Source organism: Macaca fascicularis, chromosome 1 (genome assembly GCF_037993035.2).
Source record: "Macaca fascicularis isolate 582-1 chromosome 1, T2T-MFA8v1.1".
NCBI lineage: Eukaryota > Metazoa > Chordata > Mammalia > Primates > Cercopithecidae > Macaca > Macaca fascicularis.
In genome coordinates this window covers 132,244,939-132,317,027 of record NC_088375.1, presented here as the reverse complement: position 1 = coordinate 132,317,027, position 72,089 = coordinate 132,244,939, and the positions used below count along the sequence as shown (strand labels likewise).

The window sequence follows — 72,089 nt, the reverse complement described above, 5'->3', positions numbered from 1 at the left end:
ATTTATTTTTATAAAATATAAAATCTGTTAGGCCAGTTACCAAAAGGTGAAAGAAAAGACCTTCTGCAGTACACAGAATATTATGTAAGAAGAAAAAATTTCCTTTAGGCTTTCAAAAAAATATTGTTAGCATATGGCCACAAGAAACAGAACTTGATGGGAAAAAAAGTTATATGAGCTGAAAATGAGTTCAAGGAGATCATGACTATTGCTTGTCTTTTAAAAGATGAAAGAAAACCGAAAAGAGTGAGAGGCAATAAAAGTTGAACTTTGGGCTAAGAAAATCTCTTATAATTTCTTAAGAGTAAATCAATCCCTTAAGAAAATTTTATTGTTCTAATCAATTCTTTAGTGTGTGTGTTTTTACATCAAACCCAATCTCTAGTAAGACTACTATAATCTACCTTTAATTATAGACAACTTGATCATATAAGTTTTTTTTTTTTTTTTTTTTTAGTAAATCCTCTTATTGTGCCTTATACAGACCATTCATGACACATTTGGACTTTCTGGTTTGTCCCGAACATTCCTCTTCCTTAAACAACCACTCATTTTTTTCTAGGCCTAAATTTACCATACAAGATTATTTTTCATATGAAATTATTTATCTTTAAACTTTCTTACCAAAAAATACCTCTATATTTTTATAACTTTGTTTACATCTGTCTTATTTCTGGGTCCTTTTACCTTGTTTTATACCTGTGTAATCTTTAAATAAGCTTTAAATTAGACAAAAAATGTTCACTTTTTTAAAAAGATTTTTTTTAGAAATAATGTTTTACAACAATATATTTTATTGGAAAATTCCAAAATAATAAAATATCTATTATTTAATTTAATAGTTTTATATTTTAAATTATGACAAGTTTGTCTATGAGTATTTATCTATCTTGTTACATTTACTGAATTACTTCACTATAATTGTTTACCTAGATTATTTATGGAAACTGTGATAGTCATCATTTAAAGTTATAAAACTAGCCATTGCAAAATTCTGAGACAGTGAAGAAGATATGACCTAACTAAACCCATCTTGCTTCTAACATCCAAGCTGTTCTTGTTCATTGCTAGACTTTGGAAGGAACTTAGTTTATAGTTCAGCTTTGAAACAAAGAAGATAACACTCCTTTACCAAAAGGCCACAAGATTAGAAGTTACAGTAATTTTATTAAATAATTCAAGATGTAGCTATTTTCATTATGCCAATATCAATGTCTTATTTATTAAAAGTGTTTTAAAAATTGGACAAGCAAAGATCACTCTGTTTGGGGCTGGGTTTACAGTTTTGTAACCCGTATGCCAACTTTTGACACCTTACAGTATTTGGCATAGATAAGTATAAAATTGCTTGATTTATAAATGCAAACAAAAATATATGCTGGCAATTCTTAAGACATTTCTAATATTATTATACTTTACCAATAATGTTATTAATATTTTACTTTGGTAATTGGTAAATTTGGTAAAGTAATTGGTAATTACTTTACCAATAATGTAATTAATAATAAATAAGGTTATTTATTAAAGAATTTACTTAAGTTACATGAACTTGAAAAAGCATTTGACTAGTCTTTTTTTCTGATAAAATATTTTATTTAAGCACTTTCATTTTCTTAAGCCAATTAATTAGAGCCCTTCTATATATTTTCAGTAATGCCACACTGTGTACACAACACATAAATATGTAGATGTATTAGGTCTGCTGATAGAAATACATCTTATAGATTCATAAAAAACTTTTTTTCCCATCTACAACTTTCAATTTCTGGATAACCTGTTTCAATAGGTAACCTGTATCAATACTTGATAACCCTAGGCAGTTGTCAGCTAAATAGCCTTAATTTTGCATATTAAAAGAAATAACTCAGATGAAAATCAAATAACAAAATTTACCTCATAAAGTATGAAGAGAAAAAGTCTGGTGTGCTAGAGGGAAATTAAAATGGATTTAATTGCCAAATTAAATATAAAATTATAGAAATTATAAGGGCATTTAAAATATATATACACACAAGCACATAAACACACACACAAAGATCCTATAGCTTTTACCTCACAACTTTGGCCATGAGATAAATACAAATTTACCAGCTTGCAAACAAAAAACACTTGTTGAATCCAAATGGTGGATTTTATGTTAATAGAAAAACAGCAGATTTAAACCAGACAGAAAGGAAAATAGAGAAAAAGAGAACTTAGGAACTCTATAGTTTGAATGTAGACCTTGGGGCTCTTTTTTTTTTTTTAATGTAAATGTGCACAAACACCATATTACTTTAATTTTACATAAACTCTTGCAGGTGGAGGTGCCATAAAACCTACGGAGTGCTAGCAAGGGGATCATCCTCCTTGTTTTTTCCTTATTCTTAGGTTATTTGTTTCCCACTTTTTTTCTTATAAGTGGGAAATGAGTTGTGGGTTAGGGTTTTAATATAATGGATCAATGTGTGCTGCTTGTGGGCAGAAGTCTGCCATGTGTCACCACTGAGTCATTTCCACCCTCTTTGACCTGTGAGAGGGCTCAAAATGCTGGGTGATCAGCCCTTATGTGCATTTCCTAGATGAGCCTTTTTTTAAAAAAATAATTTTTGTTGGGGATTTCCCTGCAGGGTTGCTCCACATCACAGGGGATCAACCCCCTGGCCATTTTCACGAGGCCCTGATCACTCAGAAGTGCATTTTGGCTGAGGGGAGCAAATGCCCTTTCTCTTTGGAGCTGAGAAATCTCAGTCTCTTATTAGCTTTATGAGAACAACAGTTCATTTCCTCATGCAAATGCACACAGACAAGCCAAATTGGGATTAATTTTGGGAGAAAATCAATAGAGAAGGCACCTTAGAATGCTTCTCCAAACTAGAATTAGAACCTTTAAACAACAGCTTTCTAGGAAAGGAAAAAAAAAAAAAAATCAGCCAAGACCACTTCCTGTAAACTGCGCTCAGCCACCCCTACTTTGTAGTTCTCATCTGCCATTACACACGCTAAGGTCAAATCCTGTCAGAGTACAAGGTAATCTCTGGTACTTCTGAAGCCAAAGAGGTCAGGTCATGCAATACAGGAAAACAGAGCTTTAAACATAAGAAGAATCTGCTTGTGACTTTTGAAACTCCACAAAGAGAACACTGCAAAAGAGATGAGGGTGGCTTTGCTCTGAATTCTTTAAAGGGGTTCAAGTCATTAGAAGTTTTCTCTAGATTTTTGGTACTGCAGATTGCGAAAGCGGAAGGAGAGATCAGGTAGAAAAAAAGTAAATGAGAACATTCGGGTTTTTTTTTTTTTTTTTTCTTGTTTGTTTTTAAGACAGGAAGCAAACATAGAAACCAAGCGCATGATTTTTGGGGTTTTTTTCTTTGTTTTTTCCTCTTTTGCAGCTGCAAGGAATTTTGGCCAAATTAGAGAGGCTTTTTAACCTACAGTTTGGAATTCTCACTTGGATTTGACCACGTCAGGTAGAATCGGTCAAGTCTGATGGGAGAAAGACCAGAACAAACATTCTCACTTGGATTTGACCTCATCAGGTAGAATTTATCAAGTCTGATGGGAGAAGGACCAGAACAAACAACAACAACACAAAACCCCAACAATAGTATGGCGATTCCTCAAGGATCTAGAACTAGATGTACCATATGACCCAGCCATCCCATTACTGGGTATATACCCAAAGGATTATAAATCATGCTGCTATAAAGACACATGCACACATGTTTATTGCGGCACTATTCACAATAGCAAAGACTTGGAATCAACCCAAATGTCCATCAGTGACAGACTGGATTAAGAAAATGTGGCACATATACACCATGGAATACTATGCAGCCATAAAAAAGGATGAGTTTGTGTCCTTTGTAGGGACATGGATGCAGCTGGAAACCATCATTCTTAGCAAACTATCACAAGAACAGAAAACCAAACACCGCATGTTCTCACTCATAGGTGGGAACTGAACAATGAGATCACTTGGACTCGGGAAGGGGAACATCACACACCGGGGCCTATTATGGGGAGGGGGGAGGGATTGCATTGGGAGTTATACCTGATGTAAATGACGAGTTGATGGGTGCTGAGGAGTTGATGGGTGCAGCACACCAACATGGCACAAGTATACATATGTAACAAACCTGCACGTTATGCACATGTACCCTAGAACTTAAAGTATAATAATAATAAATAAATTAAAAAAAAAAAAACCCCAACAATGTGATCACTGAGTGCTCTATTGGTAAGGACAAACTAAAGCCAGCTTGTTCTTAAGCTTCAGCCAAGACAAAACCCCAATTTAGCTACTTACCTGAGGATGGTTCTCAGACTGAAGACTGCTTTCTATCATCCTAGAAGCAGGAGCAAACAAACAAACAAACAAACTAGAATTTGTCTTCTCTGCTGGGAGCAAGTGCAAATTCTATAAAGTAGTTACCGTCCTCCCATCGTCATGGAAACAGAAAATCTTGCCTTCCTCATTGCAAGTAAAACTCCAAAAAAATAAACAGGAATTGTACAGCAAAATAAACTTTAGATCTTGACCAAATTTTGGGACATCGGGGATTCTCTAGAGAGGGAATTCCCAGACATCAGCAAGTTGTCCTATTGGTTTGAACCATAAAGTTAACTCATGCCGGTACCAAGAACCAATAGAAGATTTATCAAAGGTCAGGGGCATCTCCACTCAGAATCCCTTTGTGGGTACCAAAATGTGAACATGAAAATCTGAAACAGGTCACAGTTAATTTAGAATGTTTATTTTGCCAAGGTTGAGGACATGCCCCTGTGACACAGCCTCAGGAGGTCCTGATGACATGTGCCCAAGTTGGTTGGGGTATAGCTTGGTTTTATATGTTTTAGAAAGACATGAGACATCTATCAATATATGTCAGATGTACATTGGTTCCATCTGGAAAGATGGGACAACTCAAGCAGGGCAGAGGCATACAGATCACAGGTAGGTGAGAGATAAATTGTTGCTATCTTTTGAGTTTCTGATGAGCCTTTCCAAAGAAGGCAATCAGGTATTCATTGATCTCAGTGAGCAGAAGGATTACTTGGAATAGAATGGGAGGCAGGTTTGCCCTAAGCAGTTCCCACCTTGACTTTTCTCTTTAGTTTTGTGATTTTGGTGACTCGAGATTTCCAAGATTTATTTTCCTTTCACAGTGTAGTCAAAGTGATAAGGGGAAAAGTAAAGTATACGTTTGTTTTCAGGTAAAGTGTCAATACAGAAAGAAAGTATAAGACAAAACTGAAGGATTAAGCAAGTTGAATCAATTTTGTGGAAGATTAATCTAGTAAAAGTAACTTTGTTTTTTGACCAAGTGGGCCAAAATTAGAACAGAATTATTTATATATTTCTAAAAATTAAGCATTAACTTCAAAATCACACTGATGCAACGCCAGAGACTGGTCGCCTGTGTTGAAATGATAGTTTTTTTTTGTTTTTTGTTTTTTTTTGGTGCAACTGATTTGCTCTTTAATATAAAATTATAAGATCTTATAATAAGTTTATGGAAATCTTATTGTGTGTGGTCAAAGCTGAGATTAGATGGATTTGTTATAAGATCTTACTAAAATTAGCTTTAGTATTGATAATACACTACTATAACAGTAAAATTTGTGTCTTTTGAACAAGATTTTCATGTAGTATTAATAAGAGATAGAAAAAAAAATTGTTTACCCTTTAAGTAAACTGAAAAAAGAGAGAAAGAGAGATAAATTTTGTTTGTCTTATGCTTTCATTGGGTCTTTTGATTGCTTGTGAAACTGAGTCTCCTTTTATCAAAGAGCAGAAGCATTGGCTTTTAAAAATCCTTGAATTGTCACTTTGGCTAAATAAATTTGATATTTTCTTCTATTTGATATGGCCTAATAAATAAAAATTAGTAATAATTACTAATGTACTTTTTATATAAATAATAGTATATGTTTTCAGTTCTACTTATGGTTATTACTTCATTTACTTCATTATCAATTTATCAATTGTGTCTTTTTCCTTTTTTATGAAACAGAGTCTCACTTTGTCACTCAGGCTGAAGTGCAGTGGTATGATCTCAGCTCACTGCAAACTCCTCCTCCCAGGTTAAAGTAAATCTTGTGCCTCAGCCTCCCAAGTACCTGGGACTACAGGGACACACCAGCACACCCAGCTTTTTTTTTTTTTTTTTTTTTTTTTTTTTAATATTCAGTAGAGATGGGGTTTCACCATGTTGGCCAGGCTGGTCTCAAGCTTCTGACCTCAAGCAATCTGCCCACCTCAGCCTCCAAAAGTGCTGGGATTTCAGGCGTGAGCCACCATGCCTGGCCTCAATTTTGCATGGCTGTTCTAAGCCTTTTGTCATCCACAGATAATTATTTTACTTTGATTCTTCTCAAAAGTGATTTATAATTAGATATAGTAAACAGTTCAAAATTTGCTTCTTTAAGAAAATTCATGAAAAAAGACTCTGGCAAGTACTCTTGAATACAGGTCTCTGATAACTTTAGAGATCATACCATCGGCCTAAGACTTCCAGAACTCTAATATAAAACTGAAGTGTTCATGAAGATTGCCAACCCAACATCAAATAGTACAAGAATTGATTACTTGAGACTGAGCTGATAGAGGACTAAAGTGATTTCATAATTTTTTTGTTTGGAACATTGTTGATTCTTATTATTTTCCAGGTTCAAAAAACCTTTTTCTTTTTGAGGTACTTATAGCTTGTAGTAATTGAGTAAACTATACTTTTGTGAGCAAAATGGAAACATTTGTCTTTCTCTCTACCTGAGTTATGCAGAATTTGAAAACTGTATGTTACTATTCTTAATTATGGCGATATAGTTATTTACAAAAGTTCATTAAAAATCTGTTTTCATTTGTAACAGAACAAAATTAGATACACTGGTTGTTTTACCAATGCTTTGGCTGAAGTGGCATATTTTCAGATATAACAAGACTGCTTTAATTAGTTGAGGTTAACTTTTAGAGCCAATAAAATGATCCTTGTAAAGACTGGCCCTGGTGCCTTTTCTACAAAGTTCCCTTGCAACATTCCTGACCTTGCTGTAGTAAAGAATGTCACTTTTTGAGAGGACCAACTATTTCAAGATATTTTAGGTCCTCAAGAAAAAGTGAATTTACCCAATTTGTACAGCTATTACAGGCATATTCTGATGATGAATTCTTGGTTTTGCTTCCTAGTCTCAAGAAGCTTTAAAAGTCTTATCTGAGATTACTTGTAAAAAAATGTTAGCAAAGTAGGGGCTGGGCTAGGTGGCTTATGACTATAATCCCAGCAGTTTGGGAGGCAGAAGCAGGGGGATCACTTGTGGTCAGGAGTTTGAGACCACCCTGGCCGACATGGTGAAACCCTGCCTATACCAAAAATACACACACACACAAAATTAGCTGGGTGTGATGGCATGCCTATAGTCCCAGCTATGCAAGGGACTGAGGTGGCAGAATTGCTTGAACCCAGGAGGCAAAGGTTGCAGTGAGCCAAGATTGTGCCTACTGCACTTCAGCCTGGGTGACAGAGTGAGACATCATCTAAAAAAGAAAAAAATGCAGCAAATCCAACTTAATAGGGCCTAGGTGGCCATTCATTACTCTTGTTGCACTTTATGCAAATAATCAGGCAAAGCATAATAATAAATGTTATTTTGCAAATAAATTTGCCCTACTAACATCTTTCTTTGGGAAACTGGAGAGAGAAAAATTATATTTTAGAAGAAAAATGTAGTACACCAATTATTAGATTCTAATCTTGTCCATCATTTTTGAGTTTTTATCATTTTCCTACAATTTGAAGTAAATCTTGAATTATTTCTTGGTTACAAGTCTCTAAAGAATGACTCGGTTTTAATTTTTTTTGTGTGATGGTTTTAGTTGATTCCCGGTGGAATAGTGTGTTTTTGTTTGTTTGTTTGTTTGTTTAGAATGCAAATTCTTTTTGTTGTAACCACTATGTTCATTATATTTCTACTATGTATCTCTTGTTATTTTACTTCTTTAGAAAAAAAACTACACTCATGGTATCCTGAAGACAAGAGATGATTTGACAAATGACAGCAGCTATACATCAGTGATTTTACTTATATGCCATTTTTTGTCACCCTGTGATGCCATCACAATTTGGTTTTTGTTGCTTTTGCAATTCCTCACTGAAACACATTCTTCCCCCATTACCCATGTGGGATAGGACCATCTGAGAATGAGTTTTTCTAGTGATGTGGGACTAAGCTCCTGAACATAAAAGGAGCCAAAATTGTTTGAGTTCATCTACAATGCTTTCTTTGAAAAACCCTGATGAAAAGTGGGGAGAGGATAAAAGAAAAATCTCTTGGGGCTGTCTGAGCTATTTGAGGTATGCAAAATTTATCAGGTCCAGAGAGACATAAGTATGGGATGTTAATAATATTCCTGTACCCATGCCTGGAGGCAATTGTTTAGAAACATTTTTGTTCCTGAATTGCTGCCTCACCCATTATCAGCATGTTCCTGGAATTTGTAATACAAAGAACACTGTATAGCCAATCAATAGCTTATGTTAACAAGTAAACTCTTGGTAAACAACTTATAAACATTCTTTTTTTCCCTCAAAACCCTACTTATCAGGGCTGCTAATTGGAGTGTATATTCAGGGCAACTTGAATCTGTGTTCCCAGGTGGCCATCCTTAACCTTTCTGCTTGAACAAATCCTCTTTAAACTAGATTCTGAAGTTTTTGATTATTTTAGGTTAACAAATATGTATGTTATTATTGTCTATTCTACTGTGTGAAGTGGCCTATGGAGTTTTCTCTTGTGTTTTTATGTATTTCAAAGAAATTCCCTTTTACTGGTAAGAACAGATACTACACTTGATCTTAGCCAAAAGGCTCAGAAGTGATTACCTCTCCCTGTAAAAATGTAAATGAATGTCTTTTAAAATAATTTTTTCTATAATTATATTTTTAAATTTTGATATTTTGGGGTTGTAATTTTCAGAATTTTAGACTTCAGAAATTTTGATCTTTCAAAATTTCAACATTCAGGGTTATGATATCTTTGGTGATTATGACCCAAACCCCACCGTAGAAGGGACAGGGATTATACATTTGACATGTACTTCGTATTTGGGTTTACCTTTCTTTACCATAGTACCACTTTTGTCTCTAGCATGTTTGACTCTGCTGGAGTCAACTTCCTGGTTCCTGAGGATGTGAAAAATGCCTCTGCTGGGGGAATCACTCTTTGTTATACGGAAAATTAACAGTATCACCTGCTCACTTTGCTTTTTTTCATTCTGGTAGACTGTCAGTCAAAGAAAGAAATTACTATACTATCAGGGATGATTGACTCCAATTAAAATGAAGAACTAGGATTGCTGTTAAATAATGGAGGAGGAATATGTTGGAATCCATGATACTCTCTTCAGAGTCTCTTGAGGCTTTTGGGACTAGTGATAAATTTGAATACACATTACAGCAACCATAGGCTGACAATGTCAAAGCCAAGGAGAGCTGATACTGTTTGGAAATTTGGGTCTTGTAACAACTCAGAGCAGCCAAGCTGATGACTGAGGGTGAGTGAAAGAAGGATGTTGAAAGTTCTATCTAATAAATATTAAATATGACCTAAAGATCAGTGGCTGTAGTGTTGATTGTGGTTTACTTTCTTGCCACAAGACTTTGCAGATAATTTGTTACAGGACCACCAGTCTCATCTGCCCACTGTACAATAACAGACCAATATACCGAATAGCAGGGGTTGCAATAGAGAAAGAGTTTAATAGTCACTGAGTAGTCAAACAAAGAGATGAGAGGAGCCCTCTAATCCATCCTCCTCAGGGGTTCTGATCTAGGGTTTTTAAGGTGATTGTTGTAGGCAAGGGACTGAAGAGTTGGGGGTCATTGATTGGTCAGGGTGAGGTGAAAGAGATCATTAGGATGTGAAAACTGCATTCTTCAGCTGAGTTAGCGCCTCAGTGAGGGCCTTCGCACTAATTGGCATTGGTAGTTTCACTGGAATGCGAGATCTAAAAAATATTTCAAATGGAAAACTTGAGGTTTCTCAACATTAAAGATGTTATCTATAGAAACAATTAAGGGAAATTAGTACCTTGGGAACTTGTCTGTTTCACTTACAGGCAGTAAGAAACTGTAAGAAAGTAAACCAAAGAGTAAGTTAGTTAATGGTTAATACTAAGCTGTAACTCTCTTCTAAGTCGATGTTTTTGTCAGAAACTTCTGACAACTGATTTTATTAAATGTATGAGGATGTTTTCATTTCCGTGATTCATAATCTTCACAGTGACTCAGTGTTGGATTTGATTTAAGGGAAGAAACATATGGAAAAGTGTAGTACAAGGGGTGATCTGCATCAGATAATGCTTGTACATGACATCTTTATTTATTTTTTATTATACTTTAAGTTCTGGGATACATGTGCAGAACATGCAAGTTTGTTACATAGGTATACACGTGCCATGGTGGTTTGCTGCACCCATCGACCCATCATCTACATTAGGTATTTCTCCTAATGCTATCCCTCCCCTAGCCCCCCACTCTCTGACAGACCCCAGTATATGATGTTCTTTTCCTGTGTCCATGTGCTCTCATTGTTCAACTCCCATTTATGAGTGAGAACATGTGGTATTTCATTTTCTGTTCCTGTGTTAGTTTGCTGAGAATGATAGTTTCCAGCTTCATCCATGTCCCTGCAAAGGACATGAACCCATCCCTTTTAATGGCTGCATGCTATTCCATGGTGTATAAGTACCACATTTTTTCATCCAGTCTATCATTGATGAGCATTTGGGTTGGTTCTAACTCTTTGCTATTGTGAACAGTGTTACAGTAAACATATGTGTGCACGTGTCTTGATAGTAGGATGATTTATAATCCTTTGGGTATATGCCCAGTAATGGGATTGCTGGGTCAAATGGTATTTCTGGTTCTAGATCCTGGAGGAATTGCCACACTGTCTTCCACAATGGTTGAACTAATTTACACTCCCACCAATAGTGTAAAAGCGTTCCTCTTTCTCCACATGCTGGCCAGCATCTGTTTTTTCCTGACTTTTTAATGATCACCATTCTAACTGGTGTGAGATGATATCTCATTGTGGTTTTGATTTGCATTTCTCTAATGACCAGTGATGATGAGCTTATTTTCATATGTTTGTTGGCCACATAAATGTCTTCTTTTGAGAAGTGTCTGTTCATATCCTTTGCCCACTTTTTGATTGGGTTGTTTGTTTTTTTCTTGTGCATGGCATCTTATGTGATTTTTCTCATTTGTTTTTACTCTAGTCATGGTTGTTGTGAATCAGCTCTGGATGTGCTTTAAGAGTATCTCACATGAGCTCTTTGTTGTGCTGTCTATTTTTCTGTTCTTTACTGTTGGCCTACTCAAGGATAACACAGTAGTGGCTGCCAAAGTGGGGATGCTACAAGAAACTTCTTGGCATAAACATAAACATTCTGCTGGTGCAGCACAGTTTATCCTTGTGGGGTGAAATTTTGACCAATAGAATATGGAAGCCTATGGATAAATGCCTTCTTGCCTTTTATCCTCTAACACAGGGATGTCCAATCTTTTGGCTTCCCAGAGCCATATTGGAAGAATTGTCTTGGGCCACATATAAAACACACTAACGCTAATGATAGTGGATGAACTAAAGAAAAATGCAAAACAAATCTCATAATACTTTAAGAAAGTTTATGAATTTGTATTGGGTCACATTCAAAGCCATCCTGGTCCACATGTGGCCTGCACCTGTGAGTTGGACAAATTTGCTGTAACAGATGCTTCTAGAATAAATGTTATAGGGTTTTTCAAGAGAATGTAGGGGATTAATTAATTCTTTCTAGCAAATGCCAACTCAATAACATATCGTGATATAGGCTTTTTCTTGTTATCAATGTGCTTCTGATGATTCACATATTACCACCCCTATAAATGCTTTTTACCTAAGTCTTTGTTTCTTATTCTGATTTATTACAAAATTATATAACCCTTTAGAATGTAACTTCTATAAAGACAGTGGCTTTTGTCTGTTTTTTTGTTTGTTTGTTTTTTCCTTTTCACTGTTATATCTTCCGCCTAGAATGGTGGACCTGACACAGCTCATGCTTTCAATCAGTATTTGTCAAATCGATGTATTAAACACTGTCAGGCCTCCTCCCAGACAGTTTTAAACCACTTACTGGTTCTTTTTAACTATCTCTCAGTTTCTGCATGCTTTTGTTTCAACAATTTGCTTATGCAACTACTACCTTTGTGTACTGGACCTGCTTTACCCATATGTACTGGAGTGCTAAAAGCTGCCTGGGATTTTACATTCTCTCCCCTACCTCCAGCTTCAACAGTCATAGCCAATGACTGACTAGTACAGTAAAATAAATACCCAACTCCCTTGCTTCAAGTCAGAACCAACTCCAAAGTATAATTAATGCTCCAGAGCTTTCTCCATAATCAGGCTTAGGTTGTTCCTGAAAAATCGGCCTGCATGTCTTTCTGTTCTGTCTTACTTCTCCCACTCCTTTACTAGTTCCTCCTAGGAACACCTCGTCAATAAATCAAAAAATCTCACCTAGAAATAATAAAGAGAAATGCAAAAAACTTAGTGGGTACTCAATAACAGGCAATACGTTTGAAAATAACTATTATTATTTTTAAATAAACTTACTATTATATCATCTTTTCGAAAAAACAGGCTTCTACTTTTGTTTTATTGTTTTGTTTTTGAGACCTGAACTTTGAAGACATTATTCTTCTTGACACAGTTTCTATTTAATAACATGGGAATTAGAAGATGTAAATGATGTAAGTATAGTACTGGGTATTTTCCATACTTTAATGACCATAATAATCAACAGAGCTTCAAAAAAATAAAGAATTTAGGGGTCTCAACTTCCAAAGATGATTTATTAGGTTTATAGCTTCTGGGAAAATATATTTTTAAAATTTTGCCCAGATGATTTTTAAGATCAACCAGGTTTGAAAGCCACAGAGGTTAGCCTCTCAAATTATAGTCCTGGCTCATTCTTGAAAGCATTGTGGTTGATTTCATGAATACGTCTTATTCTGTTGTCCTATACTGTCTATTGCTGAGCCCTTCTGAGACCTGGAAGTGCAGACCAGTAATGGTCAATTTTCAGTTCTAACAAATGGTGTACAGGCCTATTACCCAGGTCATATGACCTTCTCATTAGTTGAAACTAGTCATGGTTAGCAGTAATGTGAAATAATAGGAAATATATATTTGGTTTCTGTCCCTGTTTCCTGACATTCAGCTCCTAAGACCCTTGGGATCTCCAGAGTGATATGTCTTTTTGTATGCTAATGAGATGACTGATGGTTAGGGACTTCTGGATAGCCCCATGATGGGGGCTGGCTATCAGGGGAAATGACCATATGATTTGAGGGTTGGAGCTTTCAACCTCAGCTATGAGCCGACCTCCAGGAAGGGGAGAAGAGCTGAATATTGAATTAATCACCAATGGCCAATGATTTATCAATCTTATCAATTATGCCTATCTAATGAAGACTCCATATAAAACTCAAAAGGATAGGTTTGAAGAACTCCCAGGTTGCTGAGCACATGGAGGTACTGGGAAGGTGGTACCCTAGAGAGGACATGGGAGCTTCATTCCCTTTTCTCCATACTTTGCCTAATTCATCTCTTCCATTTGGCTTTTTTAGAGTTGTTGCTTTTTAATTTTTTATTTTAAAATTATTATCATTATTTTTTTGTAGAGATGGGCTCTTGCCATGTTGCCAGGCTGGTATCCTACTTATGGTTGCAAATAATCCTCCTGCCTTGGCCTGCCAAAACACTGGGATTACAGTTATGAGCCATGACTGTTAGCCAGGAGTTGTACCTTTTTATAATTAAGAGGTAATAGTAGGTACATCTCTTTCCTGAGTTCTGTGAGCCCTTCTAGCAAACAGTTGAACAAGAGGAGGGAGTTTTATAAGCCTCTAATTTATAGCCAGTCAGTTTTCCAGGAGATGACCTTGACTTATGACTAATGTTGGAAAGTAGGGGGGCAGCAGTCTTGTGGGACTGAGCCCTTATTCTGTGAGATCTGATGCTTACTCCAAGTAGATAATGTCAGAGTTGAGTTAAATAGCAGGACACCCAGTGGGTATTTACAGAAAATTAAATAATTGCTTTGTGTGAGGAGAAAACTTCACACATCTGTTAGCAATCAGGTTTATTCTGCCTGCAAGAAATGAGCCAATCAGCATGTCAACAGGTTGGTGTTAAAGAGATTTTATTTAGAAGACTGCCATGCAGGAAGATGGAAGAACAAATCTCAAATTCATGCCCTTGAAAATAGTGATGAGGCATGCTTATGGAATAGAAAGTGGGGTCTAAAGTATGGGAAAGATGATTGGTGGGTAAATAAGTGAGGTAATAGTGGTTTCTGTATAAGCGTAATTGAGGATATGGTTTGTCATAAGATCTGTATGCAGAAAATCGTGGTATTAGCATCATCTAATGAGTGTGAAGGTTTTGGTCCTCTGATGTTGAAAGGTCACTCTTCAGGCACCTGCACAGCCCCAATTGAAAGACAGTGGTCTCGACTGGATTAAACTAGACAAGAGCTGGCCTTCTAGTTCCTGAAAAACAACTTTAAGCAACTATTACTAAAGTCACCCACAGTCAGAGGCGTTGTCTATAAGGAAGTTAGTTAAAGTTCTAAGATCAACTAGAAGTAAGTGATTAAAAGCCCGCAAGGCAGGTTAAGTTTGGTGGGCAAAATCAGATTAGCCTTTGGTTTCACATATGATGAAGTAAACAGAATTTTTCCTACAGAGTAAGTTATAACACATATAGAATATATATGTGTATATATATGATAATGTAATATTGTAAGAATACTTAAGAATACAAATTTTATTTATTGCAAATGATTTTTTAAAAGTCAAAAATTATCAAACATATGTTGCCAAAATTTTCTTACACATACATTATTTTTTTATTTTAGATAATATGTAGTCACTTTATTATCTGATTGGCATGTGGCACAGATAATCCAAAGCAAGTTTTATATAAATAAAAGCTAATCTTGACAGAAAATGTACTTACATAATGAAATAATCCACTATAAAGAATCTCTATTTCCCTTTATAAAGATGTAGAAAGTTTGATTATTATTTATAGCAGATAACTATAATTTTACATGTATATATGATTACATATGTATGATATGTGTATATACATCAGTTTTATTATCTTTTGTTAATGATCAAAATAACTACATTAATCAAGGTAAGAAGAAACTTCAAAATAGTTATTATATTAGCTAATAGCATTGTTTTACCACTTTATGATTTATAAAATACACTCACATATTAGTCCATTCTCACATTGTGTATTAGTCTGTTCTCACAATGCTAATAAAGATATACTCGAGACTGGGTAACTTATAAAGAAAAGAGTTTTAATTGACTCACAGCTCCCCATGGTTGAAGAGGCCTCACAATCATGGCTGAAGGGGAATGAAGAGAAAAATCACATCTTACATGGAGCATATAAGAGAGCCTGTTCATGGGAACTCCCCTTTAGTAAGCCATCACATCTCATGAGACTTATTTACTATCATGAAAATAGCATGGGAAAGACCCATCCCATGATTCAATTACCTCCCACCAGCTTCCTCCCATGAGAACTGGGGATTATTACAATTCAAGGTGAGATTTGTGTGGAGACACAACTAAACCATGTCATTTGACTCATGGACACTCACAAATCTCATGTCCTCACATTTCAAAACTAATCATGCATTCCCAATAGTCTCCCAAAATCTTAACTCATTTTAGCTTAACTCAAAAGTCCAGTCCAAAGTCTCATCTGAGACAAGGCAAGTTCTTTCTGCCTATGAGCCTGTAAAATCAAAAGCAAGTTAGTTACTTTCTACATACAATGGGGGTACAGGCATTGGGTAAACACACCCATTTCAACTGCGAGAAACTGTCCAAAACAAACGGGCTACAGGCCTCATGCAATTCTAAATCCAATAGGAGAGTCATTAAACCTTAAAAGTTCCAAAATGATCTCCCTTGACTCCATGTCTCCAGGTCACTCTGATACAAGAGTTAGCCTTCCATGGCCTTGGGCAGCTCTGCCCCTCTGGCTTTGTGGAGTACAGCCTCCCCCTCTGCTGCTTTCATGTACTGGCTTTGAGTGTCTACAGCTTTTTTAGGTGCACAGTGCAAGATCTCACTGAACCTACAATTCTGGGGTCTGGAGGACAATGGCCCTCTTCTCACAGCTCCACTAGGCAGGGCCCCAGTGGGGACTCTGTGTGGGGATCCGACCCCACATTTCCCTTCTGCACTGCCCTAGCAGAGGTTCTCCATGAGCGCCCCACCCTGTAACTAAATTCTGCCTGGACATGTAGGCATTTCCATACATCCCCTGAAATCTAGGGGGAGGTATCCAAACCTCAATCCTTGAGTTTTGTGCACCTGCAGGGTCAACACCATGTTGAAGTTGCCAAGGTTTGGGGCTTGCATCCTTTGGAGCCACAACTAGAGCTGTACCTTATCCCCTTTTCACCATATCTGGAGCAGCTGGGATGCAGGGACTCAAGTCCCTAGGCTGTACACAGTAGTGGGGGCCTGAGCCAGGCCCATAAAATCATTTTTTCATCCTAGGCCCCCAGGTCTGTGGTGGGAGGGGATGCTGTGAAGATCTCTGACATGCCCTGGAAAAATTTTTCCCGTTGTCTTGGTGATATAGCGTTGTGCTCCTCGTTACTTATGCAAATTTCTGCAGTGGGCTTGAATTTTTTTTCCCCAGAAAATCAGTTTTTCTTTCCTATTGCATTCTCAGGCTGCAAATTTTCCAAACTTTTATGCTCTACTTCCTCTTGAACACTTTGCCGCTTAGAAATTTCTTTTATCAGAAATCCTAAATCATTTATCTCAAGCTCAAAGTTCCACACATCTCCAGGGCAGGGGCAAAACACCACCTGTCTTTTCATGTAGGAAGAGTAAACTTTACTCCATTTCACAACAAGTTCCTCATCTCCATCTGAGACCACCTCAGCCTGGATTTCATTGTCCATATTACTAGCAGCATTTTGGTCAAAGCCATTCAACAAGTCTCCAGGACATTCCAAACTTTCCCACATTTTCCTATCTTCTTCTGAGCCCTCCATACTGTTTCAACCTCTGCGTGTTATCCAGTTCCAAAGTCACTTCCACATTTTTTATTATCTTTACAGCAGCATCCCACTACCCAGTACCAATTTACTGTATTAGTCTGTCCTCTTGCTGCTAATAAAGACATACTTGAGACTGGGTAATTTATAAAGGAAAGAGGTTTAATTGACTTACAGTTCCACATGGCTGGGGAGGCCTTGCAATCATGGCTGATGGTAAATGAGGAGCAAAGTAACGTTTTATGTGATGGCAGGCAAGACAGCATGTGCAGGGAAACTACCCTTTATGAAAGTATCAGATCTTGTGAGAATTACTCATTATCATGAAAACAACATGAAAAAAATGTGCCCCCATGACTTAATTACCTCCCACTGGGTCCCTTGCATGACACATGGGGATTATTACAATTCAAGGTGAGATTTGGGTGGGGACATAGCCAAACCATATCACATTTCTAAAAGAATACCTGAGACTGTGTAATGTATAAAGAAAAGAGGTTTAGTTGGCTCACAGTTTTGCAGGCTGTATAGGCATGGCTGCAGAGACCTCAAGAATCTTACAATCATGGCAGAAGGCAAAGGAGAAGCAGGCACACCTTATGTGGGCAGAGAAGAATGAAGAGAGAGAGGGAGGAGGTGCCACACACTTTTAAACCACCAGACCTAATGATAACTCATGTACTATCATGAGAACAGTAAGGGGAAAATGTGTCCCCATGATCAATTACCTCCTACCAAGCATTTGCTTTAACCAATGAGATTACAATTAGACATGATATTTGAGTGGAGATGCAAATCCAAACCATATCAACTCATATACTTTATCTGAAGTAAGAACTAAGAGACTCTTTGAAATAAGTCAAATGTATTTTTTAAACTTATTATAGAATGATCATATTTTGTACATGCTTCTAAGTTAATACAATGTTTTCCAAGTGTATTCTCTTATTTGATCTTACAATAATCCTAGAGGATATGTAAAATTAGCAACATTCTATAAATTGAAGAAATATAAGCTCAGGGAAAACTGACTTGAATAGTGTCAGTTGGGAAAAGAATAACAGCTGTGTAGTATCTTTTTTTAATTTTCAAAGCTTGTACACATTTACTTTTTAAAATAGTCTTTCTTTGTCCTGATTGTAAATTATTCACTTATAAAATTAAATGTTTTTATTATATTTATATGTTCTTCCCAACATTATCAGCTAGGTAGAATAAGCTGGGCCAATAGAACAGAGATATTTATATGCATATGATAAATTTAGCATAATACACTTTAGTTCAGTAACAAAGTATTTACCTTCAGGATTATACTACTTTTTATTTTTGTAAAATATATATTATTTTTCATTATCTTATGAAAAATTAAAAAATACATAGAAATTAACATACATTTGAAGTGAATATCTTGATTCTATAATCAACATTTTATTATACTTATTTATTGCATATCCATTGCATGTCTCCGTTTTGCTACAATCTGACTCCATCTTTCTTGAGCAGTTATAATTGTGTTTAAAATTCTGTCTTTGTCATTCCAAAATTTAGTTCACTTTGCTGTTGCTCTTTATTTCATTGATTCTTCTTTTCTTTTAGGAATGGGTAATGTTTTCTTGTTTCTTTTTGTGACATGCAACTTTGAATTATATTTTGGGTGTTGTGAATTTCATGTTGTTGAGAATTTGGATTATGTTAGGTTCTGCCAAAGAATAATTGTGTAAACAGTATTTATCTTTGATAAAATAAATTGCAATTTCTGGCTCCCCTTCTGTGGTTTCAGAGTGAACTTTCGTTCAACTTGTTAGATTTAGTTGTCTGCTTGGAGTCTACCCTGTGCATGTGTAGTTCAATGGTCAATCAGATATTTGGCTGTTATCCTAATTTGAGTTCCCATTTTTCTGGCTTGCTCTTTTCAAAGATTTGTATCTTCTTCATTTTCTAGTGCCTGTGGTGCCTTGAACACTGTCCTTTAATTCTGCCAGGTAGCAGGACCTTGTGTTTTCTATCAGAGTTTTAGCCAACCAACTTACATGGTGCATACTGGAAGGGCTACAATTTGGCTAAATGTGACAAAATAAGAAAACTCTCAAGCTCTGTTCTCTTTATCTGAGTCTCAGCTTCTCTCTAGTCCTGCCTATATTAATTTGCTCTCTAGTGCCTTCAGGTAGCTCAGAGGATTTTGTTTTCCCTAGGAGTTTTGTCAAGAGTTTATCATTATTATATGCTGCATGATTGTTTTGTTAGGAGTTCATGGCAGTACTGGAAACAGAACTCTCATGATCACCTTTTAACTCATTACATTTCTGTAATTGAAATCTTTCTTTGATTTATGTGATTTGTAATAATAGATCTTAAAGATCTATTTAAAGCATGTAGCTAATTATACATAAAAATTTTTAACTGTTTGCAGTTTTACTTAAACTGGGTCTCCTCTAATAAATAAATGTAGCCTAAATTTGTGATAACCTGAAGCTACAATCAATAACCATTCTCATATTTTATCTAAAGTCTATGAGAAACGCCAATTACAACATTCATAGAAGTGCAGAGGTACAAGAAAGCTTACATATCACTTAGCTAGAGGTGATATGTACAATGGACTGAATGTTTGAGTATTTGTTTATGGCTGCAGCAAAAAAAAAAAATAAGGAAAAAGGATTCTTGGCTTTAACCTGGTGGCTATTTACCTATTTTACACTCTTTCCTGGTGAAATAAAAGATAACTAGCTTTCCAACATCACGACGTCTTTATGTATGGTGGTCATTCAAAACATTACAGTCAATTAGATCAAAAAAATCATTTATTGATTTGACATCTCATTCAGATAACCTCACTTATTTCCAAGATAAACATTAATACTGTGGTCCTTATTTTGATTATAGCCCACTCTCCCACATTCAAAATACAGCTAAACTATAGAGCAAAAAGAATTACACAGTCTCCATTGGCTAACACTTATGCTAATGTTTTCTAGGCAGAATAAGAAAGGTATTTTGGCATGATTTTTTAAAATTAACCAACTTACTAAATCATATAGAAAAAGTATTTTTTAATCATTTAAATGTAAGTTGATTTACCAGATTTTATGTACTTTATTTCATAATAGAAGTCCAATATTTTAACACAATATAGTAGAGGAGTTATTAAAAAAATGACAAAAGTCTCTGCTGGCCTATCAGGTGAAAGCATTTACAGAAATTCTGTCTATGAATAATAATGAGCTTTGCAACACAACATTTAAGAAATGTGTCTTTATGACTATTTGAAACTAGTTTGCAGACATGTTTGCTGATGATTACGAATCTTAGGCACAGGTTTATTTCAGCATATTCCAAATGGCAACAGCTATACTGCAAAAAACAATTTTTGTCCTGTCACCAGTTCACTAATCAAATGTCAGTCTCTTCTCAAGATCTCATGTCTTATCAACAAAGGCCTAAATGAATTACTGTTACAAATGCCCATCATAGTAAGGATCTGCTGGTCTCAGTCCTATGTCTGACGAGCTTAAACTGAAGCATGCCACTTCTGATAGAAATCCAGGTGACATGAAGCTTCTGAAAAAAATTTACTTAAGATAACCCACATAAAAGCAAAAATGTATATATTCACATTTTAATAAAAACAGTATTTGTAGTTGGTTATTCAGATCTTATGATACATGAATGTTGCCTTATGTGATCATATCCTTTGGGGAAAAAAATAGGGATTATGTACACAAATTCTCTTTTCTTAAAATATGGTTCTCTCCCTAACCTTGGAAATAGAAGTAAACAGCTTTAAACTTGGTGCATGCCTTGCATATAGGAATATTACGGCCAGAAGTGAGATTTTATATATGAATGACTTTTAACTCTTTTTTACACTTACATAGATTTAAAGGTTCAATTTCACTGACAATTGACCATTTTACTATATGCAATAAAACATATATCTAAATTTTTAAAAACACCTTGAATTCTCAGAATGCATTTTTAAACAATGAATTTTTGCATAGACAGACTTTTTGTCTGCATCAAGACAATTTCTAGATGAAGCAAGTGAAATAATGATTTTGAAAGTGCTTATAGTTGTATAAAACACAAACATATACTTTCTTGAGTTACTTAAAGTATAAAAATATTCTCCTTGAATATATAGAAAACTTGTAGGCAAGATAAAAATAACACTAAGTATAGAAAATGTGTTTTATTTTTTAAATTTGATGATTAAAGTGTTACAAAATAGTACCTTGGTCCTTACTTACTCCTTTCTTATGTAAATTAATTAACCACTTGGAAGTGGGTGTACCTTTTTCTCTCAACTTCTCTGTTGTTTTCATGTGAGAAAATACAGAAAAAAAATTTCTATTTTGGCAAAAGCAACAGAGTCATGGAACTCAGAAGCTAGGTCATACTGTGTTGATGTCAAGCAATGTCAGATGTCTGAATTAATATATATTCTATTTGGAAGCAATGTGAGTATAACAGTACATAATAATAGATCTCTCTACTTTTATATTTCATAGTTGATGTGGAATTTGCTGCAAACCATATTAATTCTGTAGAGGAGGCGTTGTGCTCTTAAATCACATAAAATTTTTATTGCCTGTCTTGCCTAATATTTCTTTTGCTCTCAAAACACTATCAGCTTAAAAAAAAAAAGAAAAGAAAAAGGAAATCTTCTGCACATTTCTGCCACTGTTGAAATTAAACATGGTTTCAACTAAGGGCTATAATCTTCTCTATTCCAGAATAATGCCTTAGGTAACTATAATTGAAAGAAGTGAAATATGCAAAGAAAAATCATTAAAAGGAAGCATCTTTCAGAACTGTAAGTAACTAGATTGGCTGTAAGGAATAAATTAAGGGCAAAGAAAATTAAAATCAGTATAATATAGAGGAGACACAACAGAATGCAAACCATGCAATCAAAAAGATAAATACTCTTGACCCTTTTGTTATATTAATACACATGTATTTTTTTCCAGTGATTTGCCCTTGGAGGATTTCTGTACCTTGGTCACATTCTACACAAAAAGAGATTGAAATAGATTGCAAGTTTTTAAAGAACATACTTAGGCCAGTCTCCTCACTGTAGAATGGCCTCAGAGGTGGCAACATAGGAGCTGAGTTATTGTAAGTGGTTCTTCTAGAGATTGGTTTATTTTTGCTGTGACAAGCTTTATTCTGTATTCAGCACCAAGTGGCTAACCTATACTAAGGATGAACATAGAAGCAAAAAACAATGTCTTAAAGACATTTCTATATCAGCATACTAGCATACTTTTTAAAAACCTCATTCAGTGGTTTCATTTTGTGTATAAAAGTATATCATTTTAAATTTAGTCTTTCCAGGCTAGTATTTTATCTTTTTCAATAAATCCATCATAATCTTAATGGGAATATTTGTAGATATTTTCTTCATATTGTCAACCTTAAAAGTGGTAACTGTCAAGTTTCTAATCTCACTTAATATATGCTAGGACTGTAATAGATGCTAGGGCTACAATAGATGCTAAGACTATATAAGTCCTACCCATTTTTTGTGTAATGCAATAAATCCTGAAAATAGTATTAACTATGTGCTTTTATTTTTTGTAGAGACAGGATCTCACATGTTGCCCAGGCTGTTCTCAAACTTCTGGAGTCAAGTTAAACTCCTGCCTTGGCCTCCCAAAGTGCTGGAATTCCAGGCATGAGACATGGCACACAGTCAAATGTTTATTATAATAAGTCCTTTTATTTAGATAGATTAACAACCATATGACAAGTGTTTGTCTTGTCTTCTAACTAAATTGTTATAAAGGAGTTCTATTTGACTTTCTTACACTGTTATAAAGCAACATTGCTGGGCCATTGAATTTTGGAATTGATTTACAAGTCTGTGCTGTCCTTTCCTTTCTATATCATAAATTTATATATAATTCCATGTAACAGGCATGTTATAACTGTCTCTGGCATAATTGTAAGTGATATTCTATTTGCATTATTTATGTAGAAATGTCATAGACTGATTCTTAAATCAAATTATAAAAAATGCATAAAAAATAGCAATTATGGAAGCAATTTCAGCTTCATTATATGGATAGATATAGATTTAAGTAACGGAAAAGCATATTTGGGGAAAGAAGCTCCTCTATTTCCAACAGTATCAAGCCTGTAAATTGTATTTATCGGAGAATATTTATGTACAATAACTCATTATTTCTTATTATCCAGCCAATGCCATATAGTCTATTGATCAAGGGCACTAATGGCCCTTTAAATGTCCTCTTAAAGGTGTTGATTCTGAACACCTGATATTACAAAGATGATTTTATCTATTTCTTTGTGCAAAATGTTTCTTATTGTGTCGAGTTTTGTAAATTTTAGTTCAAAGGAAAAAGACATACCTATCTTTAAAGATGTGTAGAATACACCGAAGTTGTAGATCATGCTGTCATACTACAATAGATCAAATCTTAGCTATATATTAAATTTACACATCTACATTAAGCTGGTTCATTTATTGTAGACAAATAGACAACATGAATTTGGTTATTTGGCATGTCCATCTACTGTCTCAGAATGACAGAGACTCTTCCAGTGAAATCACTAGTGTTGACTATAAAACATTCAATTAATTTATGTCCAAATGATCATTAGCAGTCATTACACAACTATGCTACTTATATTAAATATATGTTACTTCAAAAGGTGTAAAACTATTTTGATATTTATCCGTATACTAAAGTACGTTACTTTTAAAATACTGTGGAGAAATACCTCGAGAGCTCTTATTGCTCTCTTAAAAACATTCAATGAAATATGCCTATGACACACATAATAATGCCTGCTCTAAAAGGAAGAGCTCAGTAATACTGTGTTTCAGTGACATTAAAAAGCCCTTTCTCATTCATTCAATTTTATTTTGTAAAAATGTTCCCACTACTGGTGGAGTAATCAGCCTTTCAGATTTATGAGGTATTTTTATGTGAGTGTTGACCTAAAAGATAAAACACCTTGATCAATTGCCAGGTAACTCTTCCAGTCTTCCTTCAACACCATGTTAATTCAGCACATTAAATTATTTTTAATTAAGTAATCATATAACCATGAATCTCTGTTTTAGGAAATAAAGAAAAAATTTATAATGTCTTCTAAAAGAACAGACATGGGAAATTATGAGAGATACTGCAGAAACTGTTCCTATCAATTTAGAACAGCCACAACAACAACAACAAAAAGAATCCTGAACTAATCTCTTAGTTTAGCAGTATAGCCTCGGATTCCAGTTTTCTTGGGTTTTCATTGAAGCTTTATGACATCAGCATTCCTTACCCCAGGGAACAGGGTGGGACCCTCTTAAGATCTACTATCAGAAAGGCTGGGAAGATTGGAACAAGTGAAAGGAGGGTAGGGGAAGGTCAGAGAGATTCTGTTTACTGAGGCCTGCCTCTGAGGTTTAACATACCCAACAGTATAAAAAACAACGACAACAAGGGCTAGGGGAGTTATAAGCCAGGGGGCTTATATATATTTATACATTTGTAAATATTTATATATACATAAATAATATATTTATCTAATGTATATTATACATTAGATTATATTATATAAATTATATATTAGATATGTTATTGTATATTATATATACATATGCTTGTTCCTTTTTTTTTTTTTTTTGGTTGAGACGGAGTCTCGCTCTGTTGCCCAGACTGGAGTGCAGTGGCCAGATCTTAGCTCACTGCAAGCTCCGCCTCCTGGGTTTATGCCATTCTCCTGCCTCAGCCTCCCAAGTAGCTGGGACTACAGGTGCCCGCCACCTCGCCCGGCTAGTTTTCTGTATTTTTTTTAGTAGAGACGGGGTTTCACCGTGTTAGCCAGGATGGTCTCGATCTCCTGACCTCGTGATCCGCCCATCTTGGCTTCCCAAAGTGCTGGGATTACAGGCTTGAGCCCCCGCGCCCGGCCACAGATGCTTGTTCTTATTTTCTGTGGTGTATATAAACAACAGAACCTAAGAAGAGCAAGTGACTAGGAGAAAAGCAGAAAAATAAAGGCATATTTTTTTAAGTCAAATAGAGAAAATTTTGAACAAAGGTACTGAAGTATTCACTAGATCCTCATCAAACATCATTTTCCAAACCCAGACTAAATTCATAAGCCTCAACTTATAAACAAAGACATTTTTTAAGAATTAGGAATTAGGTAAATGTTTAATTAAAACAATTTCAGTTAAAAATGCTACATGTTTTTATATTTCTCATCTTTCATCCCTGAAAGAATGATGTTCTAACTCTTCCAAGAAAGGTTAGCAAATTTATAAAAGAACAAATCTTCAGGAAATAAATTTTTAGAATCCAAAAGAATACAGGCAAACAATTCATTGTGCTTAAGAGTATTTGAACTTAAACTAAATCTCAGTGTCTACATGGTGGATTATCTTTTTTGACTGTAAAATGATAATGATGTACATTAATAATTTAATAGCAAAAAAGTTTAAAAACACATTATGTGACATGTCGAATTAATAAACTTTAAAAATGATTATAATTGAATTTACTTGATTTCTAATATGTTATCAAATTTGCTTGACTTCAAATATAGTCAAATAAATGAAAGCCTGCTGTATTTTAAGGGGAAACATCTTGGGGATAGAAAATATGATCTGAAAATATCCGTCCCAAAAGCTCACAACCAAAATAATGTTTATAGTAACAAAGGATGCAAAAGTGTTTGTAAAACAGCTTTTATTTTTTAAATGAAAAAAAAAACCCAAAATTCTTTAAAGCTGGCCCTATTATTCCAAAGAGGTGGTTCTGGAACAACCATTCTTAACACTGCTTTCAACCAAAACAAAAGTGACAGAAACCCTAATTGTTGGCGCTTTGCCTGCCTATTTCAACAAAATTCATTTTCCACAAAGCAAAACCATTAAAATGCAAAGGACTTTTTCTTTTAGTTAAATTAGGGTTATATCTGGAAAGAAATATGGTCACTACAATTGTTGTTCTATTTGTAACCTTGAATGTGCCAGAGATTTGAAAATAACCTTATTGCTTTCTATCAACAAAAAGAAAAAATTATTTTTTTAAGAGCAAAAAATATTGAGGTTGTATTTTTCTCAATGAAAGAAAATGCCTTTTAGGAAGAAATTATTTTTTTCTCTGGTATTTCTCTAATAAAAGCCTACGTATTATTCTAAGTTCACATCAAATGCTATTTCTTAGAGACTTCTCTGATTTCTTCTCTCCAAGATCAGAGGGAAGAAATACATCATAGACATGCATAAAATGAAATACTGTTTAGCAGGTAAAAATTAACGAGCTGGGGCTATGTGAATGAACATGAGGAAACTGTAAAATCATAAGTTAAATAAAACAGTTTATAAGGCAGTATAAATGATATTTTTATAAATAATATATTTCTATTTAACCTAACATTTAAAATACTGCTATTATTTAAAACCTTGAGCACATATAGTAAAAGTATAAAATCTGGATGATACTTTTAAACTTCAAATACAGGATATTGGTTATCTCTGGAGAGAAAGAAATAGAGTTATAACTGTGGAGTTGAGGCAGAAATTGAGGAATTTGTACTAGCCATGCAATTATTTTTATAAACCATTAAACATGACTGGAAGTTAATATGGCAGAAAGTTAAGATATGACAGTTGATTGGTAGATACATGGACATTTGTAAAATTATCCTATATACAATAATTTAACGTGGGAGTATTTCTTGGTTATTTATTTATTTATTTTGAAGTGTAACATAGTGAAGAGGTGTATGCTTTATGGATATAAAAATGCATCTTGAAAACTAATGGTAAAACAATAATCAACAGATGCAAATAATCCACCAAGGTCAATATATATGAAGACTTCAAGATGGCTTGCCAAAGGTATCTGGTACTCACCTCCTCCATAAAGAAGAACCAAAGGAAATCACACTTCCAATCGAGCATATAAGAGAGAATGCTGAAATTCAATAGAGAAATCGCAGGTAATTCCTCAGGCAAGGAGAGAGGAAAGCAAGGCAGCTTGCTCAGCCAGGATTTATTGGGAGCCTGGAGAGGCTCTCTGATGTTGGGAAAGGATAAGTGAATAACCCCCAGCAGTTCATGTTTCTATCTTGTATTTCTTGTATGTCTTCTAGCCACAGGAGAGCCCCTCAACCTACATGGGCCCTGAGACTAACAGAGAAAGCTGCCTGGAGACTGTGTGATGGCAACCCATGTAGTTCCCAAGTCCTAAACAGCTACAACAAGACACTATTTTGAGTGCCTCACCCTGAGGCTGCATTCTGTTCTGACGCCCAACAGACCATGAATCTCTACGTCCCTGTAGTTTCATTGACATGCCCTACCTGCAGCCATGGCCAAAGCGTAAGCCATTGGCAGCAACCTGCTGCCCCTGGCAACAGGGTCACTATGCATTTATAAGTGCTCCGAGGAAAGGCTTCCCCACTTAAAGCTGTCACCTGGGACTGAAATGTGTACTCCCCAGCTACTTGTTTATAACTGTTGCCACTGAAAGCAACCCTGCTCTTCTCTGCAGCGGGCTCACAGCATAGAAGCTTGTACCAGACAATCAATCATGCTGCCAGGAGCACCTGGAGGTTCAGGAATTGGCCCATCTGAAACTGCTAACATTGGTGACAGTGTACGCTAACTCTGGGGCCCAGGGATAGGCACACTCAGTCTGCCACTGCCGCCTCTGGGCTCTGAGGACTGACCCATCTGATGTCATTGTCCAGCAAAATTACCACAGCCTCCACTAAAAATTGTGCCCTAAACCCCTGAGGATGTCACAGACTCCATTCATGCTGTTTATAGCCAAATAAATCATATGAAGATTACTACTGCATGTACCCAGAATCAAAGCCAAATTATGCTACCCAACCAATACCACAGATGTATCTTCAGGAAAGTCCCCTCCTACAAAATCAAATTCAAAAAAATTGAAAGACATGATTGTGACCCCAGATGTGCAGGCGTCAGTGCAAGAATAAAAAAAAAAAAAAAAAAAAAAAGAGAGAGAGAGAGAAAGCAAGGAAATGTGATGTCTCCAAAGAATCACAGTAATTCTCTAACAACAGATTCTAAAGAAAAAAAAAAATGAAATCCCAGGAAAAGAATGAAACATAATGATATTAAAGAAGTTCAGTGACATACAAGAAAGCTCAGAAAAACAACACAAAGAAAGCAGAAAAAAAAAAGGCAGGATGTGCATGAGAACTTTACCAGAGATAGGTGTCATAAAAATGAAACCAACAGAACTTTTGGAGCTGAAGTAACCATTGAATAAAATACAAGATACATTCAAAAGCTTCAAAAATGGACTAGATAAAGAAGAAAGAATTTTAGAACCTGAAGGCAGGTCTTTTGAAATAATCTAGTCAGACTAAACAAAACAAAAAAAGAATTAACAAAGTCTATGTGACATATGGGACACCATAAAGCCAAATATCTAAATATTCAGATATTTGGTGTCCCAGAATGTGAAGAGACTATAAAAACAATAAGCCTATTAAATGAAATAATAGTTGAAAACTTCCCAAGTTTAGCAAGAGGCACTGTGCCCGGTATCACATTTTCTTTACCCATTCATCCATTAATGGACATAGCTTGATTCTTTTGTTTTTTTCTTTTTATTTTTTGAGACAGAATCTCCCTCTCTCAACTAGGCTATGGAATACAATTGTATGATCACAGCTCACTGCATCCTTGACCTCCTGGGCTCAAGCGATCTTCCTGCCTCTTCCTGGATAATGTCCCTTCAAAGACTTGTACATGAATGTTCATGGCAGCTTTATTTGTATTAGTCATGATTTAGGGTTATCAGATTTTAAAAGTACACATAGTTAAATTTGAATTTCAGATGAATAATAGAAAATTTTCATTGTAAGAATGTTCTGTGCAACATTTGGGAAATAAATATATTAACTTTTTTTTTAAAGACAGGGTTTTGCTCTTGTTGCCCAGGCTGGAGTGCAATGGCGTGATCTCAGCTCACCACAACCTCTGCCTCCCAGGTTCAAGTGATTTTCCCGCCTCAGCCTCCTGAGTAGCTGGGATTGCAGGCATGCACCACCACGCCCGGCTAATTTTGTATTTTTTGTAGAGACGGGGTTTCTCCATGTTGGTCAGGCTGGTCTTGAACTCCCGATCTTAGGTGATCCACCTGCCTCAGCCTCCCAAAGTGCTGGGATTACAGGCGTGAGCTACCGCGCCCAGCAAAGCTAATGGTTTATCCAAGTATCTGAAATTCAAATATCACTGAGATTAGCATTTTCAATAATGTAGATGACCATAGAAGACATTATGCTAATTGTAAGAAGCCAGTCACAGCAGGACAAATACTGCATGATTCTACTTACCTGAGATATCTTAAATAGTTGAAATCGTTGAAGCAGAGAATAGGCTGGTGGTTGCTAGGGGCTGAGGGGAAGGAGGAAATGTGGAATTGTTGCTCAATTGATATAAAGTTTCAGTTATACAAGGTGAGTAAGTTTTCAAGATCTGCTATACAACGTTGTACTTATAGTCAACAATATAGGATTACGTACCTCAAAATATAAAGAGAATAGATCTAGTGTTGGATGTTCTTACCACAAACAAAAATCTTACACAAGAACACAAGAACATTTTTGGAGGTGATGAATATATTGAGTAGCTTGATTGTGGTGATATAATGTGTATATGGTATACAGTATATGTATATGTCCAAACTCTTCAAAATGTGTATATTAAATGTGTATAATTTTCATATATTAACTATATATGAAAAGCTTATATCTATAAATACAGCTTAAGAAAAATATTGCATTTCTAAATTTTGTTAGAAAAACTTCAATTACTCATAGAGGTACTGGTTTTATCCTTTATTATGTGCAGTGTATTTTATTATCCATAGGATACTATTGGAGTCTCACCAACTCTAAATTGTGCATGCATAATTCCTATCACTACCATTTTCAAATACCAAGTAGAAAAGACCTAAGTGAGTGATGTATTAAACAAAGAAATAAATAATCCACAAACATTTCTTGAGTATCTATTATAGGAAAAGCATCCAAGGAAATAATTGGATAGAGAATAGGAAAGGTTTTTGTTTGTTGGTTTGTTGTTATCTTCCGGATACATAATAAATTACTTGTCAGTTTTCTGTCAAGAAATTTATTAAGCCAAAAGGTTGTAAGAATGCATCGAGTTGGTTGTGAGGGTGGTAGCAAATAATCTTACAAGAAAATTTTTAAAAGAAATTAGAAAGAATGCATGGCAAATTTACAAGTTTAGAGATTGTTTAACATTTGTTCCAATAATGAATAAGTAAAAGTAAATTAAAATGAAAGTTTAGAAACAAAACAAATTTAACAGGTTATACTGTTTTTTTTCTCTCCTAATTCTGGCAACCCTATGCCCATCAATAGGAAAATTTGATATTTTCATGCATTGAATCATTACAAACCAATAAAAAGAAAAAAACAATTGATATATTCAATAACAGGAATAAATCTCAAAATAATTATTGAGTGAAAAAAGCCAGACAAAAATTAAGGGACTGTATAATTCTATCTACATAAAATTCTATGAAATGCAAAGTAATGGACAATGACAGAAAGCAGATTAGTGGTTGCCAAGGAATGGGAGAAGGGGTATAGCGCAGGTGGAGATTGTTATTACAAGGAGAAAAAAAATTGGGGGGATATTGGTATGTTCATTATCTCAGTTGTGGTGCTGATTTTCACAGATGTATACCTATGTTTAAACTCATCAAATTATACATTTTAAGCGAATGCACATTATTTTATGACATTCGCCTCAAAGTTTTTTTAAGTAAACAAAAATTCAATAAGAAGAAAATAAAAATAAAATTTAAAATTCAATAACATTCTTACTTGTTAAAGGTAGTTAAAGAAAGTTAAAAATTAAATGTATATAAATAAGGAGGTGTGGTTTTTATATAAAAATGCACATTTCTCGTATAAAATAAATAATTAAATGAGCACATAACTTGTTCATGAAAGGGAAAAGTTATTTTTAGTTTAATGTAAATTTCAGCAGCCCGGCATAGTGGCTCATGCCTATAATCCTAGCACTTTGGAAGGCCAAGGTAGGAGAATTCCTTGAGCCCAGGAGTTCGAGATCAGCCTGAGTAATATAGGGAGACCCTATCTCTGTTAAAAAGTATATAAATAAATAAATTTTAGCAGAATAATTATGAATTTTTCTTAAGTTTAAATTATTCTCAAATCTGTTTATAATACCAAGTATCTAGAATTCCAAAACATTTGTTCAAAGAAAATATGGAGTATATAGTTTGAGAAAACAAGATGTTAAATATTTTGTAAGAAACTAAGTAATAATTTTATGTTTTCATTTAACACAAATATATTAGACATATATTATTTGACAGTTCTTCTTCCTGGAGTCACTGCTACAAAAATAAAAAATATGTCAAAGTTACTTTCTTGGGCTCATATTCTCTAGGTGGTAATAGTAAAAAGTAAATTGAAGAAAACAAGATAATTCCTGACAATGTACTACTATGGCAACAAAAACGCCGGAAGTAACAGAAGAAAACAGAAGTGAAATATATTATTCTTCATAGGATGTCTGAGTAAGGTCTTTTCAAAGAGGCGACATGTGATTTCAAATTTGAATGGAGGAAAGGAGCAAACCACTCACTCTCTGAAGAACACAATTTCAGTCCCGGGTAAAAACTTCGGCAAACTTGAAGACAACCATGGAGACTACTGAGTTTGAAGCCCAGTGAGTGAAAAGAAGAGAAAAAGAATGGTGGGAGAGGAGCTCAGAGAGGTAGTCAGAAACTAGATTACAAGATATCCTATAGGCAATGATTGGACTTTGAATTTTATTTATTCTAAGAGTGATAGGGAAGGATGTCATCTGACTTATATTTTCAAAAGATCTGTTTGATTACTTTTTGAAATATAAAGTATTAGAGAGACAAGAGTTAGAAAGAAATTACACCAATGAAGCTGAGATTATGGTAGGCTGGAATGAAATAGTGATAACAAATTAATGAGAAGTAGTCCACTTTTCAAATGTGCACAGAAATAACAGGAGTAATTGATTACACTGGGAATCATAAAAGAAAAAGGAGTCAATGATAATTTCAAGTATTTTGCTTAAGCACTTTATGTTAAAGTTAGGATGATTTACTAAAATGCATAACACACTGAGGTATGACCAGGTTCCTGCAGAATAACTAATATTTTGGTTTTGCATGTCATAAGTGTGTGATGCCTAATTGACTTCTACATGATGTTTTCATGTAAACTGACAGACTTGTACAGAAGTCTGGAATTCATGGGGAGGGTCTTCACAGGATGTAAGTCTGGAATCATTATCTCTTAGTTGGTAATTCAAGTCATGAGATGAACCAAGTCACCTAGCAAATGACTGTAGATATATATGGGAAAAATTCAAAGTAGGGAGCAGTAAGATAGTAAGATATGCAGGAGAGTTTAATATCTCAGAAGTCAAATGAAAAAAAATGTTTCCAACAATAGACAGTGATTATGATTAATTTATTCAAATGCTGCTCAGAGCAAGAATAACCGAATATTCTATTTGGTGATGTAGGGGTTATTGGTGACATTGAGTGGAGCAGAATAGTATGGACAAAGTCTTGATTGAGGTGGATTTTAAGAGAGAGAGAGAGAGAGAGAGAGAGAGAGAGAGAATTCATTTCTAAACAACTCTTTCGAGGTCTACAGAGGAATTCTGCTTGAGGACACTGCCTTGCACCTCTAATCCTAGCTCCCGTCGCCTCTGGAAAACTCTGATTTTTTTTCTTTTTTGGAGAACAATCCTCATAATTTTCAACTAGAAGAAGTCAGTTGATCTCCTTTGATTTTTCCTTCATAGATATCTTTGTGGATTTCCAGGAAAAAAAAAAATTGCTGCTATCTCCAACACTAGTCTTTCATCTAGATGCTATCTCTAAAGGATCTTTTAATTTTTATAGATACTATTTGCAGCTTTGTCAGTTTGGGAAGAAGAATACTTCCCCTAGCAGCTCTTCGGCATCATTCTTGGGAACCAAAGCCCAGTTTATTTGTATATTTTATATTTCTTAACTTTCTTAAACTACACATTATAGTTCTTACGTTACTATATAGTATGGTTTTTGACTTTCTTACACTAAAAACCTCATGACCTCCTGTGCTCCGTGTATTTGTTGGAACTGAGCTTGTGTTATTTCTGGAACTGTCATCTTTGAAGCAATTTTCTTTCATGGGTATTTTAGGCTGAAGTTTTCTCTACATTTATTCCTTAATCAATCCCATCCATTTTGCTTTCTATGTTCCCGGAATTTATCAAAATGAACTTAATGAAACCATCCTTTCTTATTATTGTGTTGTTATTAATTTAATTCTACTTTTATGGTATTTTCTGATATTCTAAGAAATTTTGTTAGAGAGGAGAAATACCAAAATTCCCCTTTAAAAATAAGCATTGAATTTATAAAATTTTGACTTAGAAAAAGATATATCACACCATTATTTTAAGTTATAAAAAATTATACCTGAAACTTTAATCCCAACCAAAAGAAATATAAGTCAAATAGATGAATTCACTTAAGCTAAACAAATATGCTTATTGATGCTAAACCATATATTTTACTTAGATTATTATTTAGAAGTCAATGGGTTCTGAATATAATTATTTAATTGAATATATGAACCAATATTATAAGACACAATTCTAAGTATATAAATTGTAATTACAATTGATAACGAACTAAAGGAAACTTTTGCCAGCACTCTAATCAGGTCAATGTTAAAGCATATGTGCAAAAGATATGCCACAAACTATTAGAAGAGTGTTTAATAGTCTAGAATTATAAAATATTTTACAATAATATATTTATGTCAACATACAACACAAACATATAATATATTTAATATAATTTATATATACTTCTTCTAAATATGTAAAAGGAGTTGAAAAATACTATTCCTGAGTAAAAGTTAAATAGAAAATTATGGCTTAGGGTAAAGTTTGTAATAATACAAAATGATAACGTGCTTCATATGAAGCATTAGGTTACATTCTTCTATTTTAGCAATAATTGAGATATATTATACTACTATTCTAATTTTTATAGAGAGAGATGAGACATAGGAAGTAAAAGTTACTTGCTTATGAAATCATAACAAATAGTTTCTCAGACCACAATGCAATTAAATTAGAGCTCAAGATTAAGAAACTCATTCAAAACCACACAACTGCACGGAAATTGAACAACCTGCTCCTGAATGATTCCTTGTTAAACAATGAAATTAATGCAGAAATCAAGAAACTCTTTGAAACTAAGGAGAACAATAAGATAGCATCTGGGACACAGCTAAAGCAGTATTAAGAGGGAAATTTATCCACTAAGTGCCCACATCGAAAAGCTAGAAAGATTTCAAATCAGAATGGTGTGGTGGCTCACTCCTGTAATCCCAGCACTTTGGGAGGCTGAGGTGGGTGTATCGTTTGAGGTCAGGAGTTTGAGAACAGCCTGGTCAACATGGTGAAATGCTGTCTCTAGTAAAAATACAAAAATCAGCCAGGCGTGGTGGAGGGTGTCTGTAATACCAGCTACTGGGGAAGCTGAGGCAGGAGAATTCTTGAACCTGGGAGGCAGAATTTGCAGTGAGCCAAGATCACACCACTGCACTCCAGACTTGGTAACAGAGTGAGACTCCATTTCAGACAAACAAAAAACAACTCCCCTCCGCCAAAAAAAAAAAAAAAAAAAAAAAAAAAAAAAAAACTCTGAAATCAACGTCCTAACATCACAACTGAAAGAAATAGAGAACCAAGAGCAAAGAAACCACAAAGCTAGCAAAAGACAAGAAATAACCCAGATCAGAGCAGAGCTGAATGAGATAGAGACACAAAAAAAGGCTTCAAAAAATCAACAAATTCAGGAGCTGTTTCTTTGAAAAAATTAAAATAGATCACTAGCTAGATTAACAATGGAAAAAGAGAGAAGAATCAAATAGATACAATAAAAAATGATAAAGGGGATAACACCACTGACCCCACAGAAATGCAAACAACCATCAGAAAATACTATAAATGTCTCTTTGCAAATAAACTAGAAAATATAGAAAAAGTTGATAAATTTCTGGACACATACACCCTCCGAAGACTGAACCAGGAAGAAGCTGAATCCCTGAATGGACCAATAATGAGTTCTGAAATTGAGGGACTAATAAATAGCCTACCAACTAAAAAAAGTCTGGGACCAGATAGATTCACAGCTGAATTCTTTCAGAGGTACAAGGAGGAGGTGGTACCATTTCTTCTGAAACTATTCCAAACAATTGAAAAGGAGCGACTCCTCCCTAATTCATTTTGGGAAGCAAGCATCATCCTGATACAAAAACCTGCCAGAGATACAACAAAAAAAGAGAAAACTTCAGGCCATTGCTAATGAACATTGATGCAAAATTCCTCAGTAAAATACTGGCAAACCAAACCAGCAGCATATCAAAAAGCTTATCCACCATGGTAAGATCAGCTTCATCCCTGGGATGCAAGGCTTGTTCAACATATATAAATCAATAAATGTAATCCATCACATCAACAGAACTAAAGACAAAAACCACATGATTATCTTAATGCCTTCCGTAAAATTCAACATCCTTCATATTAAAAACTCTCAATAAACGAGATATTGAAGGAACATACTACAAAATAATAAAAGCCATTTATTACAAGCCTACAGCCAGTATCATACTGGATGGGCAAAAGCTGGAAGCATTCCCCTTGAAAACTAGAACAAGACAAGGTTGCCCTCTCTTACCACTCCTGTTCAACATAGCATTGGAAATTCCGGCCAGGGCAATCAGGCAAGAGAAAGAAATTAAGGGTATTCAGGCAGGAAAAAGGGAAGTCAAATTGTCTCTGTTTGCAGATGACATGATCTGTTATCTAGAAAACCCCATCATATCAGCCAAAAGCTTTTTAAGCTGATAAGCAACTTCAGCTAAGTATCAGGATACAAAATCAATGTACTCAAAACGCAAGCAATCCTATACAGAAACAACAGACAAGCAGAGAGACAAATCATGAATGAACTGTCATTCACAATTGCTCCAAAGAAAATAAAATACCTAGGAATACAGTTAAGCAGGGAAGTGAAGGACCTCTTCAAGGAGAACTATAGACCACTGCTCAAGGAAATCAGAGAGGATAAAAACAAATGGAAAAACATTCCATGCTCATGGACAGGAAGAATCAATATCATGACAATGACCATACTGTCCAAAGTAATTTATAGATTCAATGTTATTCCCATTAAAACTACTATCAACATTAGTCACATGATTAGGAAAAACTACTTTAAATTTCATATGAAACCAAAAAAGGGCCCACATAGCAAAGCCAATCCTAAGCAAAAGGGACAAATCTGGAGGCATCATGCTATCTGACATCAAACAATCCTACATGGCTACAGTCAACAAAACAGCATGGTACTGGTTCAGAAACAGACACAAAGACCAATGGAACCAAATAGAGATCTCAGAAATAAGACCTCATACCTACAACCACCTGATCTTCAACAAACCTGACAAAGACAAGCAATAAAGAAAGAATTTCCTATTTAATAAATGGAGCTGGGAGAACTGGCTAGCCATATGCAGGAACTTGAAACTGGACCCCTTCCTTACACTATATACAAAAATTAACTCAAGATGGAATAAAGACTTAAATATAAAACCTAAAACTATAAAAACCCCAGATGAAAATATAGGCAATACCATTCAGGACATAGGGATGGACAAATATTTCATGGTGAAAATGTCAAAAGCAATTGCAACAAAAGCCAAAATTGACAAATGGCATCTAATTAAACTAAAGAGCATCTGCACAGTGAAAGAAAATATCATCAGAGTGAACAGACAAGCTATAGAATAGGAGAAACTTTTTGCAATCTGTCCATCTGACAAAGGTATAATATCCAGAATTTACAGGGAACTTAAACAAATTTACAAGATAAAAACAAACAACCCCATTAAAACGTGGGCAAAGGACATGAAATGAACAGACACGTCTCAAAAGAAGACATTTATGAAGCCAAAAAACCTGAAAAAAAGCTCAACACCACTGATCATTAGAGAAATGCAAATCAAGACAACAATGAGGTACCATCTCATGCTGGTTAGAATGGCAAGTGTTAAAAAGTCAAGAAACAACAGAGGCTGGTGAGGCTGCCTAGAAACAAGAACACTTTTACACTGTCGGTGGGAATATAAATTAGTTAAACCATTGTGGACGACAGTGTGGTGATCCCTCAAAGACCTGGAGGCAGAAATACTTTGTGACCCAGCAATCCCATTGCTGGGTTCATACACAAATAAATATAAATCCTTCTTTATAAAGATACATGCACATGTATGTGCCTTGCATCACTATTCACAATGGCAAAGACATAGAATCAACCTAAATCCCTATCAATGATAGACCAGATAAAGAAAATGTGGTACATATACATCATGGAATACTATGCAGCCATATAAAGAAGGAAGATCATGTCCTGTACAGGGACATAGAGGGAACTGGAAGCTGTTATCCTCAGCAAACTAATGGAGGAACAGAAAACCAAACATTGCATGTTCTCACCTACAAGTGGGAGCTAGTCAATGAGAACACATAGACACAGGGAGGGCAACAACGCACACTGGGACCTGTCAGAAGTGGTAGGGGGAGAGAGTATTAGGATAAACAGCGAATGCATGCTGGGTTTAAGGTGATGTGTTGATAGGTGCAGCAAATCACCATGGTACACATTTACCTATGTAACAAATCTGCACATCCTGCACATGTACTCAGGAACTTAAAATAAAATAAAATAATATAAAATAAGAAAGTTACTTGTTCAAAGTTAATACAGCTATTGGTAGCAGAAATAGCGTTTGAAGCATGGAAATCTGGCTTTAGAGGCCTCATTCTTGTATCAGAGAATGTAGAAATATTTAATTATATTTTTATGTTATCTTTCTAAGAAACAAGATTTATCTTTAAATAGAATAAAATAGAATAGTTATTACTAAATTAAGTGATAAATAGTAGAGGAAAGTATAGTCACTTATGATGTGTTCATGTGTCTAGATCCAGATGAATCGTATACTGAAAGAGCTTTTCATTGTCACTATAGAACCACCAGTTATTTATCTTTGAGAAACCATAAAAAATGAGACAACTGTTGTGAGGCTGAAGATGAGTCAATACATACCTCTCCCTCTTTAGGGAAGAAAGAAGAAAATCAAAACCTCTAAACTATGGCGTGAGATACATATATCTAGGTTTGCTATCAAAACTTTTAGCACTTAAGAAAGAATGCAGCATTCATGAGGTATCACTTTGTGTGTGTGTGTGTGTGTGTGTGTGTATGTGTGTTTTGGTCATAGTAGGAAATGATGACCTGAATTGAGAGTTGTTCAATATACTTGTATTTGACTGTAAAACATAATCAAAATATACGATGGGTGGGTTAGGGGAAGTTTGTAATGAATCTTCCCTTTTCAGCATTTTAATAAATATCTTTGAGAAAAATAAGTCCCATCTTTGCTTAATTTGCATTTGGTAAAGTTTGCTTGTTTTTTTGAACTCAAGAACCAGTAATTTTAGAGAAGTGTGTGTGAAAGGAGTGGAAGTGGACTGTCTAAATCTCGTCCAATTTATTATACAATCAGTTCTTATGTCTCTCCTCATCAATAGTATCACCAGAGTGACCAAGCAACCTACAGAATGGGAGAAAATTTTTGCAGTCTACCCATCTGACAAAGGGCTAATATCCAGAAGCTACAAGGAACTTAAACAAATTTACAAGAAAAAATATAAACAACCCCGTCAAAAAGTGGGCAAAGAATATGAACGGATACTTCTCAAAAGAACACATTTATGCAGCCAACAGACACACACACAAAAATGCTCATCACTGGTCATCAGAGAAATGCAAATCAAAACCACAATGAGATACCATCTCACGCCAGTTAGAATGGCGATCATTAAAAAGTCAGGAAACAACAGACGCTGGATAGGATGTGGAGAAATAGGAATGCTTTTACACTGTTGGTGAGAGTGTAAATTATTTCAACCATTGTGGAAGACAGTGTGGCGATTCCTCAATGATCTAGAACTAGGAATATCATTTGACCCAGCAATCTTATTACTGGGTATATGCCCAAAGGATTATAAATCATTCTACTATAAAGACACATGCACACGTATGTTCATTGTGGCACTATTCACAATAGCAAATACTTGGAACCAACACAAATGCCCATCAATGTTAGACTGGATTAAAAAAAGTGGCACATATATACCACGGAATACTATGCAGCCATAAAAAAGAATAAGTTCATGTCCTTTACACACACATGGATGAAGCTGGAAACCATTATTCTCAGCAAACTAACATAGTAACAGAAAACCAAACACTGCATGTTCTCGCTCATAAGTGGGAGTTGAACGATGAGAACCTATGGGCACAGGGAGGGGAACAACACACAGCAGGGCCTGTCAGGAGGTGGGGGGTAAGTGGACGGATAGCATTAGGAGGAATACATAATATAGATAACGGGCTGGTGGGTGCAGCAAACCACCATGGCACATGTATACCTATGTAACAAACCTACACATTCTGCACATGCATCCCAGAACTTAACATGTAATAAAAAAAGAAAATATGATAAAAAAAGAAAAAAAGAAAGAAATGGATTTATAAAGCAATACAGGACTAATGATTGGCTTTTTATTAGACATCTAAACTCCCAATTATAAATTTATTTAAATAATGTTGCATATTTTAAGATGCAACATTATTTCCATAAAAAGTCTATAAGGTTGCTTAGATATCGAGTAGAAAGTTGAATCTTCACTTGATATTTATCCATAAAGGTGTGTCATATATTTGGGAAACATCCATCATGCATGCAGCACTGAGTAAAACATTGGGAAAACTTATTAACAGCAGGTAGAATTTGTAAGAGTGCTTCATAGTGAATATAGAGGAGAGTGGTAGAGTTCAGTTGTAAAGTAACAACAACCAGACAAAATTTCAGTAATGAACAAAACAAAAATCATGCAAAATCTCATAGAACTGGATTGCATTAGACTTATGTTTCAAGGAAGCATTCTGGCTCCAATAACATGTTTAATCAATGAATTACTTTTTTACTGATGTCTATGTTACTTCTAGGAATGGAAGGTCTGTCCTAACACCAACGGATATGTAGGTGGTGTTCTAGGATAAAAGGCCAGTGCGTTGAAGTCACATTAACCTTGTTTTAAATACCAGCTAATTCTTTATTAAGGGAAATACATAATTGATAGCAAGAAGATACCATTTAACTTTGGCGAGACGTTGCATTAGTTACGTATCCTCCCTAGGATAGCATCTTTATTTGAAAATAAGCATAGTAATAGCCATATTGTTGTTGCATATTTATGAAAAATAACAGAATCTGATACATAAGGTGCATTATATATTTCAGGTCCTTAATTTTGCTACCTGCTATTTATGGACAGATTTTCAGACAGATATACGTGCCCTGAATTCTCAGTATTTCCTCCTCACATTTTTGTCACTGTGCTCTGTCCAGCCACTGTGGTATTTCAATACAGAATTTAAGCAGAGCAGCCTGATTTCATCTGTTTTTCTTCATTTTGCTATTCGACTTCTTGCTTCCAAGGGGTCTCCATGTGTATTTCCAAGTTCCCTAACAAGAAATAGGTCTGCAAAGTCTCTTCAAATGAAAATAATACATTTTAAAATGGAAAAAGAGATTTTCAGGCCTGGGGTCCTCTGAATCGTTTGAAAATTACTGAACGATAAAAACTATAAAAGCTCTTGCTATGATATTGATGTATAAAAAAGTTGGACAGTTGTATTTTTACTGTTTTCTGGATTAAAAATGCTGTTAAGCTATCTAATTCGAAGCTATTACAGAGATGAGACTCAATTACCTCCTCTGAAAACAGTTATTGACTCTAATCAAGAAGGTCAGAAACCATATTTCAAGCAAGTAATCAACATCAGCTGAAGAAGTATAAAGAAAATTTTGATTTGTGAATTTGTTTTGAGATTTCCTTCCAGGAACGTTAGATCTACATCATGTACTGTAAGTTCAGGAAGTGAAAGCATTTGACCTAGGGAGGACAGAAGAATGTGTAAAAAGAGAAAACAACTCTGAACAATCATGGATGTGGGACATGGAAAATGCATAATTCAGGAATCTCAAACAATTGCAGTATGCTGTTTAAACTGTTCCTTTAAAAATTATAAAAATGTGAGTTTAAGAAAATAATATAATTATTATTTCTGAATAAATTTCTGTCATTGCTTCTAGCACTCATGGTCCATTTTAGCATTGTTATATTGTTAGGATTTTTTTTTTTAATACTAATAACTATCATATGCACAAGACCCTATGAGATACTCTGTTTATTTTAAGAAATATACTACACAGTGTTTTCAATAAAATAGAAAGTTAACGCAATGCCAACAGATAAGAAATATGATAATTTCAATGAAGGCTTTACCAAAGAGATAATGCTCAAATACATTTGGAAGATAGGCAAGTTTATATATAGCGCAGGAAGGTCATTCCTGTTGGGGATTTGGGATGAATAAAAGTAGAAAAGTTTATTCCTCTTTCAAGAATTCAGTATTCTTTCCTTGAGTGGAAGTATTTAATGTTGCAGTAATTTTTTTTTTATTTTTTTTTTTACTTTTATTTTAGATCCAGAAGGTACATGTTCAGGTTTGTTACCTGAGCATATTGAGTGATGCTGAGGTTTGAGGCACAAATAATCCTCTCATCCAAGTAGTGAACACAGTACCCAAAGGTAGCTTTTCAACCCTTGTTCTACCCTTCCCTCCCTACTCTACTAGTCCCCAGCATTTATTATTCTCATTTTTATGTCCACGAATATCTAGTGTTTAGTTCCCGCTTATAAGTGAGAATATGTGGTATTTGGTTTTCTGTTCCTGCTCTTATTTGTTCCTGCTCTTATTTGCTTAGGACAATGGCCTCCAGCTGCATCCATGTTGTTGCAAAGGATGTAATTTCATGTTTAATGGCTGCAGAGCATTCCATGGTGTATGTGTACCACATCTTTTTTACCCAGCCCACCATTGATGGGAACCTAGGTTGATTCTATGTCTTTCCTATGGTGAATAGTACTGTGATGAACATATGAGTGCATATGTCTTTTTGTGTTTTTTGAGATATGTACCTAGTAATGGAATTACTGGGTCAAATGGTAGTTCTGTTTGTTATTTGAAAAATTTTCGAATTGCTTTCTGCAGTGGCTGAACTAATTTACATTCTCACCAACGGTGTATAATGATTGGTGTGAGATAGTATTTCATCGTATTTTTGATCTGCATTTCTCTGATTAGTTATTTTTACCCATTTTTTTATAAATGGGGTCATTTTCTGCTTTTTGAAATAATTTATTTATAAATTCTGGATATTAAAGTTTTTTCAAATGCATAGTTTTCAAATATTTTCTCCCATCCTTTAGGTCATCTGTTTACTCTGTTTATAGTTTTCTTTTGCTGTGCAGAAGCTCTTTAGTTTAATTAGGTCCCTCTTGTCAATTTTTGTTTTTGTGGTTGCTTTTGAGGAATTGGTCATAAATTTTTTCCCAAGGCTGTTGCCCAGAATGGTGTTTCTGAGATTTTCTTCTAGGATTCTTATAGTTTTAGGTCTTTCATTTAAATCTCTAATCCATCTTGAGTCAATGTTTGTATATGGTGATAGGTAGTGGTTCAATTTCATTCTTCTGCATATGGTTAGCCAGCTATCCTAGCCCTTTTTATTGAATAGGGAGTCCTTTTTCCATTGTTTATTTTTGTCAACTTTGTTGAATATCAGATGGCTGTAGTTGTGCAGCTTTGTTTCTGGGTTCTCTATTCTGTTCCATGGGTCTATGTGTCCTTTTTTTTTGTACCAGTACCATGCTATTCTGCTTCCTGTAGCCCTATAGTATAGTCTGAAGTTGGGCAATGTGATGCCTCCAGCTTTGTTCCTTTTGCTTAGGATTTCTTTGGCTATCTGGGCTCTTTTTTAGTTCCATATACAATTTAGAATTTATTTCTAGTTCTGTGAAAAATCATATTGATAGTTTGATAGGAATTGCATTGAATCTGTAGATTGCTTTGGGCGGTATGGCCATTTTGACAATATTTATTCTTCAAACGCATAAGCATAGGATGTTTTCCATTTCTTTCTGTCATCTATGATTTCTTTTAGCAGTGTTTTGTACTTCTTTTAGAGATCTTATCTGTCTTTGGTTAGATGTATTCCTTATTTTTTTTTTTGTGACTATTGTAAATGGGTTTGCATTCTTGCTTTGGGTATGAACTTGTATATTATTGGTTTTAGAAATGTTAATTTCTGTACATTGATTTTATATCCTGAGTTTTTACTGATGTCTTTTGTCAGTTCCAGGAGCCTTTTAGCAGAGTCTATAGGATTGTCTAGGTATAGAATCATACCGTCCATAAAGAAAGATAGTTTGAACTCTTTTTTTTTCCTATTTTGATGCCATTTATTTCTTTCTTTTGCTCTGGCTAGCACTTACAGTACTATGTTGAATAGGAGTGGTGAGAGTGAGCACCTTTGTCTTCCTCCAGTTCTCAAGGGGAATGGTTCCAGTTTTTGCCCATTCAGTATGATGTTGACTGTGGGTAAGTGGCAGGTTTTGAGAATCATAGCTAGTAGTTTCACTTTAAGACATGGAATTATTAGGCAATATATCCAAGGTCATAGGTCTAAAGTGATTTATTTTTAAAAGTAGTATCCATCTTCCCCAGTAAAATTAAGTTCCATAGATGAAGGTGTGTTGGCCTGTTTGATGTTTTTAAAAAATAAATTCGCTAGAAGTACAATAGGGTTTTTTTTCTTTTTCTTTTCTTTTTCTTTTAAGATAGAACAATAATTTGAGGCTAGGAGAAAATGTAATAATAGCAATAAGCAAGGTCTGGATTTCAGTGGTTATTACAATTCTTAAAGCAATCTGTTTACTCAGCTACTGATAAAACTGATTTTGCTAAACATTATGCCCACATCGAATATATTGTAAGTTGAAAGCGCTACACTGTTAAAATTAGCCCTTTCTTTTCACCATTTTTATTTGACATGAAGTAAGTTTTAACTTATTTTTGGATAATCAAAATGAATTTATTTTAAGAAGTTTCACATTTTTTAAATTGCACTGGCTTAAGTATTGATACAATAAATGTAATACTTGAATTCACTATTCAGACTTCTGTGATATCCCAGATCGGGCAGCTAGAAAGCATCTATAGGGAAGAGGGAAATCTTTCTCTTTACTCCCTGAAGGTTCAGTAATTGAGGCTGTGAAATAAACTGACAGTAGAAACATTACAGCAGAAAAGACATACATTTATTATGTGCATACGCATTGACATCTCACAAAATATGAGACCTGAAGAAGAGCCAGATGATTGAGGTGTATATATCTCTGAGCTACAGTGAAACAGGAGCTTGTGACTTCTGTGGGGGAAGTGGCAACAGGTCATGGGAAGGTTATGGGAGGAAATGTATGGCAAACAGATACTGTCTTGTTATGCAAATAAAAAGCCTCGCAGGTACTAAAAGTTGTCTCAGAGTAGTCCATCAGAAGAATCTGTAATAGCCTGTGACAAAGTCTGTCTGAGCTAAGTGTTGCCCTTCAGTAATCTCTCCTATGATAACATCTTCTCTAGTTCATGAGATTTTCATGGCAATTGTTTCCTTTATAGATCTAGCTTTCTTTTATAAAAGGACAGCTTTTCAGAGCCACTCTTATCTGCAGTTTCTTAGAATAATCAGCTTAAAATATGCCTAAAAGGCATATTCTGGGGTGGTATATTCTTGCATACTATAGTTATATTTTGGGGCGGTGTATTATGAGTCTGAACATATAATATGTAATATTTTTATATGGATGCCATATCAAAGTCAAGTTGATATGGTTTGGCTGTGTGTCTACCCAAATCTCATCTTAAATTGTAGTTCCCATAATCCCCACATGTCAGGGAGGGACCCGGTGTGAGGTAATTGAATCATGGTGGCAGTTACTCCTATGCTGTTCTTATGATAGTGAGTGAGTTCTCACGAGATCCAATGGTTTTATAAGGAACTTTGCCCCCTTTGCTAGGCACTTCTCCTTGCTGCCTCTCTGTGAAGAACGATGTGTTTTCTTCCCCTTCTGCCATGATTGTAAGTCTCCTGAGGCCTCCCCAGTCATGCCAAACTGTGAGTCAATTAAACCTCTTTTCTTTATAAATTACCCAGTCTCGGGTATGTCTTTATTAGCAGCATAAAATAGACTAATACACGAGTTTAGAGGAAATTGCTTTAATATTTTTAAATATATTAAAAATGTTCTTGAGTAAATTAAAATCTTCTACTCACTATCACTCCCACCCCACATATTGCAATTCCATGTTTAAGGGCTTGAGTCCTCACAGTGTAACTTACTAGCTATGTGACATCAAATCTATCATTTAGCCTCCCTATGCTTCATTTTCTTTTTCTTATTTATTTTATGTCTTTTTAATTTTTATAAAATGGGGATAAAAATTATATTTCCATCACTGAAAACATTGAAAGAATAAAGAGAGACAATGTAAGTCATATAGACTATTCAACACAATGTTATTGCTGATAGTAAACCTTAAGAAAATTGAGATTTTTTTATGATTTCTCACAGACACTGGGTAATATTTAGAGAAAATATATAAGAATTCTGAATTTTTAATTAATAAATAAATAAATTAAAGAATAAAAATCCAACACAAAATAATAATGATCGTACATAACTCCTTAGTAACTGTAGGATTTGGGAATGCCACTGAGACTCTTACAAACCTTTAGAATATGGGAACGTTGGAAATAATATAATCTGATGTCTCCATTTTAACACTTGGAAGACAAGAGTCAGAGAAAAGTTACTTTGTTTGTTCAAGCCAGGCAATGTGAATGTATGATATTCCTTTCTGTAACATCCACTGTTTAAAAATACTGAAATATTGTGATAAGGGAGGTCAGACCAAATATTTAAAAATAAACACACCTGAGATAAACACACCTGGCCAAATAATTGAAGGTTACCAGATTTGCAATACATTGCATGTATACGTGTGTATTCTATCAAAAAAGTTTGGCCAAAATGTGATATTAAAAGAAGTATTATTTAAAGTATTTGAAATATTTCAACCAAAAATGTTTGTCAAAATGTGACATTGAAAAAAACATTTGAAGTATACTATAGTTACTATAATATGAGTCATAACTTCAAACAATATACTGAATCTTGGCCCTAAATTTAAATTATAAAAATTAAATTATAACATTAAATATTATAAGATATATGTAACTTGGAATTTCCAGGACATATCAATGTCCATATAACTTTTTTCTGTTTAGTAAAGGTAATTTCATATGTTGAATTAAGCAGCACTTGAAAATTCTAAATTATCTTATCAATAAATTCATCGGAAAGTAAGAGTGCTTTGTGAGGAGATAAAGTATACAAAGGAAAATCTGTGCATATGTCATTTATTTTGACTTTCAATCCAGTATTTAAAATTTTTACATTTGATTAGAAAGACCAGAAAGATGGTGTCTCACCTTAAATATATTAAAACATTAGATATGAAATAAAGACATTCAGATAAACACTCTTTTTTTTTTGGTTTGTTTTTCAGGATTTAAGTTAAAGTTTAATGTAGATATCTTGCTTAAATTTGTTATGAGTTGTACACAAATTACATACAACATTTCTCAGCCTGAATGTTGATTGGAGTAAATGTTAAGGTATATAATTGGGGGTATTTGTGTTAAAAATTCATACTTAGAAACCTGAGATCTGTGGGAAGATTTTTAGTGTTTTATTCAATGTTTATCATTTGAGGTAAATGTTGGCAATAATTACAATAAAATTACTAAAGCAGATTCTTATATATAAATGTAAATCTCTTTCTCCTAAACTTATTACCTCATTTTTCTCAGCAACATAAAAATATCTAAATATTTTCTTAAAAACATGATTCAGTTCATACACTGGGATATAATTGTGTTTCTGAATTTAGACCTGTCAACAGGGATGATCAGGAAGGTACAAAACTTTTGGCTTTAGATTAGTTTTGTATATGTGTTTGGTGGCTCTGTCACATAGGGCAGGTCGCTGGTGGATATTATACATGTACTATAAGCTTATTATGCTTATTAATATAAGATGACTTATACAGAGTCAGGTATACTTATACTTACACATAGCTCCTTTTAGTGATAAAAATAAGTTTTGTTTGAGAAGTGATAAAAGATTAATTTTTGTCTATAAAAATTCATATGACCTGTAAAAATGTACAATATACAGAAAATTTGTCTTTACTTTTTAACTAGCATGTTGAATGTCCTTGTAATTATAGATAGCAGTTATAGCATTGCAATGCCAATGCTACTATGTCAAAAATAATATTCCTAGTTTAGCGTAGAGACACAAAACTTTTGACATAGAGAGAATAAAGTGGGTCCTAGCTATATAATTTACTCCCCAAATCAGTACAATGTTGACAGTGAAAAGGTACATATAAATAACAATGCCAGAAAAACAGGAGTTAAATAAGACTGTGACAGAAAAAAATGTGTATCAGTTTTTCTTTCACAGACATTTAAGAGTTCAAAGGAATTTATGTGGTTTGTCATATTTAATGTGATGCACTAGTATTAGGACTAGAAATAAAACCTTGGTTTTCTGACCCACATTGAGTTTCTGGAAACCCATAGTAGCCACATAAAAGTGGTAAGAACTCAAACATGTAATATCAAATAATTTTCAAAATATTTTTATCTAATTAAAAATTCCATTATTATCAAAGTAAAGCCATTTCCCTACTAACATCATAAAGGAAAGTAAAGGCAGAGCATTTTTTGTATGTTTTGGATATGCACAAACTCAAGTCACCAGGTTTTAGTTTAAAAGCACCAGTCCTCCAAAATCAAGGTTCAAATTTCTGTTACCACAGTATAATAACTAAGTCAATGCATAAAGTACAAACTTCTCTGCTATCTCTTTAGTCAACAAATTATAACAGATACAAATTCTGATCAGTAATCAACCACTTTATTCTAAGTCTGTCAGTGATTGGTCATTGTCATTTCTTATTTAGTTCATGTGAAGAGAGCAATACATGCAATTGTGTTGCCTCCTTGTCTCCTAAAGATAAATCCATTTGACATTAAACAAATAATCAAAATAGAAAGTTCTTCAGTAAAGAAGAAAGTGTTAGTAAAGAAACAAGATAGTGCTGGAAGTAAAATTTGAATAGAATGTGAATATGCTGTCAAAGAAGAGATACATAGCTCTGGAAATGTTGATTGTCACCATTCGAAAGCCTCTAGATATGCAACCAAAGGAACTTAATGAAGTTGAAATTATCAACATAAATGAGGAAAGCAGTCATGACAAAATGACGAAGATATCCCAGAGGCAAAGATGCCAGCAAAAAATATTTACATTGATGGAACACTTGGAGATACTTCATGGCATTGAAAGTACATGCAATGGATAAAATGTTAGAAAGTAATCCAAACTTAGAAAAGAAAATTATAACTTGCAAAATCATAGACAGGCAAACATCCACCCATCCTCTTTTTCTTTAGAGATGGAGTCTTGCTCTATTGCCCAGGCTGGAGGCAAACACTTTTTAAACTACTCTTGCTAAGTTTTTACAAAGTAAACAATTTAGTTCTCAATGTTTCTAATGCTTTAAATTGCAGTTAAATTTTATAAATATTTCTGAAATAAATATGAGTTTAGTTTTTTTATTTGCCTATGTATGTATAACTGGTAGTAAAGGAGTTTTTAATGTTTTGAGAAAAAGGTTTAAGGGTCATGGAACAATCACAATTTTTTTTCCCATTGATTATTGAGAATTTTTTTGCATGTCTTCAGCTTGCATGGTTAATTTAAGGCCTTGCAATACTGGACATAGTGAGGCTCACCTGTAATGTAGAACATATTTAACGAGATTGGACTTTTTTTTTTTTTTTAAGTATGGTTTGCTTCTATCACATTGATCATTTTTTGTACTTTTAACTTTTGATTTAATTTTAAATTTACAGAAAACATGCAATAGTAAAAGTAACTGCTAAAAGCCTTCCACCCATATTTGGCCATTGTTTACATTTTTCTCCATTTACTTTATAATCATTCTCTCTCTCTCTCTCTGTGTCTCTGTTTCCCTCTATCTGCCTTTCTCCATATTCCTACACTCTTCTTTCCTTTAAGTTTCTTGACTTTGCTATTTCTGAACCTTATTAGCTAGTTTGTTGAGAAGAATGTCACTTGATTTGGGTTGATCTGATATTTCTTCATGCTTATATTCAGGTTAGGCGTATTATTGGTAGGAATACCATAGAATTGAGACTGGGCTTTTTACTGACTCTTATAGTTTTATCACATTACTGGTGATGTTAACTTCAATTCTTGGTTGGAGTTATATATGTCAGATTTTTTTTTGTAAAATTACTTTTTTGGCCTAACATATAAATTTGGAGAGGGATATTTTATAATTTTTAAATTCCTGATTTCTTATCAAATGATAACCCACTAGTTTTAGCATCTACTAATGATGCAATTTTTTGTTTTTAAAGTTCAGATAAAACTAAGGGATAAAGGTAGCTAGAATGTAAATTGGTGCCGTATTTCTGTGGAGTATTTGGCAAAAAAAAAAAAAAAAAATCAGAAGTTTAAACACTTAAATATCTAGTAATTCCTTTTGTGGAATTTTTTTTCCAAAAAAAAATTACTGATTTCTTCATTGAAGCCATATTTAAGACAGTGATTTTTTTGAAATAAACTAAGTAACCTACAACAGAGGATTATTACATTAATAGGATATTAAGCAATTACTTTAAATTATGTTTTGAGGTACATTTAATGGTCAAGAAAATTATTTAACATATAATGTTAAGTAACATATCTAATTATAAAACAGCATTGAATTATCATATTTTTGTATAAATTAGGGTTTTTTAAGAGTAAAATAGAAGTTTATTTTATGAAAATAATAGTGATTATCACCTCTAGATTAGCAGCATTTAAGTACTATTTTGTTTTGCCTAATATTTAATTTTTTGATATTGTCTAAGTAAAAAAAAGGTTTAATATTTTTGTGGCACAAATTTTATATTTGAAGCAAATAAAACATTATAAGCATCTTCAGTAATAGTCACATTAACATTTTACAATATAATTGGAGTTCGTGTGAGCTGAGCAATCAGTTATTTGCAATGTTTAACTCACTCCTTTGGGATCAGGGGAAATGCTAGGTATTGATTCACAGTGACCGGTTGAAAATGAAGATGAAATAAATTGTTTGATCAAAGTGTATTTGCTTAGAAATTCATGCATTTGGAAACTAAACTACAAAAGCAGCATTAATTCAATTTCCTTTCAACTTTTCTTTCAGGAAAAAAGTCTTATTGTCCCCAAATTCTAATTAGCACAGATGCTCTTCAGCTTATCATGGGGTTATAGTCTGATAAACGCATTGTAAGTTGAAAATATTGCAGGTTGAAAATGTATTTAATACACCTAATCTACTGAACATCGTAGCTTAGCATATCCTACCATAAACATGATCAGAATACTTGCTTTATATATAACCTACAGTTGGGCAAAAATCATCTAACACAAAGTGTATTTTACAATAAAGTGTTGAATAGCTCATGTAATTTATTGAATACTGTACTGAAAGTGAAAAACAATTTTGTATTGGCACCCGAAGTGTGGTTTCTACTTAATGTGTATTCCTTTCACACCATTGTAAGGCTGAAAATCAGTAAGTCAAACAATTGTAAGTCAGGAACTGTATATGTTTTTAGAATTTATCATTAATTATTATTGTTCATATGGTTTTTTTATTCATCTTCAGCGGCGGCATTTTACATACAAAAAACTGTATTAAAACATTTTTCGTTGAATGAATTAGCATTGCATGATTGTAAAATATCAAATTTATATATTTTATAAGGTCCTTCATAACATGTGCTCTGCTTTTTCATTAAATTCTCATTTGCATTGCCGTAGTTTGTACTTCTTTTACTGAATGTCTTTTCTTTTTATTCTTGGTATTCTTTACTACATGTTCTCTGAACTTGCTATGTTTTAAAAAACTTTCACTACCGTACATATACTCATAATTCCTACTTCTTCTAATTTCTATTCAAGAGCATCTTCCCAAGGAAACGCTCAATTGACTGCCTTAGGTTGACTTCATTGTTTCATATCTTCATAGTCTACTATTGTATATGTACACCTTTATACAGAAATGTCCATATTGTACTGTAAATACTTCTTTGCATGCCTATCTCTAAGTATATCTGTAGCCTTCTCTCAAAACAAATACAGTTTGTTTTCTTTTTATTTCCTGAAAATTGCAAAGGGATTTGTATACTATGAATTTAATTAAATTCTTGAAATATTAATTAGCAAAACTGTAATGAAAATTACTTACTCTTTGCTATCATCAAAATTTACTTATCAATTAAAATTAAATATTATTGTTTTTAAAATAGAAAATTTTTAAATTCAAAATTTAAAATTAAACATCTTAATTTCATGAATCATTGCTAATATAATGGATTCACTACTGACAGGTTGCAGGAAGTTTTTAATTTATTTTGTTATCCTGATTCTATGCTAGATTTATATGAAACTATTAAATTATCACTCTTTCCTGAGCCAGAATCTATCAATTTTAAACAAAAATGCACCAAGCATTATTACTTACAACGTGCTTTGGAAAATGCTAGAGGTGAGATGATAAAAGAACTTTACTCTAACTTTCAGAACATAACAAATCTCTCAGTATTATTTGCCCCCAAAGCAATACATAACTTCTAATAGGTAGAAAGAAAGGATAGTGAAAGAGAGAAAAGAGATTGAGGTACTTCTCAAGGAAATTATCATAATTGTAGATCTCTGCAATTTTGCCAAACATAAGTACATCAAGAACTAACCAAGAAAACTTTTAACCTTATGTTCGTGTACTCTTACTCATATCTCTTTGGAAGACAGGATAATAAAAATATTTATCTTGTATCTGGAGCCCAGCTGAAAACCATAATAGAGTTTCACAATGCAAGATAATCCCAGCTCTCAAAAAAGTACAGTAAATGAGTTTTCAGTAATTTAATCAGAGTTTAAAGAAGGCTTTAAATGTCAAGTGTACAGAAAACAGGACAGATAATAGGGATATTATGTATCTTGAAACTTAATATTTTTTATTGTCAAGTTAATTCATATTTTAAAGATATATATTCAAAAATATGTAAATAATCACTAAACTAAGTGTATACATTGAAGTAACTGAAATTAGAAACACGGGCTAGGTGCAGTGGCTCACGCTCGCATTCCCAGCACATTGGGAGGCTAAGGCACACGGATCACTTGAGTTCAAGACCAGCCTAGCCAACATGGTGAAACCCCGTTTCTACTAAAGATAAAAAATTAGCTGGGTGTTGTGGCATATCTCTACTGAAAATACAAAAATTGGCCAGGTGTAGTGGTGTATGCCTGTCATCCCAGCTACTTGGGAGGCTGAGGCACAATAATTGCTTGAACCCAAGAGGTGGAGGTTGCAGTGAGCTAAGATGGTGCAGTCTCAAAAAAACAAAACAAAGCAAAACATAAAACAACAACATGAAGTTTAGGTCTAGAATGGAAAATCATGTTTCAGTTATCCTATTCTCAGAAAGCTCTATGTTCTTCAAGTTAGAAAATTTAATTTGCTCTAGGATCTGAGCAGATAGACAAATAAGCTGTATCTTGAATATTCTCCAGTGAATAGTGGCATAGTTTTTCTTGTAAATATTTTTGAAAACTTTCCATTTTAAAAATACATACCTGGGAGTCCTCTGCTTTTGAAGATGATATTATGAAATATTTAATATTATTGTTATTATTTTCTGCTAAAGGGTGGAGGTGGCTGGAAATACTAATTTAGGACAGGATATCCTAGTGTTCCAACCAGCCTACTTCCTGCAGTAGTCACTCACTTACTGTAGGTAGCACAGCTCTTTGAAGCCTATTATCTGACCTCACAGGCCATATTTCTCTATGACTTAAAATAGGAAGTGCTTTATAAAATGACTTCACACTGGTTGACCTCCTTCTGCCAAGCCACTGCTACCTCCCAGAATACTTCCATTGAGCTAGTAGGGGCCAACCATAGAAGTGGATCTGAAGTATCTTAAAACCCCTTGATTCCATTGTTCAATGGTTTTGATTTTTTAAGCAGCAAAACTCTTTCTACAAAAAAAAAAAAAAAAAGAGCAAAATATCAAATATATATAAGTGTTAAAAGTGGAGCAGGTCTATTTGAAAAAAAAAAAAAAAAGTGGGATTTCTACCTTGCCTCTTAGCACCTCTACTATGGCCATTTCTCAGACAATTTCTCAGCATCACTTTGTCTCCATCAAGAACTGTTTGAAAACTATTAAACTTTGGGAAGAATGAAACAGGTACCAGCCAATGGAAGGCAAAATGGCTATGGGTGGACCTGTTTTCTTTACTAATACTAAAAAAAAGTTTTCATTTATGTAGGCTTGCATTTTCCTGGATTGTGAAGGAATCTGGACTGGCAACTCTTAACTAAAGCTTTATTGTTTTCTTGTAACTACAGGTCAATGTCTCAATTCTCTTTTTTCTCGTAATCTTGTTCTATCTTAGCTAAAGCATTTGCATAGTTACAATACCATTATCCACAGTAGACTAGTTTCAAATGTACTTAATTTTTTTAAATTAATTTTAAAGTGATTGTCTTTCTAAATCCAGATTTACACCTATAAATTAGTAACCAGAAAAGATTGTGAACATCTTCGATCCTCAATTTTCTCATGCATAAAATAAGAATTCTAAAAATTTAGTGACTTAAAATATGCAACATTTATCAAGCTCAGAACCTGGCCCACACTTGGTCTCAGTAATATTAATCTTGTCCTATCCTTTGTAGATAGAAAACTGCCTCCTATGACACATTGTCTGACTCGTACAAAGAAAGTAATGTATAATCTTTTTTTTTTTTTTTTTTTTTTTTTTTGAGACAGAATCTCGTTCTTTCGCCCAGGCTGGAGTGCAGTGGTGCGATCCTGGCTTACTGCAAGCTCCGCCTCTCAGGTTCACGCCATTCTCCTGCCTCAGTCTCCCGAGTAGCTGGGACTACAAGCGCCCACCACCGCACCCGCCTAATGTTTTGTAAGTTTTTTTTTTTTTTTTTTTTTTAAGTAGAGACGAGGTTTCACTGTGTTAGCCAAGATGCTCTCGATCTCCTGACCTCGTGATCCACCCGCCTTGGCCTCCCAAAGTGCTAGGATTACAGGCATGAGCTACCGCGCCCGGCCCAAGTATAATCTTAAAAAAAGAATTCTTTTATTTTTGTAGAAGGATATAATAACAGGAACTCAAGTTTCATTTATCTTATAAAAAGAAGTATGCCTGAATTATTTGTCTCACTTCTTACTGGAAAAAAGAAAAAAAAAAAGTTAACCTCTTTTTATACACACAGATCCAATAATTAATTCATGTGTAATCTTTAGAATTAGAATTCCAGGGCCATTTGCAGATCTCTCTCTCTCTTTCTCTCTCTCTCTCTCTCTCTCTCTCTCTCTGTGTGTGTGTGTGTGTGTATGCGCGTGCCATTGTTTCTTACGGTAAAGTGATAAGAATAATTTGTGATTATAAAATAAAAACGATGTATTCTACTTCCAGCCATGACCAGCCCTGACTGGCACCCAGACTAGACTCCATTAAAAACATTCATAAATCTGGATAAAATAAATGATTCAACTCTTTTTAGGCATCGAACAAGAACCAACACAGGACTATGACTCTTAAATGAAGGAAAATATATAAATTAAACAAAAGCTAAAATAATTGATTAAAAGAAGACTTGTACAATAAGAAAAATCTCAGGCCAGGCGTGGTGGCTCACGTCTGTAATCCCAGCACTTTGGGAGGCCCACGTGGGTGGATCACCTGAGGTCGGGAGTTCAAGACCAGCCTGATCAACATGGATAAACCCTGTCTCTACTAAAATTACAAAACTAGCCAGGCATGGTGGCGCATGCCTGTAATCCCAGCTACTCGGGAGGCTGAGGTAGGAGAATCACTTGAACCCGGTAAGCCGAGATCGCGCCATTACACTGCAGCCTGGGAAACAAGAGCAAAACTCCATCTCAAAAGATAATAAGAAAAACCTCTTTTTTTTTTTTTTTTTTTTTTTGAGATGGAGTCTGGCTCTGTCGCCCAGGCTGGAGTGCAGTGGCGCAATCTTGGCTCACTGCAAGCTCCGCCTCCCGGGTTCACGGCATTCTCATGCCTCAGCTTCCGGAGTAGCTGAGACTACAGGTGCCCGCCACCACGCCCGGCTAATTTTTGTATTTTTAGTTGAGATGGGGTTTCACCGTATTAGCCAGGATGGTCTTGATCTCCTGACCTCATAATCCTCTTGCCTCAGCCTCCCAAAGTGCTGAGATTACAGGTTTGAGCCACCGTGCCGGGCCCTCTTTTTAAAAATAAAGTAGAATACTACTAGATGAAAACTCTTTCTATAGTAGTGGTTGATGTGCAGATAAATGTAACAAACTTCCTTTTTTCTATCCTTAAATTTTATTTGAAGGAAACCGATTATTTAAAACCAAATAAAAATCGTAACACTATAATAGGATTTATTAGATAGATAGTTGTACAATATACAGAAACTAACACAAAGGCCAGAAGGCAAGTGGCCGTTACTTGGAAAAATTCTTAAATTTTATGTGACGTGATCACATATTATAATTCCTAAAGTACCCACAAACAATCTAATAATAAAAATATATACAGTGAAAAGGCTAGAGGAATTAAAATAGAATACCACAACTATTTAATTAAAGAATGATGAAATGAGAAATACAGCACAAGAACCACAAAAATAAGACAAATAGAAGTTGACTGGCACAGTGACAGACCTAATCCAACCACACAAACAATTATATTAAATATATATAGGCAAAATACTCCACATGAAAAGCAGAGATTTTTAGACTGGAAAAAGGACCCAGATATATACTTTCTGTGACAAATAAACTTTATATACACTCACAGCTGTTACCAAACAAAAAATAAAGAGAGAGAGAAAAAAAAGAGATTCATTATAATTCATCAAAATTAAAATCTCTTGGTAGATCGTACCTGTAATCCCAGCTATTCAGGAGGCTGAGGCAGGAGGATAGTTTGAGGCAGGAGTTCGAGAACTGCTTGGAAAATAGCAAAACTGGTCTCTACAAAAAAAAAAAAAAAAAAAAAAAAAAAAAAAAAATTAGCCAGACACAGTGGCACATGCCTGTAGTCACAAGTGCTTAGGAAACTGAAACAGGAGAATCACTTCACTGCAGGAGATGGAGCCTGCAGTAAACTATGATTATGCCACTACACTCCAACCTGAGGGACAGAATTAAACAAACAAACAAAAAAATCGGGAAATTCTTCTCATCAAAAGACGTCCTAAAGAAAATTAGAAGTCAAGTCAGTCACACACTGATAGAAAATATTTTTAGTACCTATTCTGACAAAGAATTTCTATACTGAAATAATAATATATCAATAATAAAATATCAGTAAAAAGACAATTTAATTAAAACGTTGGGTAAAGAATAGAAGAGATATCTCACAACAGAACATATGAGGAAACATAGTAAGATAAATACTAACCTCTAGTGGGAAACCACTACACATTCATGAGAGTGACTAAACTTTAATATATGAACAAGACCAAATGTTGGGATAATAAAGAACAACTGGAAGTCTTTCACACTATGTGGAAATGTAAAATTGTACATCCACTTTGAAAAAGTGTTTCGAAGTTTCTTATACATTTAAAACTGAATCCACCCCGGAATTGTAGTCTTACTTATTTACTCAAGAGAAATGAAAACATGTACATAAAAAGACATATAGAATGTTTGTGGCAACTCATAATAACTAAAAATTGGAAACAACCAATTATAAAGAGATGCATAAACAAATGGTGATATGTTCCTATAATGGAATATTGCTTAGACATTAAATATTGGACTCCTGATATATGCCACATAATAGGTAACTCTTAAAAACATTGTGCTGAGCAAAGTAATCCAGATAAAAATAAGTGCATACTCTATTACTCTATATGAAGTCCCAGAACAGACAAAACTAACCCCTGGTAGTAAAAATTAGAACAGGGCTTGTCTTTAAGGGGGTTGGAAATTAATTTTAATGTGATATGGGGAAACTTTCTGGGATGATGGAACTGTTCTATGTCTGATTGAGGTGCTGATTACATTAGTGTGTTCATTTCTCAAACATCAAATTGTATAGTTAAAATTACGTATTTTACTGTGTAAATATTTTTCTTCAGTTAAAAATGCAATAAAATTCAAGCAAGCTCACACATGATTTATCAAATCAATAAATACTGACTGGAATTTTTTTTTGAGGTTCTCTACATAAATATCTTTGTTGATATTCTAATCACACTAAATAAACTAATAAAACACTTTTTCTGGCATTTTGACATACTTTAATCTTATTAAAGCTGGTCAAATTTCACCAATTGATTAAGCTAAAATCTCAATGAAATATTTGAAATCTCTAATCTTTTTATTGTATTCTTCTCTTTAGCACTTATCGGAAAGCAAAAATTTCATAATACTAACATCAGGACCTAAGTAATTAAAGTTCTAAAAAAATATAGGGTATGCATTAAATGCTAGATACAATTCATTTGAAATTTGTCTTTCTAAAATAGTTTTTACTCTTATTTTATGTATTTATTGTTTTAGGTGACTTTTCTACAATTTTGAAAATGATGAAACATTATTTTGATTAATATATTAGAGAGAATAATACAAGGAAAACTAATATGTCTACCACCCAGATTTAACAAATGTAAGCTTTTTATAAATGCCATATTTGTTGAAACCTTTTTTAAAAAATAAAATACTACACATACCATGCCAGTTGTATCCATGTCCTGCTTCATTTCTATTTCTTTTCCTCCCTTCTCAGAGAGAAGTGACTGTTCTACAGTTATTATATGTCTTTAAAAAATATTTTTCTATGTATCCTTTGAGCAATATACATTATCACTTTAGATTGCAAAATTTTAAGTTTTATGTTTATGTAAATGTACATTTTAAGTTTATGTAAATGTGCATATTCTTTGTCCTTTTTCTAATTTGCTTTTTTACATTAAATCATCATATTTTCTACTTTGAAATGAAATAATACAAGTTAGTCATAGGAAAACTACATTGCCATTGATTTAATTGCGTACCCCTGTTTTCCTCCATTTATTCTTTGATGTAATATTTGTAGGTATAATGAGGAAGAAAAGTAAGAATTATTGAACAACTATTCTCTACAACACATTGCGCTAAGTACTTGTTTACATTATCTCATTATATTTTTAATGGGTGCTATAAACATCATTAAACATCCTTAGGAGTAAGGACAAGTTACCGATCATGTAACAAATTGTTGTGAAACTCAGTCTCAATTATCAAGATGTCTATAATGTAGCTGCAATGTGAGAATATGAACATACAACCACAAGTAATACAAATTAATATATGCAAGCACTGAAAGAATAGTATTAAGCAAAAAAACTTACATCAACAAGAGTTCAAGGATTATAAACATTTACCAAAGTCAGAGCAGGACTCACAGATCCACATGATGTTTTGTCTTAGTACAAGAGTAAATTAGATTTCAACCTGTCTCTTATTCCTCAGAGTTTTCTGCAAATTCTTCCAAGGTTCTCCTCTTGAACAAAATCCATTTATCCCTTAGGCTTTATCCCACTTTTCAAGCCTCCATTCTACCAACTTTGTTCTTAGGCCCAGCAAAAATGCAACTGACCAAAAACGATGAATTACCTGCAATGAATTACCTATTCCTTCCACATGGTAAAACATGTAGCTTCCATAGTGTCTCTCGCCTCTTGGTTTCAGTTTGGCCACAAGACTTGCTTTGGTCATCGTGATGTTAAGAGTTATGATGTGAGTAGAGCCTTGAAATACGCTTTCATGTTTGGGCTTGCCTTTTTTCACTCCTGCTTTTTGCCATGAGGAACACCTGCTTTGATTAACCACTTATCTAAAGCAGCTGAGATAGATAAAGCAGCCCCAGATCCAATCTGCATCTTGGAGCAATCCCAAGTATGCAAAACCTGTGTCAGTGGAATCTTAGTTCCTCCACAGATTCAAGAGCCAAAAATAAATGCTATTGTTGCAAACCACTAAATTCATCAGGTTGTTAGTGCAGTATTATTGTGTAAATAGTCTACTCAGGTAGCTTCTCCCAGTTTTCTAAATTACAATTGTTCCTCAGTATCTGTGGGGGATTGGTTGTAGAACCTCAGTGGATATCAAAATTCACAGATTCTCAAGTCCCTTATTTAAACTTGCATGGAATACATCATCCCTTATACTTTAAATCATCTCTAGACTGATTATAATATCTGACACAATGTGAACACTATATAAATAGTTATTACATTCTTTAGGGAATAGTGACAAGAAAAAATAGTCTGAACATTTTCAGTACAGACACGACAATCGATTTTTTTTTTTAATACTTTTTATCCACAGTTGGATGAATCCATGGGATGTAGAACCAATGACACAGAGAGCTGACTGTATTATGAACATTTTTTTATTGCACCTACATAAAACATACTCATGATGAATTAATAAATATCATGTAGACCCTCCTAAACCATCTCTTGAATGTTAAATAAAAATCTCTAAATGCCTATTGGTTATAAAAAATATCTTGTATTCAAACTTAACTAGTTCAACAATGAACCAATCATCTTTTTCCCACCACCCACACAAATCATCCTCTTTTCAATTTCCCTCCCACCTGATATCATTTTACCTATTGCCCAAATCACAATCATAGAAGGCATCACTAACTCCTTCCTATCTCAATTATTCCATCCAATAGTTAACTAACAGCTTTGATTTTATTTCCTAAATGTCTCTTTAATCTCCCTCCTTTATACTTTCTACCTTACTTTAGACCTTACTCTTGTTATATATCTTCTGTCTTCTACTTCCTGGGTCCCTCTGTGTGACTCTCCAAAAATGTGTTATTATCTTATTTATTGTTATTTTATTGTTATAATCTTCTGAAAATGTAACTCTTATAATGTTATGTTCTATGCTGATATCCTTGGCCTGTGCCATTCCCCTGTAGCTGAAAATTCAGACAACTTAGAAAGGTAGACCAGTAGTACTTAGGTGACTAAGCCTATCTTTACCATTTAAGAAAATTCAGAAAATTCCATTTCAGAAAATTATTTGTTTAGGAAGGCTTCTCTGAGCTAACCCTTTCCTCACTGCCCCCCACCATTATCTTTCACATGCAAAAGCAGGATTGGGAGAGCTTTCCATGTATTTCCCTAATTATTATTGCCTCCCTTATTCTAATAATTGTACTACATTATATTTATATTTTTACTTTTCTCTAGTAGTATTGCACACTGAGTTCCCTCTTAATCTGATTCTCCTGGTACTTACAGTAATGATTGACACATAGTAGGTGTCATGAATGAATACAGACAGGGAAGAAAAATATTAGTAATATAAAATTAAACTGTCAGAATCTTACTCTAAAGTGTAGTTGTTCACACACACTTCACCTTGGAGTCCTCCTTACTGTCGATTTGCCAGCATACTGAAACTTTAATCCACATTGACAGACTCTGCCATTCTGCATAAATGTAACATACCTAATATTTAGAAAGGTAAATTTTGATTAGGACAAACAGGAGTTTGATATATTGATATTTAAAATCCAAGACTGAAAGATAAATAGTAGTTGTGGAACACCTGTTACACTTCAGAGAGTTTTCATATGCTAAGTAGGCATAACCCTTAAGTAATATAAGATAGATGTGTCAGTCTGAGTCCAAGTTTAATACAGATGATTATTCAGTAGAACAGGAGACAGAAATAAAAACGTGTTATTTAGTAAAAATACAGAGAATTCCAAAACATATAATAATAACAGATACAATGAGAAGCTGCCACCTCCATGGTTAAGAAAGACATCCAGTGAAGAACCTTGCCTCCAGGGCTGAGATATACAGAACTTTCCAGTGAGAGTTCTGTTCACTGAATAGCTGAAAAGTTGCAGTAATATCAGGGTGATGGAACTTGCTAAAGATTTGTTCTTTTGCATGATAGGAAAAGACTATTCAGGTGGAGATGTCTTACTGGAGATAATTTATGAAACTTCCTGAGGGGATGCCATGGAAACCTACCGGCTGCTGCTGGCTGCCTTCCCCTGCAAGAGCCAGATGCCTGAGAAGGTGTGGTGCCTGCAGGAACTGGACAGTGAAGGAGCTACACCTGCTGCAAGAGCCTGTAGAAAGGCACACTAGAACCAATAAGCAAAACCCATTCCTTCTGCAACATCTCTCCAGCACTCTTTACCAGCAGCTGGCAAAGGTAAGCGATTTAAAAGGCCCAGTTACATTTTCACATAAAAGGCAATGTAGCATGAACTTGGAACTGAGAGGCAATAAACTGGTAATTAGCGCAGTAGGCGTTAACAATCTACTTTTTAAAGGTGAGAACAATGAGTCTCAGGAAGACATAGTAAAATCTCTGAGCTCATCCATCTATGGAACTAAGGAAAGGTCATGGTGGGGACTGAGGGATCGAAGTTGGGTAAATGACAGAGGATACTTGTTTTGATATCTCTGGAATGATTTCCCAATTGGGAAATGCAATGCCTTTAATATAAAAATTTAATCTATTTCTCAAACAACAGTAGCTTTTGTATATAGACATCATATTACCCTGATGTAAAAAATGTCAAAGAAAATATTTTTTCCTTTGACTAATAAATATCATTAAAGTATATAATATAAACTATACTAAATTAAACTCATGTGCTCATTCATTCAACAAAAATTACTGCGCAATGATTATATGACATATATTATTTTTGTATCTATGATTTTTGTGAAGTTAATTGATAAAAATACAATTATAAGTATTGTGTTTTCAACTTGAGTTACAGTTTTAAAACTCGGTTTAATTTTCTATGTTTGGTGTCTTTTTTTTTTTTTTTTGAGTGACAAAAAAGACAAAAGAAAAAGACAGGAAAAAAAAAGCAAACAAGATTCCTCATATTTATTAGATAGTATCCAGTTTTAAAAAGTTGAGATTGAAACTATTTTGAAATTGCATGATAAATGGTTGAGGTTTTTCTGTTTTATTTCTGCTGAAGTTTTACTTCCAAGTTTCTGACAGTTAGTTTGTACTTTAAGATTATTAATACATTCAGACTAAATGAAGAAAATCTTTATCAAAAAGACTCCAGGAAAGTCACAAAATACAATAAATCCCGGAGTATGGCAATGTTCTAAGTTGGTTTAAAAATAAAAGTGTATCTACGGCCAGGATAAATTATTTTATCTCAATGATAAAGGTATTGAAAAGTAAAATAAATTGTTTTTCATGAAGGATCTATATATGCTTGACAGATTAAATTCAATCAAGCTTTTTTAGAATACTTTTTTCATAAGCAACATAAATATTTCCTGTCATTTATAATTCTTAGAGTAAGATTAATTTTTATTTTCTAACCATAATCATATTGGCCTCCCTTTTTGGAGGATACATTATTTTTTCAAATAAAAATAACTGTTGATTTTGTTTGCACATTTTAAAATAGACCAGTAACATATGTCTTATGTAGACAATTCTCTTGTCACCTGTGAACCTACGAATAGGGTCACTATAGTTTAGCCGATTGAGTTAGATTTATCATTTGAATGTGTCCTTTTCAAAAGCAATAATAAGTTTTCTGTATTTGTCCCTAATCCTGGAACTTATCAGTCTCTAGTTATATCATTTTAGCAGGTAAAACTTTTGATGGCTGCTGGAATTCACACAGTATCCTGAGCCTGTGGCATTTTTGTGCAACGGATCATTTATACTACAGTCCTTAAACTCCATATAAGAGGCATTGGGAAGTGTGGCTACTCTGAAAGTAGCCTTTTCTAGAAGTTAAATGACTTTAAAATATCAACATTTATACTGGAAGGTAGCATCTAACATTTAAGATCTTGTGAATTATTCTATCATTGATATGATTGCAAAAATACAATCTAACCTGTAAAACTTCACTAGACTCCTTAAATGCATCTTAAAAAATTGAAATTTATCGTAACTGTGCATCAAACTTTAAGAAAAGTGGTTTCCTAAGAGGCTATGTATTGCATTTATATTGTGGTTCTACAATATATATCAGGTGTACTTTTGAACCTCTCTTACATTTTAAAAACCCTCTCTAGGTCCTTTCTCCATATTTTCTCTGACTTTCTAGAGAGTCAGTAAAATATTAAACATCTTCATGAAGAATGGTCTACAAATAAAATGTTTTCATTATTTGAATATTCTTGTTCTAGGTGTGTTCATTTACCCCCCCCCCAAAAAAAATTGTTTCAATTCTTAAGGTTTAAATTATTTCTATGTTTATTTTCCTACTTTATAAAATGTTAAATTTTATAACTAAAAATATTCTTAATACTGAATGCATAATTGTACTATCCTGTGTATTACCACTTTTGTCACAGAGATTTCCATGAAAGTTATTTAAGCATGTCTTTTCTAAATTGTGAAAGCTGTTAGCGTAGATGTTTCTATTTATTATGTTTCCTGCCATTTATACAGTATTTGTGCTCAACATAAACTGTAATTATTTTATAGTCATTATCCACTGTCCATATTAGCCAGAACGCACTCCAAAACCTGGAGTAATTAAAAAACAATCTCTATGTAGAGCCTATGTTAACTAAAAGCCCATACACTAAAACTCACACTCTTCACTTAGTAGAAAATCAAGATGGGAGACTGAGAGATGAGAAATTACTTAATAGATACAATGTATACTCTTCAGATAATGGTTATGCCAAAAGCCCAGCCTTCGCCGCTATGCAATATATCCATGCATCAAAAATGAACTTGTGGCCGGGCGCGGTGGCTCAAGCCTGTAATCCCAGCACTTTGGGAGGCCGAGGCGGGCGGATCACAAGGTCAGGAGATCGAGACCACAGTGAAACCCCGTCTCTACTAAAAATACAAAAAAAAAATTAGCCGGGCGCGGTGGCGGGCGCCTGTAGTCCCAGCTACTCAGGAGGCTGAGGCAGGAGAATGGCGGGAACCCGGGAGGCGGAGCTTGCAGTGAGCCGAGATCGCGCCACTGCACTCCAGCCTGGGCAACAGCGTGAGACTCCGTCTCAAAAAAAAAAAAAAAAAAAAAAAAAAAAAAAAAAAAAATGAACTTGTAACCCTTAAATGTATGCAAATTTAAAAATTTGTATAGTTTACACAGATTTAAAGAATAAAATTTTATTTAGTGATTATAATCAATATGATTAATTTTCTTAGTCTGTACTAGAATAAAATAAGCCAATGTAACTGTGAAAGGTAATTGAGGAAATATGCTTTAAAAGTATAATAATAATAAAAAATAAAATTAAAAAAAAAAGAAATATAGAATGCTAAATCCAGCAGGTATCTTAAAGATAATCATACCAAAGACTCTCACTTTACTGTTAAGGAAACTGAGGCCTTTCTTGAGGTATGTCCCCAGGGAAACAGGCTTTGGATTAAGATTTGTATTTAGGAGGTTTATTGAGAAGTGTTCTAGGGAAGAAAGTTATGAGTCAGTAAAGGAAGCCAGATTAGGCAGAGCATTTGGGTGGACTGAGATGTAGTTGTTGACATGGATGTAAGTTAGCCCCAAGGGGAGCTCTCGGCTTGAGAAGGCCCTACTCGGTTGCCCCAAATTGGGTTCAAGCTTCCTTCAGCTGACTTCCATTCCCAAAGTGGGTCTCATCTATGAACCATCAGTAGTCAACTCTCCTGGCTTGTAGGAGAATAAGCACCCTTGTGAAAAGAGATTTAGATGGAGCATCCAAGCAATCGTTGATATCACAGGACAACCCAGTATACTATTGCTATGGTTTAAACATTTTTATCCCCTCCAAATTCATGTATTGGAAGCTTAATTCCCAATGCAAGAGTTTTGGGAGGTGGGGCCTAAGAGGTGTTGTTTAGGTAGTTCAAAAGCATCCATTATAATGAATAGATTAATGCCACTATAAAAACAGCTTGCTGGAGTGGGTTTGCTCTCTTCTTCTCTTCTGCTATGTGAGGAAGAGAATTCCCCTGCCTCAGAGCATATAGCATTTAAGGTGCCATCTTGAAAGTGGAGATTGGGACACCAAAACTCCAAATGCCTTTATCTCGGACTTCATGGCCTCCAGCACTGTGAGGCAATACATTTCTGTTTTTTATAAATTACCCAGTTTTACATATTCTGTTATAGCAGCACAAAACAGATTAAGATAGAAATTTGCATCAAAGAATTAGGATGTTGTTATAACAAATACCTGAAAATGTAAAAACCACCTTGGAACTAGGTAACGGATAGAGTTTGGAAAAGTGTCAGGTAGAAACGAAAACTTTTTCTAGAAGTGAATGCTAGATAAAGCCTATATTGCTGTGAATGCAGAATTAGTGGCAATTCTGGTAAGGGCTGAAAAAGAAAAGATGTGCTGTAGGAAGTATTAGAGGTTACTTAGGTGACTGTGATCAGAATGTTGGGAAGAAACGTAGATGGTTCAGGCAATTCTGATGAAGTCTCAGACAAAAGTAAGGAACAAAGTATTTGAAACTAAAAAAAAAGACCATTCTTTTATGAAATGGCAAAGAACTTGGCTAAGTTGTACCAATGATCAAGGACCCTATGGAAGGCAGAACTATCCTTTGCTTATCCCACCATTGTGTTTTGGAAGCACATTACTTGTTTTGATTTTATAGGCTCACAGATGAATGAGATTTTGCCTCTAAATGAATTGTAACTTGAGTCTCATTCATATGATGTTTAGATGAGACTCTGAACTTTTGAGCTGGTTCTAGAACAACTTAAGACTTTTGGAGCTATTGGAATGGAATGACTGCATTTTGTATGTGAGAAGCTCCTGAATTTGGGGGAGATAGAGGCAATATGCTATGGTTTTAATGTTTGTGCCCTCCAAAACTCCTGTTGAAATGTGATTTCCATTGTGGTGGTATTAGGAGGTGAGACCTTTGGGAGGTGAGAAAGTCATGAGGGGTCTGCCCTCATGGGTGGAATTCATACTGCTGTAAAAGGTCAGGTTTCATGCCCCTTTGCCTCTTTGCCCTTCCTTCTTCTGCTATGTGATGAAATAGCAAGAAGGCCCTTGCAAGATGCTGGCACCTTAATTTTGGACTGCCTGCAGAACTGTGAAAAAGTTACATTTCTGTTCACTATAAATTACTCAGTTTTAGATATTATTTTACAGCAGTAGAAAATGGAATAGACAGCATGCATTCTACTACACCACATTTCCCAAAGCTAGATGTAAGCACACGGACAGGATTAATTTCACCTGGGAGGAAATTCTCATCACTCACATGCCCCTGCCTAATATATAGAGAAAAGAAACACTAATGAAGAGAACCCTATTTTCCAGAAGTGCCAGTGCCAAAGAATAATAAAAAGGGAAGGTCTTTTAGTTATAAATATTTCTCCATGTCCCCAAGAAACATGATAGCTTAGGAGTTGGAAATATATTAACTGAAATACTGCATGTGTTCCAGTTTGGAAATTTTTCCTCAGCTTCACTGATAGCTGTTTGTTGTTTTGAGGAGATAATAACCACCATGAATTCTCTATGAGAGGGAATTTTAGCCGGCTGATGTTTCTGAACACCGATCCTTGTGAAGTTAACATTTTTTTTTTCTACAGACCACTCATTGTAGGACTGGAAACTCCAAAAGTCTTCTTCTCTTTCTCTATTTTTAGTAGTCCTCTCAAAGTGAAAATTAATTAGTAAGAACTGTCTGGACCTTTCCCCTTTCCATTTTTCATTTTAATTGTTGGTAAGATAGTTGTAGGCACTTATGCATCATTTGCCTTTTCACAGGCTTTTTTGTGTTATCCTTTTGGATTCCTTAGCCCCTTGTCTCCTCTTCTTCCTTATATTACTCCTACTACCACTATTTTGTCTTCTTTTTAAAATGATGAAAATAGATAAATGATGCAAATTGTTTCACTCTAAATTAACTTTTAATTTAATCTGCTATCCAAAATGAAATTTTCATGATTCAGTCTTTCTGATTAAAGAGTATCACAAACATTGTGAGATTCAATAAATACTAGTTGTTTATTATGATTATAGCACATGGTAGCACTTCATATACATAAGTATGTACTTAAAAATGTAAACTTTATTTTAAAAATTTTTGACACACTGGGACCCAGAGTTAGCATAAAATAACATAGTCCTGGTTTACAGATTATTTTTATTTACTTTTTTTTTTTTTTTAATGTCCCTAGGCCTGAGGCATCTTAGGACAGAACTTAAAAGCCTGCATTCAAAAAAGCTCCTATGTGGCATATTAAATTCTTCCACTGCTTTGGAATAATCTATAGTCCTCTCCAATTTTAGCCTTTTCCTATTACCAGAGCAGTCAGGAATACTCTTACATAAATTAATATGAATATCTTAACATATCAACTCTTACATCTAATTCCAAAACATTTGCCTCAGAAAATTTTGTTCTATCTTTTGCTCGTGAATTCTTGATATTTGGTAAAATTTATGAGCTAATCAAATATTTTGGCACCAAAGATGTCACTGTGGGCACCCGTCATTTAAAATACTAACAGATTAACCAATGGCAACTGCATAAACTCAAAATATCAACAAAGGGTAAAAGCTAAATGATCTAAGGCATTGAAAATACCAAAAAACATTGGAGGATATAAGTTAATAGGTTAGAGGATGTGTTGTCAGACATCTGTTATGTTACCTAATTTTAGACACATTTCAGGAAAAAAATGATAGAATAGTTTTAACTGCAAATTCCATAAATGTTAGTGGAACTGGAATTGATCACTCAATTTTTAAATCTGCTCAGCCCTGATGTACAGACTTTTTGAGGACTCCATTGTTTTTTCTGTAATAGGCATCAGAGTTTGAATTGTAAGGACACTACAGGATTGTACATCACCTTACTGGCTGGTATTATAATGTTTATTCTATTATGAAACCTATAAAATTATATGTAATATGCATAAATTAAAATATAATGATTATCTTAGATACCATTATGAGTGTATATTGTAAGAAGCATATTTTTAATGCTATTTCTAAAATTATAATCCATTAATACAAGTAGAATTTAGAGAAGCATTTTAGTAAAATGCCAACAAAGATAAAAATTGCATCTTTACCATTTGGTGACACTAAAAATGTGACCTTGGGTTTCCTAAAATTTCTTTCCACACCCTGAAATAATGTTAAGAATTGCCTCAAGTGAGATTTTTCTTCTCATTTTTGCTACGAAGAGTGATTTGACTCCTGAATCAGAAATATTTCTGAACTTAATGCAAATGTTTTTCTTATGAGAGGACTAATCATAAGTATATAACAAGTATGCATATATTAAAATGTTCAGATATCCATATTAATTTTGTACTGACAGTTTATATTCTTTACAGATAGCATTCATATAGCACACTGAAAGTCGTATTCTTTGTTAAGAAGAGTACATGGAAAATATGAAAATTTCATTCTATGAGAGAAGCTAGAAGAAGTTATTATTATATTTGTTTATAATAATGGATGATTATTATATTATTATAATTATATAATATATCATAATACATAATATAATACCTTATAATACATTAGTATGTATTATATATTGTTATATTATTACAATAAATTATGTCATTCATACTCAGTGTCTCATACAAAGTAGATATTCAATAGATAATTTTTAATCAATAAATAAAACATCCAAATATATTTTGATCATCCAATGTGTCCAATAGATCTTTTTCAAAGTGTATTTAGGAGAAAATTTTTTCAGAGATTTTAATATTTTATATAAAAAAGAGCTTTGTGGTCATTAAAATGCAGAACATATATCTATTAAAATACAACAAATAGGCTTATTTGATTGTAGAATTTATAGTAGAACTTGCAATATGCCAATGTAGACTTTTCAATCTCTTAGAGAGATGTTATAATATATATACACACACATTTATATATGTAAAATTATGCTTTTCAAAACTTATTTTTAGAAAACCTTTTTTCAACTACTTGCCTGTATGACTAGAGTCTCATAGAATATACTTTAGGAAACACTGGTTTTTTAATTTTTATATATATATATGTGTGTGTGTGTATATATATATATGTGTGTGTGTGTGTGTGTGTATGTGTGTGTGTGTGTGTGTGTGTGTGTATATATATATATATATATATGAGGTTTAATACTTTGGTCAAGTTCTTAGGAAACCGCATCAAAATGCAACCTCAGGCTTACTTGTATTAATATTATAATTTAAATAAATGTAATCAGTGATTTCTACATACTTGTTAACTTAGTCTTCCTGTTACCTCAACTAAACTAAAAAGTCTAGAATAAGAGAAATTGATTAAAGTATAACCTGCTGCCCAGAGCTGTTAAATATATTTGCAAGAAGATATTAAAAATTCTAAGTGTAGAAATTATGTAAGCTAATAACAAACAAAATCATGTTAGTTTCTTCCTGGAAAAAAAGTCAGAGCAAAAGAGAAATCCCTTAATCTAATAAATATTATAATTTTGATTGTGGTGAGTCATGAATGAAAGCTAATTTGGGATAGTTAGAGAATGCAATTCTACTTATTCAAATAACTTTTATATTGCTACAATTTTAAGGGTTCTTATTTCCCTAAACTTTATATAAATTAAATTTACATTAGAAAATTAATTCTCACAAAATTAAATTAATGTTTTGTACATAGAAAATTTTATGATTAAAATTATTATTCAGTTTTTCTCTTAAAGCTCATTGTTTAACATTAATTGAATTTGGAAAAATGTCCATGGTACTAATATAGGATTCTTTATAAAACAAGAAAAGTGAATTTAAGTTGAAGCTAGTTTTAAATATATGTGAGAAATATGATTTTACATTATTCAGGAGTATTTATGGAGTGCTTAACTTAAGCTGGTCTCTGTTCTTCTAAGTGCTGTTGTATGGAGCAAAACTAGTCTCTTGTTCCCATAGAGAGTGCTTTCTAGTGGAAGAGATAGATAACACCATATTGAACAAATATATGTATTTATTTAAAATTATATTAAATTTAAATGTGTATTTATTTAAAATTATGTTATATTTTAATATATTTATTTAAAATTATGCATTAAAATTTTATAATAGTTACAAATGCTAAGATGAAATAAAACAGGAAAGAGATTTAGAAAGTATTTGAAGAGAGAGGGTCCACTTTTTATTCTGATAGGAAGGTTTAAAATTATAATGATACCCTCTAAATGCATTAATTAGCCTGAGTGCACACCAGGACTTTCCAAATGGTTTCACTGAATAAATGCAAAATGAAAACACTGAAGCATAAAAGTTTCATTACCCAGGAAATCTTATTAGAAAATAAGAAAATATGCAATTTAACACTAGAAAAAATAAATTAGATTTAAACATACCTATGGGAATTTGAATCTGTAAATGTTTATAGTTTATTTTGAAGGTTAAAATACAGTGTGCTGCTAATAAAATGGACACATCAATGGGAACTTCATAATGACTATAAAAGTGAATTATGATGGCATAGATGGAGGGATGAAGGTTGTAAGTTTCTCAACAAAGTTTCAAATTGATAATCAAATATTTTCAGTATTTTTCTCTCAAATACATTTCAAAATACTACAAAATGCCAGATTCTAATTATGAAAGCAAAAGCAAAAACTTTTGCTTGTCTCAGATGAAGATACCTGCCCTGTATTTTATTTTCTTAAACCATGAAATATTTGGATAAAGCAATCTTAGAAGAATTCAGAAAGTGTCATTTCCTTTGGGTCATCATTTTTGTAGAAGCATATCCATATTGTACACACTTATTTTCATCTCCTGGAGCTTTGATTTTTGGCTTTGGATTGTCGTATTAGCTCTTTCATCTAGCTTTTTAAATAGAAAACTTTTCCAAGACTTTTGTTTTGCAAATGAAGAAAACTAGCTCTCACCCTTCCTTCTTTCTTATCCTAACAGTAGAAATTCTCCAATATTTATTCCTTGATTTCCTTCTTTCTTTACTTTTTCTATTATCTCGGTCTCTCTGTCCCTATTTCTGCCTCTCTGCTTCCCTCTCTCCTTGCCGCTCTGCCTCTATTGTTCTCTCTCCAATCTTATTTATTCTGATGACTTTAATAATCCCATAGATACCACATATATGGACATATTTCAGAGGCATAGTGTGTCATGCAAAAAGAGAAAAGTGAAATGAATTCAAATAGTATATTAATGTCAGAGTGACCATTTGGAGAAGAAAAATTAGAATGGGATTGGGTGAGATTCTAAATTTCATGTCTATATTGACCTTTTAGAAATAGGGATGGGGAGGAGAAGAAAGATGGACAATTTTAAACTATAAGGGGGGGATTGTTCTTTTTTTCGTTTACAACCACACTCATTCGTAAATAAATTGTATTTTTGGATAAGGTTTGGATGTTGCTGCAAGTTGTATTTCCTCAGTAGCAGATTCTGAAATAGACATTAGTATTTAGAATACTTAAAGGGAGAGGAAGGAAGCAGGATTGAGCAGAGGGACAAGTTGACGTGCTAATGTTGTCTCAAAGAAGGTTACAATAGATCTAATCATGAGCTTTCAAACTGTGATTATCTCAGTTGGGATGAGGCAATTGGACCTTTTGATGTCAACATCTGTTATTGGATGAGGATTGCCCTGGGAAGAGATGTGAGTTTGGGTGAGGCAGCTTCTTTTAGTTG

The 72,089-nt window shown here is 34.0% G+C and overlaps 1 long non-coding RNA gene and 1 pseudogene across 1 annotated transcript; both read right to left on the bottom strand.

Moving 5' to 3' along the window:
- Positions 1-8,757: 8,757 nt before the first annotated feature.
- LOC123570664 (U2 spliceosomal RNA) lies at positions 8,758-8,858 on the bottom strand (annotated as a pseudogene).
- A 20,102-nt stretch (positions 8,859-28,960) lies between these two features.
- Positions 28,961-59,314, bottom strand: LOC135971992 (uncharacterized). Its single transcript, XR_010588505.1, has 4 exons — positions 59,111-59,314; positions 56,388-56,476; positions 29,477-29,537; positions 28,961-29,358 (listed from the first exon to the last, which is right to left on the bottom strand). It is a non-coding gene; the product is annotated as an uncharacterized lncRNA (long non-coding RNA).
- Positions 59,315-72,089: the final 12,775 nt, after the last annotated feature.